Source organism: Lynx rufus, unplaced genomic scaffold, assembly GCF_022079265.1.
Source record: "Lynx rufus isolate CCGP_SWC_20201006 ecotype Redwood Valley unplaced genomic scaffold, mLynRuf1.p SCAF_5, whole genome shotgun sequence".
Classification (NCBI taxonomy): domain Eukaryota; kingdom Metazoa; phylum Chordata; class Mammalia; order Carnivora; family Felidae; genus Lynx; species Lynx rufus.
In genome coordinates, this window is record NW_025814867.1 from 101,770,325 (window position 1) to 101,842,413 (window position 72,089).

Consider the following 72,089-nt stretch of genomic DNA (forward strand, 5'->3'; position numbering starts at 1 on the left):
GACCTAAGAATGCCCTTAGACTTTCATCTCTGGCTGACCTTCAGGCTCTGTACACACAGGAAATAAAAGCTGCCCATCTGAGTGACAAGGATGTGCTCCCACACATGCACAGAGCTCCCTAGCAAAGACTTGGAGAATTCCTGGTTCCAAGAAATTTGTCAAATCATCAGCTGACTAATAAAGTAACCAAGCAGAGATTTCAGTGGCTATATATGAAAAAAAAACCAATATATATATATATATATATATATATATATATATATAGACATCACAGAATAAGTTCAGAAAAGTTGCTAAAGAAAGAACAACAAACTATGGGGAAAGTGGAGAGTCTCATTTCTACAGTTACCAGTTACATTATTTGAAATGTCTAGTTTTCAACAACAAAAATATTATGATATGTACAAATAAACTAGAAAGTATGCACCATACTCAAGGAATAAGGCAATCAATAGAAACTGTTCTTGGTGAAGCCAGGATGTTGGACTTACTTAACAAAGACTTTATTATTTATTTATTTATTTATTTATTTTTAATGTTTATTTATTTTTGAGAGAGAGATACAGAGTGTGAGTGGGGGAAGGAAAGAGAGGGAGGGAGACACAGAATTGAAGCAGACTCCAGGTTCTGAGTTGTCAGCACTGAGCCTAACGCGGGGCTGAAACCCATGAACCATGAGATCATGACCTAAGCCGAAGTTGGACACTCAGCCAACTGAGCCACACAGGTGCTCCTAGACAAAGACTTTAAATTAGCTATTTAAAATATATTCAAAGAACAAAATGAAACCATGTCTTAAGAGCTAAATGAAAATAGGGGAATGACTTCTCATTTAATAAAGAATACCAAAAAATATTTGTAAATTATAGAACACAATCAAATAGAAATTCTGAAGTTGAAAAGTACAATGACAAGAATAAAGAGTACACTAGAGGAGCTCAACAAATTTTGGCAGGCAAAGATCAGTGAACTAGAAAATAGGTCAATTGAGATTATCCTTTTAGACAAATGGAAAGAAAAAGGGGTGAAGGAAAATGACAGCCTCAGAGGTTGTGGGGCATCATGAAGCACACCATCATATTCATGGAAAACTGAAGAGGAACAAGGGAAAGGGGCAGAAAGAATATTTAAATAAGTAATAAAAACATTAATCTACACATCCGAGAATATCATGAACTCACAGTAGGATAAACTCAGAGATCCACACCTAGACACATCATAAAAGAATATCTTTCAATGAAAATTATATTATAGAGAATTATCTAACTTTTTAATTTTTTTATAAAATGTTTTTAAAGTTTATCTATTTATTTTAAGAGACACAGACACAGCATGAGTGGGGGAAGTTCAGAGAGAGAAAGACAGAGAAAAAATCCCAAGCAAGCCCTGTGCTGCCAGTGCAGAGACCAATGTGGGGCTCTATTTCACTAAATCATGAGATCATGACCTGAGCCAAAACTAAGAGTTGGATGCTTAACCGACTGAGCCACCCAGGTGTCCCAGAGGATTATCTTAACTTCTAAAACTACTAATATATAAAGCTTTTTTTTTTCAATGATTAAGGGTCTAAAAACACATTCAATAAATAATGCAAAATGGTGCTGGTGGTGGTTGTAGAGTATCAGAGCCACAATTTAATTTTGAGTAATAACATATGATTTATCGTATGTTGCTTAATTTCTCAATTTTTCTTTTCTCTTTCCTGTTCTTATCTGTTAAAATAGGGAATAAAGTGACAAGATGGATCTGAAAGAGGATGGGAAAAGGTCAACAGAATAACAGCCACTTGTTCATAAACTTCCAAGTGGGATTTAGTCACCAAGAAATTGTAATTCAAATACTGATGTTAAATGAGAAAATTTGGCACTCTTCTCTCAAGACACACTGTGACATTTACCATTACTTAATAAGTTTGAAAATGGAAGGTCAGCCTGAGACAGAATGTTTATGTCCTCCTTGGTACTCCTTTTAAATATGAGTAACACTACATGCATATTGATTCCTTGGGTTTGGCTTCTTATTCTCAAGAAATGACTTTATTTGGGTAAGTAAGTGAAGCCAGGTACAAAATTCAAGAAACATTTTTTTTTCAGCACTTACTATTTACTTGCGATAGAAGATAGGCAAAATCTTTATTCTCATATAGATTATATTCTAGTAGGGAAGACAAAATATAAACATGTTGTAGAGTAAACAGGGCAATATCAGATGGAGACAGACAGGATCAGATACATAATTTGTGGTACCCAGTGAAAAATAAAAATGGAAGGCCCTTGTTCAAATATTAAAAAGAATTTCAAGATAGCAACAGCTGAACATAAACCAAGTGAGAAAACATTTTAATGATAGGGTCCTATGTGACTGCACCGATTGCAGGCCTATAAAGCCAGGCCTGGAGATAAATACAGTGAAGAAAATAATACAGGTTAGAAGGGTTTGGTAAAATTAGATAAGCTGGTTAAAGAAGGATCATTAAAGTTTAAATGGTTTAAATTGCTAAAAAAATATTACTCTATCCAAATAACTGTATATTCTGTGTTGTGTGTTTTTCAATGTAGGTTATAGATTTTAAAAATGTAACTAGCAAGACATAGTTTAAATGCAAGTTCTCATTAAACTAATTCAACATAGTACTTTTATGGAGGAATAAACTCAACCTTTGAATTCAGCAAGCTCTGAGTGCTCTTTAAAAAACTAGCACTTGAAGTGGCTTTTGGGAAGAAATAAGATAATCTTAATACATGGTCCTTAGCACAGTGCCAAGAATATAATACTCAAAAAATGCTAATTAATAGTAAAAGCGAGTATTATTGATATTTAATTTCTTATAGATTTCTTATTCTTGGGAGAAATTTTACTTTCTTCTTCCAGTTTTTCTTTTTTTTCCCCTTTTTAAATGTTTATTTATTTTTGAGAAAGAGAGAGGGTGGGGAGGAGGAAGGGGCAGAGAAAGAGGGCGACAGAGGATCCCAAGCAGACTCTATGCTGACAGCAGAGAGCCCAATACAGGGCTCAAGTTCACAAATTGTGAGATGATGACCTGAGCTGAAATCAGACGCTTAACCCACTGAGCCACCTAGGTGCCCCTACCAGTTTTCCTATAGAGATATGTGTACGTATCTTGACTATTTATGGCCACTCATCAAATCCTCCCTGGTATATAGAAGAAATACAAGACACTGACAAAACAAATAAAATGTTTGATTACTTTCATTTTGTTTGCTTTTGGTACTTGAGGATTAGTGATATTGTAGAATTTTCTCTCAATTACCAATATTGAGCTGGATCCTCTCTGAAAGAATTTACTTGTTTACCTGTGGGAAAGTTTCAAAATCTTGGAGCTCTTATCCTTGTACTATTTTATTGTTCCCTCTTCTCTGTAATAAAGTGAGGGAGGAATATGATCGATCTATCATCTATCTATCTATTATCTATCTATCTATCTATCTATCTATCTCCTACTGGATTGTTTCTTCTATGTAGAACCTGACTGATAAAGGTTTTGATAGTATGAACGATTCCTGAGGAAGAGAATCTTAAGGATGAGTTTTCTGACATGGTTCTGAGTTTTCTGAAATTGGTTCTATAATTAGACTTAGACCTAAAGGCACTAATAATTCTATTTACAGTAGTAAAATATACACTGGTAGTCCATGCCATGATGTGGCAACAGGAATATAAAAATATTACCATTGAATACTTCTAATCAAATCCCTATGTAGGGCAAAGTTTTGGGTGATCATCTGTTTGACACTATAGAGAATTTTAGCAAACTAAGAAGTGTCCTGAGATTGCTTGCTTACTCCTAATGGCACTGGATAAAGAAAATGATGATCTTAGACTCTTATATTCTCATTTTAGTTTCCACATCAATGATCTGAAAGTTTCTCTGTATGTCCTGAAAAAAAAAAAAAAACAACACAAAACAAAACAAAAACAAAAACCCATGATCTCCTGTAGCCAGATTCCAGGAATGAAGGTCTTGGTCACCCCACCAGACAAACAACCACAAGCAGCCGAGATGCTTGCTGAAGGCAAAAGCAATATGGAATGCATAAATGTAAGAATGTTGTTATAAATAGAACCTACGACTATGTTACCAGTCATAGGAATGAGGACTGTAATACTGAGTATTTTTTTTATTTTATGAACATGCTTGTGTGTGTGTGTGTATATAGTATATGCAGTAGCCAAATTACTTATTCAGTCTACATGTTCTTCCTACTTCTTCCAACTAAGTAATTTTACTTTTCATGGCATTGAGTATCTTTTTTAAAACCGTTTTTAAAGCAAATGACAAGCTTAGTTTTAAAAAAATTAGCTTGTTTACCAACGGAGTAAACACTTTAAAATGCCATGTAGTATTGGGGCACCTGGGTGGCTCAGTCAGTACCCGACTTCGGCTCAGGTCATGATCTTGCAGCTACTGGGTTCAAGCCCCGTGTCAGGCTCTGTGTCTCCTTCTCTCTCTGTTCCTCCCCTGCTCGCGTTCTGTCTCTTTCTGTCAAAAATAAAGATTAAAAAAAATTTTTAAACGCCATATAGTATTTAGAAAAAAACTATTTCTTTCACTCCAACTACTGCTTCCTATGTGTATGTGTGTTTGCATCCATCCGCTCATGAACTGGGAAGGACCTAGCTAATACTAGAGCCTTTTGGGGGCAATTACTTCTAGATTTTTAAAATCATGATTGAGGGATAGGCAAAAGACTCATATGTCTCTGCTGGGGTTCTTAGATTTTCACATTTTAGGAGGTGATCTTTAAACTTCACAAATCTTGACAGAAGAGGTTTTAACACCTCATCAGACAGTCTGCCCAATTTAAGTTGAGTCTCTGGGGCCTGAAACCACAGCCAGGGGACTAAGCTTTAAGGACAAGGGACAAGGGTAGAGGCAAATATTAGTGCATTTTGGATTCTTCAGAGATTCCCTACATTTAGGGAATCTAAATGGTGTCTACACCAGCTGAGGGTCCCCTTCCATGGCAAGTAATGATCAAGGCCAAAGAAGAAAGCTGATGTGGGAGTTGCTCTCTTTTTAAGAGGTACAGAAAATCCCCATCTGCGTCCTCGATGTGACTTTTTAATGTAATTAAGTTAATGAGGCAGCGTGGGTGATCCCTTAACAAGAACTACTATGGGAATTTACATGCAGGGCTCTTCCTGATATGACAGCAATGCTTCTTTGGAAAAACAGTCCCTTTTCCATTTTGCCCTTGATTTAGATGAATCACAAGCACCGAGAACCTCATGGCTTGCAGGGATGAGATGGTCATAGTTTTTAATTCTCGACAGTCAAAACCACTTGGGCTCACTTTGTGAACACAGGCTCATAACTTTACCCTGTATTCATGGCTTTCTTTGTAGAGGGTTTCAGTGATTTGGGGCATATAAAAATGTGTTTTGGTTATTCAGTAGCAAATCTGCACTCTCCAGTGATTGGGGAAGCCAATGTGTATATTACAGATGAAAAGTCTCAGACTAAGTATGTAAATGATTGAGAGCCTTCTTCTGGGACTCACTTTACAATGGCAGCCCTCTTTTCTAGCACTCTGAAATGTGGCACATTTTACTGGTCCTAAGGCACTCTGACATTTGTCATTAGATTTTGAAAGGACTGCCATGGGCAAGACTTTCTTATCCTTAATATATATATTTTTTGTATGTGGTTTTCCCTAATGGTTACATGAACTATTGTCTCCAGAAACTTGTACTACTTCCAAGTGAATGTGACCTTTCTATAAGCCCTCAGGAAAACCTGAATAAAAACATTTTAACTTTGCACCTTGCTGTTTTCTGTTTCCTTCTAAAATTACCCAAAAGCTGAGAACTTCCATTCAACACCCACCGTGTGCAATTCCTGTCCCAGACTAAGTCCAAGCAGAAGGGCAGACAGTGTGAGTGGGTTCTAGTGTCACTAACATTTGGATTCCTACAGAAAAATTTTAATTTCTGCTTGCTGCATACATACAAATCCTATTGTAGTACAAGTCTATAAACCTTCATTCAGAATCTAATGATCAGTCTCTATTTATCTTTTTAATTTATAAATATTCATGGAGTTCTTTAGAGCACATGCTAGGCAAGGCACTATTCATAAATAGGAGTTGTCTCTGCACGCACACATAAGATCTGGTGAATAAATCTGTAAGTTGCCCAGCTTATGTTCTTTGGGCATGGGGAACTATTTCATCTCTCCCTATCAATTCATCTCCCATCTCTTCATGTATAACTTTGAGATAATGTTTCATGAGTCTATGGCCATTACAGAATTTTTAGTGTCATTCTTAAAACACTTTTGTCTATAAATATATCTATGCTATAAAAATATCTATACTTATAAATGTATCTATGCTATATAAACAGTAAGCACTGATAATGGTCCCTGGTACATAACAAGCCTACAATGAATGTTCTCTATGTTGTCCTTAAAGCCTCCCTGTTGTATACTGTTTGTGGTGGTAACTAAAAGTACTGGTAATAGAAAATATGGACAGTGATGGTCCTAATGACCACTGAGAGTAAAGAGTAAAGAGGAAGAGTATGTGAGGAGAAAACATGTTCTCCAGAAGGATGACCTTGGGGGTCCTTTATGTGAAATCCCAGTGGGAAGCATGGCAAATTCTGTGAATGACTTGCCTGTATTTTCTCAATTTAACAATACATGAGTATTTATTTTTATTTACTTTAAAATTAATTTAATTAGTAATATTAGGTAGATGTATTACATATCATCTATGGTCTTTTTTACCTTTACAACCTTGCCAGGTAGGGTGAGCTTTTTCAGTTTCCATGCGAGGAGACCAAGACTCCGAGAGTTGTGCATGAGAAGGCATAGCCTTTATTTAGTGCAGGTGGCTCAGACCCTCTTGCTACTACACTGTGCTGACTGGTTGTAGTCAAAAATTAATTTTGACTCCTAGTATTATCTTTTAGTAAACATTAGCACAAATTTGAGGATAACATTTTTAAGGTTCCAAATTCCATTTAAAGTTCCATATATGTTTCAACTCACTGTCAACAACGGCTAGCTCGGAATAAAGGCTTAATAAGGGGTTTTTGTTGTTATTGTTGTTGCTAATTCACAGTGATAGTTGGAGATTCTCTATGTCCAGTGTGTTCATATATTTATACCCTGTATTTATGCCCTATATTTGGTATGCTAACCATGCTTAAGAATAAACATCATAGACAGCCTTTCTGTTTGTTTTTTAATATTGGCAGGAAGACTTTGGAGGAAGTGGGGGAGAAAAAAACTGGAGGTGATGCTAAAAAGAAATGATGAAGATTTTTCCTTCAGGGTCAAAAAATGTATGTAGAATATCTTATAAAGATTTTTTCCCAAGGGGCTCAGTAATAAAGTCACTAGCAAAGAGAAGACCCTAACATGGTTAACTTGTAGGAAGTCAAGCCTTTGCATCTAACCCTAGAGCAAATAAAGCCATAGAATCCAGTTTATAAGGTGGCACAAGAAGTCTTATTAGACCAGGTACAGGTACTTTCCTACCTTACTTTTTATTATCTTTGAAAGAATTAAGGGTGGCAGTCTTGTTGAAAATATTCAAGAGAAATGGAGTTGAAGTTGCATCATTTTCTTATAATTAAACTTCTTTCATTCCCTTGTAAGAATGGTTGCAGCATTTTGGCATCTAGTATGGCCAATTTTCCAGTTGCACTTGGCGAAGGCTTATGAAATATAGAGAAACTATCGAGTAACTCAGGTTCTTTGTGGCAAGGGCTTCTCCCACCATACACGCACAATGCCATGACTCTACATGTGCCTGTTAGGTCCCTAAGCATGTAGCCATTTCCTGCCTTCTCTCCATATGTTCATCTATGTTAGTGAGACACACTTAATATAGAAAATTCAACTCAATCCATATAATCCAATTAAACCAACATTAATTGGGCTATCATGGTTATATATCAATGCTTTTATAAAGGAAAAGATCAAATGCCAGAAATAATCCACATTAAGGTGGGAAAGTAAAGTTTACAACAAAATTGTAGATTTTGATCTTTAAGAAAGTACAGGCAGATTGCAAAGATGGTGACATATACTTGATGGGTTATTTTTCATTGGTTGTCATTAGCTTCCAAACTAAAATGGCAGCAATTTTAAGAGGCTTTATTCCTAAAGCTCAGCAAGCAGCATGGTCATGCCTTCAAAACAAAGAGTGCATTTGTTCTGGCTCAAGGGTACTTAATTAGATAATAGGAATCACAGGCAATGCTGTGACTAAATAGGGAAACTGAAAAATCTGTAGTATTGAATCTCACATGAAGCTCTCCAGGCAGAGAGATAATTTGAAATAAGTTGACTCCAATTTAGAATCAATCAACAAAAACACATTGAATGCCTATCACATGATTAGAGTAAATTGTCTGAATGGGATATTTCTAAGTGTGTCAGACCACTAACTTTATCTTTTTATTAAGTTTTTAATTTTAATTCCAATAGGCTGTTAACATACAGTGTTATATTAGTTTCAGGCATACAATATAGTGATTCAACAATTCTATACATTACTCAGTGCTCATCATGATAAGGGTACTCTTCAAAATCCATCACCTATTTCACCCATTCCCCCACTCACCTCTGCTCTGGTAACCATCTGTTTTTTTCTCTATAGTTAAGAGTCTGTATGGGTGCCTGGGTGGCTCAGTCAGTTCAACATCTAGCTCTTGACTTCATTTCAGGTCATGATCCCAGGGTCATGGGATTGTGTCCTGCCTCGGGCTCTATGCTGAGCATGGAGCCTGCTTGGGATTCTCTCTCTCCTTTTGCCCCTCCCCCACTCAAACATGCACTCTCTCTCTCTAAAATAAAATATAAAGTTTTTTCTTTTTTTTTTTCAACGTTTATTTATTTTTTGGAACAGAGAGAGACAGAGCATGAACGGGGGAGGGGCAGAGAGAGAGGGAGACACAGAATCGGAAACAGGCTCCAGGCTCCGAGCCATCAGCCCAGAGCCTGACGCGGGGCTCGAACTCCTGGACCGCGAGATCGTGACCTGGCTGAAGTCGGACACCTAACCGACTGTGCCACCCAGGCGCCCCAAAAATAAAGTTTTTTAAAAAAGAGTCTGTTTCCTGGTTTGTCTCTTTCTCTTTTTTCTTTTTCCTTTGCTTATTTGTTTTGTTTCTTAAATTCCTCACATGAGTGAAGTCTATGGTATTTATCTTTCTCTGATTGGCTTATTTCACTTAGCATTATACTCTCTAGCTCCACCCATGTCATTGCAAATGGCAACATTTTATTCTTTTTATGGCTTAACAGTATTCCATTATATATATAAATAAATAATGTTATATATTGTATATATATATAAATGAATATTAAATAGGTAAGTTGTATATTATATGTACATTATTATATATATAAGGCGTATATTATATGTATATTAAGTGTAATGTATTGTCCAAGACCACAGTTACCAATTATTTCTACCAATTATCAAACCCCTGGACAATATGGTCATACTTGGACATATCCAAAGTATCCCAAAGTATCATGTACATATAAATACATACTGAGTCCTTCTCTCTATTTAAAGAAAAGTGTAAGGACAGTAAGGAAAGAGTATGGAAACATCCAGTTTCCAAGTTATTACTCCAAGCTCAATTTTCATTTTATTTTTTTCCAAATTGTTGACTTAGACTTGTTTTTTGGTCACCTCATCTGCTGAAAAGATGTGTCATGTTGTAATTTGATTGAAATGGGGATATAAATATGCCTTTGATTTTGAGGTCATAAACATATCATATTTTAAAAATAAATTACTTTTAGCAGAGTGAAGTGTTGATTTAATGTACTTGTATTTCCTGCAATGACATAGTAAATTAAATCAACCATTCCTATGTCCATCAAATATAATAATCTAACAGAAGAATGCCAATTCTGATCATCATAGAACTTGACAATTCTCTTCAGTCAGGGGAACAGCGGTCAGAGTGAGGTGACTGACAGGGAGCACACAGATGGAGTAGAGCAAGAGAAAGGGAAGCAGAAAGAAGTGAAAAATTAAGACAAAGTTTGTGGTCTCCAAGGATTCCTAGGTATTCTAGCGTTAACAGTTTTAAGAAATGGCACCATGGATCCCCAGTTCACTAGAAAGAATGATGAATTGTGATTATTGTGACATCTTTTCCTCATTGATTCCAAACAAGGACAGTTTTATGTCTCTTTCCTGATTTTTGTGGCTTTCTTGGGTTAGTTAAGACTTCCAGTACTAAACTTGAGTAGAAATAGTGACAGCAGGCATGCAGGCATTCTTGTCTTTTCTTTGCCTTAATGATCATGCCTCTAAATTTTCACCACAAAATTTGATACTTCCCATTGTGTTTTTTATTTGTTTTTGTTTTGTTTTGCTGTTTTGGTAAAACAACAGAAGTTATTCTCAGTTTGGAAGTCATGTCAGGGCCGTGCTTCCTCTAAAGGCTTGAGGGATGATTCTGTTCCCTACGTCTTCCAGATCCTGGTGGTTCCAGGCAATCTGTGCCTTTTCTCAGCACTGTTCTAATCTCTGCCTCCTGGCCTCATTGCTTCCTCCTCTTTTCTCTGTCAAATCTCTCCTATGTAGCTCTTTAAAGGACACTCTTATCCTTATAATACCTTATAAATCATTGGATTTAGCACCCATTGACTAATCCATGATAATTTCTTTATCTCAAATCCTTAACTTGATTTTATCTGCAAAGACCTTGTCTCCAACTAAGGTAATATTCACTGGTTCCAAGAATTAGGCTATAGACTCATCTTTTGGGGGACCAAATTTTGTTTCAATTATTAAAGATTTTTCCTTTTGTCTTCAGTCTAGAGAAATCTAATGAGTATAACCACAGGAGGCATTAGAGCAAAAGTGCCACAAACATCAGTTGCAGAGTCAGATGTTTTCTGGCTTTCTGTTTGTTTGCTGCCTGGCAAACAGCAATCATCACAAATATTTAACAAGTACCTACTATCTACCAGGTATAATTCCAAGTGCTTTGTCTTTCTTAACAACCTCCTGGGTAGGTCTTATTATCCCACTTTTCAGATGGACAAATTCACTCACCACAACAGCTCAGTCAATATTAACTGTCAATATTAACTGGTGAAGCCAGGACTCACTCTTGTGTAGTTCAGCTCCACACACCTGAATTTCCCTTGTCAAGCTATTTTCAGATGGACCATCTAGCTGTGTGGCATTGGGCAAATAATTTAAATTCCTTGAATCTCAGGTACTTCATCTATAAAATGCAAATAATAATTTTGATTTCACAGAATTGTAAAAATTAAATGAAATAATACGAAGTTCTTGGTACCATGTCTAGAAACCAAGAGCCGTCATGATGTCGTGATTAAACATGATAGTATAAATGCTTGGAGTTTTGGGGCACCTGGGTGGCTCAGTCATTTAAGAGTCTGACTTTGGCTCAGGTCATGATCTCACGGTTTGTGAGTTCAAGCCCCACGTTGGGCTCTGTGCTGAAAGCTCAGAGCCTGGAGCCTGCTTCAGATGCTGTGTCTCCTTCTCTCTCTCTCTGCCCCTCCCCCACTTGTGCTCTGTCTCTCTCTGTCTCTCAAAAATAAATAAATGTAAAAAAAAATTTTAAAAAGAAAAAAAGAAATGCTTGGATTTTTGTCAAACTATTCAAAATAGTTTTTCAGTATTTAAGTATATGTTACCGAGATACTTATTTGCATTCTCCCACACTATTCTTTTAAAAATTTGCATATTTTTCTATTGTATTAAAATACACATAACGTAAAATTTATGATTTTAACCATTTTCCAGTGGACAGTTCAGTGGCATTAAGTGCTTTCACATTGTGATTCAACTCTGTTGGTTTTTAACAGGTATTCTTCATTCCTTCCTTCTGACTTTGGTATATTTTTTAAAAATCAAGAATTTATGTTTTCTCAAGTGAATTTTCTCCATCTATTGAGAAGGCAAAACAATTCTTCTTTTATATTCTGTTAAATCAACATCTTTTTAATTATATTTTTAACTTAAATGACCTTGCATATTGTAGCTCAATATTTTCATGGGGGAAATTTATCCATCATACAAATGTGCTGAATTGCCAAAGAATTTCGATGAAAAGTGTAGATTAAAAGAAGCTCATTTTAACAACATATATCAAAGAAAAAAAAAACTACAACTCCAAGTCAAAGTTTAATAAAAACTTAATAGATCCTTTTGTTTACTTTTTAAAAATCATTATTATCCCTCAATATGTTTTTCCACCCACTAAGCTCATAGTATTTCTAAGGAAGCTGAGAATTACCAGACGTTAGTTCTTCCATTTTGGTTGACATTTTGGATCTTCCTCAAACTGCTAATCCGAAAGTATGTACAAGACAATAGTAAGTGATCTTGGTGGGGGAATGTTAGAACAGTTATTTTAGGACACTTAAAAGTAAAGCAAGATTTCGTTTAGTTAAATTTTCCTAAAAATGTACAACTATAATTTATTCTAAGGGAGAGAGCCATTCAAGTATGAGCCTGACCTGACTATTACACTCTCAGCAGTAATAGAGAAAATCTAGTTGGAGGGTCTTAGCTGCCAACTGGGTGCCATGCAAAATAGACTCTCAATCATTAGAAATTCATAGAAAATCTAAAATACTAATTGGAGCTTCCAAGAATATTTGAGGAAGAAAAAATAACCCTACTGGTGGATGCAGACGTGGGCCAAATTTGTCCTCCTTTCCTTAAGAAAGGTTAAACTGCTACAGAATTATTCGATTTGAAAACATAAAAATAATTTTGAGTAAGTGGATGTATGTGGCTGATTTTCAGTCAAATCATATTCCCTTGAAACACTATGGTTGAAATAGAAATGTTGACAGCCTATTTACCAGTTAGGCCCTGGTGAATGAAAGGAAAACATATGTAATCCAGTTTGCTAACATGATGAAGTTATCATCATTAAGCAGTTGGTAAAGAAACAAATCTATTAGGAGATTACACCTCCAGCCCTTTAATGAAACCCAATGGTCATATAAATGTGTATCACAGGGTTCTGCCATTGTGTACACTGAGAGAACCCAGCCAGAAAAGTCACTACTGCAATTCTGGCCAGATCTTTTTAACAAGCAGATTTTTTTTTTAAATCCTTTCCTGGCAACTCTCTTAACTGGCTGTTTTACGAAGCCCTGGTTCTGTGATATTTTCCCATTTAAATCAGATTTAGGGGGTGAGGTGATGTGTTTATTGTTGCCCTATTTCAAGCCAATACATATTTTAACTCTTTGCTGCCTTTAAAAAAATGTAGCTAATACCTGAGGGAGGCCTACACTAAAGGATAAGACCCCCCAAGAAAGGGGTAAGCATCCCTGAACCAATTTATGTGGATTCCAGATTTCCAGGTGGATCGATTGCATTCTGAAATCTGCTCTTTTTGAGGACATTGCAGCAGCCAAAACATATTCCTTCTCCTGTCGTGGCACAATCCAACCAAAAAAGTTCCGAGGAAAATGGAGTGCGGTGATCCCTTAGTGACTAATGCCGCACTGAATCAAAGTATAGCCAAGATAAAGGACTGCTTGCTTAAAAGTCAAATGGGTAAGGTACTAGAATTCTGTGTTTTGCGTTAATATCCTTTTGATATTTTCACTTTATAACATTAAGATAATTATAGAATTAAAAAAGAATAGCCAAATTATGGGAAAAGCCTAAATGTCCATCGACTGATGAATGGATAAAGAAGATATGGTAGAATATTACTCAACCATCAAAACTGAAATCTTACTATATGCAACAACATGGATGGAGCTAAGGAGTATTGTACTAAGTGAAATAAGTCAGAGAAAAATAACATATGGTTTCACTTATATGTGTAATTTAAGAAACAAAACAAGTGATCATAGGGGAAAAAAGAGGCAAACCAAGAAACAGACTCTTAACTACAGAGAACAAATTGATGGTTGCCAGAGGGTAGGTGGGTGGGGGGGATGTGTTAAATGGGTGATGGGGATTAAGAAATGCCCCTGTTGTGATGAGCACTGGGTATTGTGTGTGTTGAATCACTAAATTGTACACTTGAAATTAGTATTACACGATCTGTTAATTAATTGGAATTTAAATAAAAACTAAAAAAAAGAATGTAAGATTATATATATTAATGATAAGATGATATTAAATAAAACTATATTTATGTTATGCCCACATTATTTTCACTTAATAATAAACACACTGTAAATTTTTTCCCATGCAGTCCATGTTATTTGAGTCTTTGTGGAATCAGCTGATCCAATATTCTTAATAATATAACTACTCCACTGGGCAAACCTACATTTTAACATTGCTCTTAACCTGTATTAATCCATAACCTGTTTTTGGAGTCCAAGAGTTTTTTTTTCCCTTCATATTATTAATTCTGCAATGATAATTATAGTAAAATCTTTGGGCATATCCACAGATTTTGTTCTTGTACTACTCCTAACGGTATAATTATTGTGTTGAGGTGTACATACATATTTAAGGTTTTAAATATATAATGGTAAACTGTCTCCTGGAGGTGACTACTTGTTACATTTGCAACTTGGCTTTAATAACGTGACTGAGATGGTTAACTGTCCTCCAGAATATATGTGTCTCTTTGTTTTCTTCAGTGACAGAAACTCCTCTGCCAAGCTATCGTTTAGTGTTGGCTATTCAGGTAGGGACTATATTTCTCATCCTTCCTTGGAATTAGATGTGATCATCGACTTAATTCTGGCAAATGACATGCACACCAAGTGACGTGAGCAATTTCTGGGCTATGTCCCTAAAAAGAAGCTACTTGCCCTCCACCTTCTCTTTCCGGTTCCCCAGGGCTGAACTAAGTTATGGGGAGTCAGCTCAGAGCAAGCAAAATTTTGGTGGAATGAGGAGAGGGAAGTTTTCCACATCTCAGGGACAGATCACAGAACAGAACTGCCCTCCACCTCAGACGTTTCTCTGAAGATGAAATACACTTTCTGTCTTGGTATAAATCACTATTAAGTCAGCTGAACTAATACCCTAAATAATATTACTACCCTAGCAGATGGATGAACCTGCAGTGTTTGTAGGTTTGCAGGATAGAAGTGAGAAGAAAGAAAGCAATGACCGATCTCTGAAAGCTGCTATATTTCCTGAAACCACACATTTGTGCCATCCGCTTTGTAGCCATTCTCCAGCAGGACGTGCTTCATGCCTGTGGTTATAAGTGACAGTGCAGGCTGAAATCCAGATCTTCACAAACGAAGACTCACAGAAAATCTGCCCTGTGCCCGAGTTTGGGGGAGATTGCTATTCTAGCTCCAGAGTTTCTCTCCTAAGATCTCAGTTATGAAGTCTTTGTTTGATAAAGTTTTTAGATCTCAGCTTGAATTCTTCTGGCTACATGTTATTTAATTTGTTTCACATTCCTACTCCTGGTATACATCAATGAGACCACTCATAAAATAAATGAAATAAGAAGAGAAAGGTCACTCACCATCCCGTTGTTCCCAAGGAGCGCTCCACTCTGATTTCAGTTTGTGTGTCAAAAAGACCACTGAAAGGATGTTCCTCTATTGCGACTTATTTTATAAAATACACTTGTCATAATGGGATACACGTAAAATATCCAGGCAATGTGAAGTAGGAGAGATGAATTTAAAAAGAAAAACAGGATTTCCAAAATTCAGGGAAAGAAGGGATAAATATTAGGATTTTTACAAGTGACAGAGTGCAGATGCTGTACAAACAGATCCATACACACCAGCATTTACTCTTTGTGAGAAGACAAACAGTGGGTTATTCGGAGCTGGAAGTGAATTACTATACACTTTTTTGAAAGGCATATAAAGCAAGTAGTCTGGATTCAAGACAATTATTTGGAAGCATTTAAAATGAATCTGTTAGAAACAATAACAGTGTGAAGGAGAGGGAATCGTTTGTTGAAAATCTTGCACCATCAGTATAGGGCCATTTTTTTCAGGAAGGAGAAATTCTAGTACTTACATGCAAATATGATAGACTGTTTGCAAAGATGGCTGCAACAATTTCTCTCACCTCTATTAAATGCCTTTTATTTCAATAGGACGTTGGCAATTCCTCTCATAAAGAGATGGAGTCTATTTCCACTCTCTTTGTTAGGCACTGGCTTTGTGACTTGCTTTGACTAACAGAGTGGTAGAGTAACATGGTATGACTTCCAAGTCCGGAACTCAAGAGGATGTCCAGCCTGTGTTCTTCCCTCTTAGAAACCAGATACTATACATGAAAGCCTGGGATAGCCTGCCATATGGAGAAAACTGAGATGCCCTGGCTGGCAGCCCCAGCCAGTTGCCAAGAATGTAACTGAAGCCCTCCAGGGCCAACCAGCTGAGCTTCCAGCTGACCACAACAGCATGAATGAGTCCAGCTGATGCCGTAAGAAGCAGAGATGAACCATGCCAGCTAAGCCCTGCCTACGTTGCCAATCCCCAGTACTATGAACAAATAAACGGCTATTTTAAACCACTAAGTTCTGGGGTGGCAAATCATTCAGAAATAAATAATAATACAGCCGTTAACTTTTAAATTTATTTTACAATTCCTCCTCTTATGCTTCTAGCCAAACAAATTAGTTGAGATAAGAGTATTAATTTACTTGGGAGGCCTGGGTGGCTCAGTCAGTTAAACGTCCAACTCTTCGTTTCAGCTCAGGTCGTGATCTCAATGTTCGTGGGCTTGAGCCTCGTGTTGGGCTCCACAGATGGCAGTGTGGAGCCTGCTTGGGATTCTCTGTCTCCCTCACTCTCTGCCCCTCCCCCTGCTCGTGCTGTCTCTGTCTGTCTCAAAATAAATTAAAAAAACCTAAAAACAAGGAGTACTTATTTACTTGAATGAAGGTGTTTCACTGTTGCTTAGGGAAAAAGATCCTAGCTTCCTGAATAGTTTCACCACCAGTTAACTACACTGGCACTGCAGAGGCTCCCTCTTTCCTTATAACATAAATTGGAAGTTTTGATCTCAGTTTATGATGAGTGTTTACATGAGTACACTGTATAAAAGACACATGTATTGGTCACAATGATATTTCTTAATAAATGGGAACATATGTGTACTAATGATGGAAAACTTACCCTGCAGATGAATGAAGGCTAATGTACTTATTTTTAAAAATGTAGTTGAGTCTATCTGAAGATAACTGAAGCTTGCTCTGATCTGCTGACTGATTAAACTTTTTGTTTGATATGGCATTGTGATCCTTTGGATCTGAAATTGTTTTGGTCTGGCTTTGGGATGCATTGATATTTCCACAGGATGATTTATGATACTTACTAAGAGATTCACTGGTAATATCAAAGCTTAAATTAGAGTCAATTTGGCAGTTTTCCAATGTGATACTTGCTATACACAATGAAAAGCTCTTTAAGGGTAGAAAATTATTAAACAAAAATAGCATCTGATGGTCCACACTGTATTTGTAAGACAAGTGGAAAAATTTTCCTTATAAAAGGTTATAAAATAACCCATCAGGCAACTCTGTTGATGGAAACAAAAGACTCAAAGCAATGTTCTTCAGTGTTGTGGCTCCTTAAAATAATATAGTCATATTTGCTGGTATACATTCCCATGTTCACCTCTCCATAGAACTATGAGAGGTAACAAGTCAGGTGATTTTGTGTGGGTGAAATGAAATAATGGTCATAACAATTAATTTTTAAAAACCTATTCCTTCCTTTGTGTTTATATGTGTTCCATTGTTTGGAATGAAAGGAAAAATGTGAAGAAATGCTCATCACTTTCTGAACTAATTGTGTTTAAGTATAGGTATTTGCAAAGTATCTGTACTTCCTATTTACCATTTATTCTCAAAATAGTCAAGCTAGATTCTATTTGAATCATGCTTTAAGTCATTCATCAAAAATAACTTGATGAGGGGCGCCTGGGTGGCGCAGCCGGTTAAGCGTCCGACTTCAGCCAGGTCACGATCTCGCGGTCCGTGAGTTCGAGCCCCGCGTCAGGCTCTGGACTGATGGCTCAGAGCCTGGAGCCTGTTTCCGATTCTGTGTCTCCCTCTCTCTCTGCCCCTCCCCCGTTCATGCTCTGTCTCTCTCTGTCCCAAAAATAAATAAACGCTGAAAAAAAAAATTAAAAAAAAAAATAACTTGATGAGCTAAATGACTAGTCAGTTAGTTTGAAATTTATATTAAATTTCTATGTGTTTTATTCTATCTAGTTTTCTAAATTTTTATTTGGGAATAATTTTAGTCTAACAGCATAATTGCAAAAATAGTAAAAATTCTTCTTTCTTGTAGACTTTCCCTAGACTTCCTATATTATTAATATTTTACCCACTTTCTTATCCATCTCTATTTAAATATAGTAGGGGGATAGAGAATATTTTACTGAGTTAGTTCAAAGTAGTTGCATAATATGATCCCTTTCCCCATAAATACTTCAATGCATGTTTTCTATAAGTAGGGCAATCTTTTTCATAATCACAATAGTTATTTAAATTATGGAATTGATGTCTTTTGGTATACTCTTAGTTTTTGTTTTTTGTTTTCCAAATAGTATATCTATTCTTTTAGGAGTATTTGTCTGTTGCTCATTCTAAATTCAGACTTTACACAGACCTTAGAGTTCATCAAGGCATAAACTAGTCCATTTGAAACAATTATTTTAGCTTATTAAAGATTAACTTACATCTTCTTCAAAGATTAAATAATAAAAATAAATTAATTACTTTAGTTAAAAAGTAAATTCATTATATTGGCACAAATTTATTGAAGGCCTGCTATGTTTGAGGCACCTTGTAACCTTGTATTTTATATATCTTATTTATACAGAATAATACATGATATTTAACAAACGCTTACCACATTGTAAGCACTGTGTTCAGCACACAACAAGAATTATCAGATATAATAATAAAATGGCAAACACTTATGAACCATTTCCTATGTTTCAGGTACAGGAGTTTGTGCTTTACAATGTAACTCTCATTTAATCCTTGCAACATTATGATGTGGACACTATTATTATTCCTATTTTACAGATGAGGAACCTCAGACCACAAAGAAATTAAGTCCTTAAAGACAATTATTTTATCTATCTGAAGGACGGGAAAACCTGAAACTTAAATAAAAATTTGGGCTCTGTGCTGAGCGTGGAGCCTGCTTGGGATTCTCTCTCTCTCTCTCTCTCTCTCTCTCTCTCTCTCTCCCTCTGTCTCTGTCTCTGTCTCTCTCTGTCTCTCTCTCTCTCTCTCTCAAAAATCAATACATAAACTTAAAAAAAAAACACATTTACGTGTATTAATTTCCTCAGGCTGTTTGACAATTACCATGACCTGGGTTACTTTAAGTAGTGAATATATTCTCTCACAATAAATCGAGGTGTCTGTAGGCCCATGCTGCTTCTGAAAGCTTTAGGGGAGAGTCTGCTTCATGCCTTCCTCTTAGCTTTTGGTGTTGCTGGCTGACCTTGGTATTTTGTGGCTTGTAAGGGCATCACTCCCATCCTTGTCTCTGCCATCACACGATATTCTTTTTTTGTATGTCTGTCTGTGTCTTTTTTTAGAAGGACTGCAGTCATACCGGATTGGGGACCACCCTAATGACCTCGTCTTAACTTAGTTACATTTGCAAAGACCCGATTTCCAAATAAGGTCACATTCAGAGATGTCAGAGGTTAGAACACCAACATACCTTTTTAGAGGACACATTTCAAGCCACAGCATTACTCATGGCCATTCAGCTCATTAATGGGACTATAAGGGTTTGACAACAGGCGTATCTGACTCCAAAGCCCATGTTTCTAACCATCCTGTTCCATGCAGCATACAAGATTTTAGCCAACTTCAATTCTATCAGTTAGTTAAAGTATTAATGACCATGGAAGTCATCAAAACAAATGAATCTAAAGTTTTAAAAATAATAAATGCATAATATAGATAATAACTGAAAAATACACACAGATAACTTTTAATAAGGGGAATATTTGATTTTTGTTCTTTTGAACCATAAATATGAGATTTATTTTTTTAAGTGAAATAGACTTTTATACACAACAGCTCATTTGTTTATGCTGCTACCAAAACAAACATTCATTCTTAAAGAAAATTTCTATCAAAAATACTTCGATTGTTTCTGCTCATTAAAATCACTTTATGTTGTTTAGTTAGTAAGAGTTTGCTTTTATTTATATAAGGATTTGTACTTTCATTTAAATTGTGTTAAAAACTATATTTTTACTAATTTTAATATTTTCTTATATCTGTTTTATATTTATATAGATGTAAAATTTTTTTACTGTATCTTTCCACACATTGTATAACTAGTCATTTTACCATATAGCAGAACATTCAATATTTATTTTGTACTTGTGTATCTAACTGTACTCACCTGGTAATTATATCTAATAATTTTAAGCACAATTTATATTGTTTTAAAAAACCAAGTGATTAGGGGCGCCTGGGTGGCGCAGTCGGTTAAGCGTCCGACTTCAGCCAGGTCACGATCTCGCGGTCCGTGGGTTCGAGCCCCGCGTCGGGCTCTGGGCTGATGGCTCAGAGCCTGGAGCCTGTTTCCGATTCTGTGTCTCCCTCTCTCTCTGCCCCTCCCCCGTTCATGCTCTGTCTCTCTCTGTCCCAAAAATAAATAAAAAACGTCGAAAAAAATTTAAAAACAAAACAAGTGATTAAATGTTATTTACTTGTTCAGTTTCTCTAATTTGAGGCATTGAGTTTATTTTCATATGTCTGTTAGAAATACATGCAGTACGCTGGAAAGCCTTAATTTTAACTAAATAGTTCAATCTACAGCATGAACCTTATTTCAGCTTAGTCACATACAGTACAGGTGTCCATGTATGCATTACCTTTGCCTTGAAAGAGCATCCTATTTGGTTCCAGTATGTTTTCTTCCAGTGTAATGTATTCTACATCCCAACAACAAAATAATCCTGGTAAAGCTCAAATGTGGTCAAGTTACTCACTTTCTCAGCATCATTCTGTGGTTTGCCATTGCCTATAGAAATACTGTTAGCGAACTGCTTTGAAGAACTGCTTTGAAGAACAAAAAAAAAAAAAAAAAAAAAAACAAACCAAACAAAACCATAGCAAAATGGTATTTAGTAGCAAGAAGCTGACCAAAGGAATGTTTTGAGTAATACAGAAACAGGGTAAAATGACTTAAGCACCATGAATCAGAGTCACTAGTTCACATGTGAATATTTAATCATTTATTTTACTAATTTTATCTTTATTTTGTTAGAATTTTTGCATCTATTTTAACAAATGAGATTGTTCTGTAATTTTCTCTTCTTGCTGTGGGACAATTTTCCTTTTTAAGTTTATATTTGCTTAGATGGATAGATAGATAGATAGATAGACAGATGATAAATTATAGATAGATAAAGATAAAAAAATATAATTTGTCTATTTTATTACCTTGCTTAGTCTTGCTAGACATTTATCAATTTCATTAGTTTTTCCGAAGAACCAACTTTTAATTTTTTTTTGTTTGGTTCTGTTTCCTATTATGCTTAAACTGTCCTCTGGATTTTTTATTTCAGCTTTCATGATACTGTTGGCAATAATCTTAGTTCCTCCTTTAAAACCAAAATTTAAGTATCATCATTATTAGGTTTTACAGACACACATTTCATGTCCGTCACTCTTATCTGTGTGACCTTTGGGCAACTTAAACTTTCTGGGCCTAGAACTCCTCACCTTGAGACAGGTAATTCTAGTACCTATTTCATAGAGGGTCTGTGATAATTAAAGTAATAAAGTGCTTAGCACAATGCTGACACTCATTGATGAAGGTCTGTCATGGGTGATGGTGATGGTGACGATGATGATGATGGTTTTGAAGACGATGATCATGTCAATGATATGATGTTGTGCCTATTTAAGTCAGGCACAAAATATTGGCTATTTTTCTTGCTGAATTGTCTGGATTAATAATTCAATGATCCGTTCTATATGATTTCCATGAATGTTTATGTATAAAAGCTTATGAGCAAAATAAGACGTATCTACAGATAAATATTTTGTGTAGTTTAAATGTCCTACATGATGACCTATTTTAGGCAATTAATTCTTCACATGTATTTCCAAATAAATTTTAATGTCATAGTTTCTGTACTTATAGTTTATCTTGGGATTAATGAGGTAATGTCTAAAAAGAACTGTGAACTCTTTGGAGAACATACAAGGTCAGAGTCCAAATTGTGTCAGGACTTATGATTGTGTTTATAAACTAGAAAGATACCTTTTCTGCCTCATAAGATGTGGGTTGCCAAGTACCCACTACCATATTTGAAGAGCTCTCACTATAAGGAAAGAGAAATCAGCAAAGACACATAGACTGATGGTAAGAAGGAAAAATGGGACCTATTAAGAAAGAGTGGAAGCAGAAAATGCCAAAGTGAAGCATATTTGAAGAAACAACAATGCAATAGGGTCATCTTAATCAGTAGCTGCCTCTGACATAATGTTCATCACTTTCTCCTTGAAATGCTTTCCTTACTTTGCTTCCAATATAAAACATTTGACTGGTTGTCTTCCTCTCATCTCTGGCTATGCTATCATGGCTCTATTGTTGGCCCCTGCTCATCTCCCTGACCTCTAAATAGGAGAGCGTTCCAGCATTCAGTCATTGACCGTTTCTTCTACCTACACATCCTCCTCTAAGGATTTCATATAGACCTATGGCTTTAAATATCAACTATATGGTAATGATTCCCAAATGTATTTTTCTGGCTTGGACCTCTCTTCTGAAATGTAAACTTGTATATCAACTGACTATATCACATCCCTACTTGGATGGCTAAGATGATCTCAAATTTAAAATGTCCAAAACTGAGCTTTGGATAGCTTCAACCGCACCTGGTGCTGGTCCTTCTTAAATATCCTTTTATAGTTTTTGACATTTCGGTACATGGTCAATCCATTGTTTTCCCCTTTTGCTCAGGCCCTAAACCTTTTAGTCTTTCCTAGTTCCTCTGTTTTCCATCACACTCCACATCCAGTCTACCAACGTGTGTCGTCAACTCTGTCTTCACGATATATCTAGAATCTGAGTACTTCTTAACATCACCAGTTCTATCTCTGAATTGTAATAATAGTTTCCTAACTGGATTCCATGATTCTACCCTTGCCTTTTCTGTAAGCCCTCAAATAGTGGTGTGGTTGACAGAATCCAGCTTTCATTGGCATTTCTAGCTACATATCATTTGGTATCTTATAATGTGTCTCTAGCAGGACAGTATCACACCAGAACTGCTATTTGGAAAATGTTTAATTCTCCTCTGCAGATGGCATAGCCTTGCTCCAGAACCCCAGAGCACTGTGTTGTAATTTTCCCATTGGTATTTACATAAAACCTACATAGCATCTCTTCCTATTACATATAGACCTAAGACCACAGGGTCTTGCAGATTAAATGGCCCAAACATTAGTGCCACTTACACCAAAATCTCGAGATCTTGACCTGCTACAGAGCCTTTTCCTATTTGTTACTCAAACTTTGCAGCTTTTCATGTCACTCTGTATAATAATAGCCAGAGCAGTCCTCCAGGTGTGGTCCACCAATCATGACAGCTCCTTCTTTATGGTAGGAGGTGTGAGATGCATCAATTGTCCTTTTCTTTGGAAGGTATATTTTAGAGTGCCAAAAACCACTGGATTCCTGAAAATTTTATTAATGTAATAACATCTTAATATCTCACCCTCTGAAGTTCATGTGTCATTCTACGGCCTCCAACATATCTGACATTTGTTGTTTATCTGGTGTTATTAGTATGACGCCACCAGTATAGTGGACCAATGGGATATTCTGCTGGGTAAAAAACCAACATCCAACATCCACAGAATCCAGTTCTATATGTTTCCTCCTGAATTCTGCTATCACATATTTTCTAGGCCCTACAGTTCTTTCACAATATTGCTCCTTTCCTCCCATAAAAATCCCAGCACATCTCTGGACTTGTTCTGTAGTGATTTAATCTACTTGTTGGCTTACTGGTCAGGGAGGAAAGTGGGGAAAGTTTCTGAGAAGCCAAGAGTTGTCTTGTGAGGGCAGCAGCCAAAGGTCTTTGAGAAAGGTGAAGCACTGACCTTAAGAAGAAAGAGTGATTCACTGCAGCAGGCTTAGAATATTTAGCAGATTTGGGGGAACCAAGATTAAAAAATTTTTTTTGACATTTATTTATTATTGAGGAAGAGAGACAGAGCATGAGCATGGGAGGGACAGGGAGAGGAAGAGACACAGAATCTAAAGCAGGCTCCAGGCTCTGAGCTGTCAGCACAGTGCCCAACGCGGGGCTTGAAATCACAAACCACGAGATCATGACCTGAGCCGAAGTTGGTTGCTTCACTGACTGAGTCACCCCGGCACCCCATGGGGGAACCAAGATTTTTAACTGCATTAATCCCAGATGTTCTCATCATATGTTATAGTTGCATGGCCACCTTGTACTATAAATTCACCCTCCACCAGTGATAAGGTCCTTATTCTCAGGACAGCTCTAATATCTAACTGTAGCCTCTTCCTTTTCAGATCTCTCCAGAAACAAACTTTGAGATGCAGAAGAGCCTGGTTGGACTTTTACTATTAAGTATTTTAAAGATCAATACCTCTGTGATGAAGACAAAAAATAGGAGGTTTGGCAAATTGTAAATGTGGGTTACAGAATAGTCAGAATATGACTTGAGTTCACTTCACAAGGAACTCCAAAGCTGAAATGTCATTTTAGAATTGCCATAATTTGAGACAAGAAAGTTAAGTATTTGTACCCCCAATTCAATCAGGCACTGGATATAGGCTGCTTAGGTGAGGAGGCAACATGATCTTGGACAAAGCATATTTCTTTATTAAAGGCAAGCTTCAAAGAAGTTTTGAACTGGAGAGGTGTGGGAAATATCCATAACCAATCCCAAATTTGGAATCAATATTGTACTGATTTCTCCTTACCAAACATAATTTTTGATTAATCTGGAACTTTTACTGGGTCAAATGAATCTCCCTCTGGGTATCAACTATCATCCATGCAAATAAAAGTCATAGATTTGGAGGAACATAAGAAATACCTAGTAAAATTCTTCAGTAGAAATTTGAACCCTAATGATAACACTCTCAACACATCTCTGGCTTCCAGTTGGAATACTGGCTTCCAGTTTCAGTAGTTCTGATCACTTTGAAAACTTTTCCTTTTTGTTAAGCAGTCTCTTCCTCCATGTCACTTTTACCTTCTCTTCTACTTCTTTTTTTTTTTTACTAAAAAAAATTGTACTAATGTTTATTTTCAAGAGAGAGAGACAGAGCATAAGCAGAGGAGGAGCAGAGAGAGAGGGAGATGCAGAATCCGAAGCAGTTTCCAAGCTGGAGCTGTCAGCACAGAGCCCAACATGGGGTTTGAACTCACAAACTGTGAGATCATGACCTGAGCCAAAGTCGGATGCTTAACCAACAGTGTCACCTAGGCACCCCCTCTTCTATTTCTGACATGAAAAATCATAAATCAAATTCTGATGAAAGTGCTCCAGACACATAAAGATAACTATTATATTGTGCCCATGCTCTCCCATCCACTGGCTCCAAAACTGTTCATGTGGCCTAGTTTTCACCATCATGGTCTGGTTACTATCTTGTGACTTTACTCCAACTTGTCAATTTTTCCAAGTGTTACTTTTAGAACTTAATACAGTGCTCCAAGACACTCACACAGAACATAGGACTTCCCATTTTTCAAGACACTGTACTTCTATTAAGACAGTTTCATATTTTATCAGATCTTTTGGCTGCTACAAGGGACATTTTACTCAGTGCTTGGAAACTGCTATATAGCTGTTATAATTAAAATATGAAAAGCAATGCTTTATTTTCTTAATTGATATGAACTTTCTTATTATTTTTTTCCTTTTTCTCATCTTCCAGAAAATTATGAGAGTGAGATATCACTCTACACCATTTGTAAGAGAGAAATAAGTGCAAATAGAAATGAAAAAAAAAAAAAACTAAAGAGAAGTAAAGACAAAGAGGTGAGAACATGGCCCTGGGTGATGAATGAAATAATTTATGAAGAGCCCAGTTACTATACTGGGTTAAGAACTTTGTATTTTTTTTAATTAATTTTCCGGGGAAGGAATATTATCGAAGATCACAGGAGAGCAAATGAATAAAGTCCAGAAGCAAAAGATGTTAGTTATCTTACAAACATGGTTTTGGACCTAATAAGGTTATATAATTATGATTGAAAATTTCACAATTTTTAAACCTCTGTATTGTAAGATTTTATGCATCATGCCATGAACACAATACATTTTTTTCTTTTAAAAGAGCCAACAATACTTTCCCGCCTTCTTACCCTTTATTTCTGCAAAGGACCCCATATTATGTGTGCTGGAAGCCCAAAGGTTGCAAGACAACTCCATATAACATCTTACAGAGTTGCCATAAATTTATAGGGATTCTGTACCTGTTGTTCTTGAAACAAAAGAATGGTTCAATGACTTACAGTTTATCACCTGACTTAATAGACGACTTCATTATCTCTCTTCCTCTAACATATTTTCCCACTATTGCAACAAATATCCCAATGTCAAAGAGGAATGCAGAGACAGCCAAGTTTTGCATTGTAAAAAAGTTATGATCTACAAATGAATGGCAAATCTTACAGGGTCTGGAAAGCCAGAACACTTTAACAGATGCCAGCAGAAGTTAATAATGTTAGCTTTCCCTAGGACTAGAAGAATCTGTGTGAGAGTAATTTAGGATTATGGACTGTGGGACTTACATGATTTATAAGAACATTTTACTGGCAAATGCTGAGAAGAGGAAGAAAGGCATGCTTTGATAGGGAGAAAAATCCTGAGTTAAGACCTTGTTGGCAGCAGCATCACCATGAAACTGCTATTTTCCTTTTATTGTTATTTAATGCTCAATTATTTAAAATACTTAAATGAGAGTTCATGTGCTGGCACAATATACTCGTGAGACATTAATTGTATGTTTTTAAATGGCTAAAATTGGAATTTATATTTTAAGCATATGGCAATATTTATGAAGTTCCCTTGTAATCACTATAATGCTAACTTTCTCAATTGATTTTCATCTGTCAATGACAAATCATTTTACAGACCACAGTTAAATCCCACAATAGCACTGACTGGTAGGTAATAACATCTGAACTTTGATTTATTTGTTCTTTTGTGTTCTACAAACGTATATTAGTCAATTTGCTGAGGTCTCAAGCAGTTGACAGAATGGCAACTTTCCATACAGTTAGAGGAACCAAGGCTACTTCTAAAATATTTCTTATAGGATGTAAGTGATCAAATACAGTATACCTATAATAGTAAGATCTAAGTTCTAGTTTCATTCTACCATCAATTAGGGAGTGATAGGCTACCATTTTTAATTATTCCAGCCTCAGTTTTCCAAACATGTGGAGTGGAGTAGGCGCTCTCAAGAGCCTCTTTTTTAAGATGTCAGAGTTCTAATCTGTTATATATATTCATATATATATTAAGAAAATTATATTCAGAAGAAGATTTGGCACTAGACACAAGAAATTGCAATTTAATGCTAATAGAACCCAAATATGAGTTAATACAAAGAGAAGCATCTTACTCACATTCTAGAACAAAGCAACTGATTTCACTGATGATCATATTAGAAAATAGAGGCCAGGTCTGCCCTTCCACTGGAAACAACAAAACAAGTAAAATATATGAAACAATATGAATATGAAACAATAATGTTCAAGATATTGGACACAAACAAATGAAACCCAATGATATCTGTGATATGGAAAACAAATTACTTCCCTAGCTGACTCCCTGGGGAAAGGTTCCAGGCCACAGTACAGGGAAAAAAAATCCAGGCAAAGTCTATCAGTCTCCTTTAGTTGAGGTGATGAAACTAGAAGTCTGTGAAGACCAAGGCAGTTATAACTTTTAGGCACCAAAAACATAATCCATAAAAGAAATAATTGATAAGCTGGACTTAATTAAAATTAAAAACTACTGCTCTGAGAAAAACAAGGTCAAGAGAATGAGAAGATGCCACAGACTGGGAGAAAATATTTGCAAGAAACACATCTGATAAAAGACTGTTGTTAATCCAAACACATAAAGAACTCGTGAAACTCTAAGAAAATAAACAACCTAATAAAAGAATGGGATAAAGATCCTAAGAAATACCTCACAAAATAAGCTTTATACATAGAAAATAAACACATAAATAGATGCACTACATCTTATGTCATCAGGGAAATGCAAATCAGAAAAACAATGAGATACTACAACATACTTACTGCAATGGTCAAAATCTAGAACTTTGATAACCCCAAATGTTGGTGAGGATGTGGGGTAACAGAAACACTCATCCACTGCTGGTAGGAATGCAAAATGGTACAACCACTTTGGAAGGTAGTTTGGTAGTTTCTTACAAAACTAAACATGCTCTTGCCATATGATCAAATAATCCACTCCTTTCTAGTTACAAAATGAGTTGAAAAGTTGTGTTCACACAAAAGCCTGCATATCAATGTCTACAGCAGCTTTATTCATAATTGCCCAAACTTGAAGCAACCAAGATGTCCTTCAGTAGGTGAAATTATAAATATACTATGGTGCATGCAGACAATGAAATATTATTCAATGCTAAAAATAAATGAGTTGTCAAGCCTTGAAAAGACATGGAGGAATCTTAAATGCATATTGCTAAATGAAATAAGTCAATCTGAGAAGGCTACATGCTGATGATTCCAACAATATAACATTCTAGATAAGACAAAACTATGGAAACAATAAAAAATCAGTGGTTAACAGGGGTTGGGGGCTGGGGTTGGATGAACAGGCAGAACACAGAGGATTTTCAGGGTAATGAAATGCTCTGTATAATTCCATAATGATGGAATTATATGTATAATATATGTATTTATTATATGTATAATAAATGCCATTATACATATGTGCCACACTCACAGAATGGATAACACCAAGAATAATAATATACAGTATGTACTGTGGGTGATTATGATGTGTCAATGTAGGTTCACCAATTATAACAAAGGTACCACTTTGGTAGTTGATGTTAATAATATGGGAAACCATAAATGTATGAGAAGAGGGTGCATATGGAAAATCTCTATGCGTTCTCAATTTTGCTGTGAACTTCTAAACGTTCTTAAAAATAAAGTCTTAATAAAATGAAAAATTAAAAAAAAAGATAAAAACCTATCCAAAACTAACATAGATGTTAAAATTAGCAGAAAGTATATTTTAAAAGTTATTAAAGCTGTATACTATGTATGCAACAAGCCAGAGGGAAGATTGATAATGTTACAGAGACATGGAACATATAAAAAAAATTAAATGAAATTCGTAGTGGTGAAAAGTTCAATGTAGGTGATAAAAAAATTACACAAGTTGGGATTAACATTGGATTTGATATTATAGAAGAAAGAATTATTGAATTTGAAGATGTAATATAGGCAAAGAGATAAAAAAAAAAACCCAACTAAAACATTTGCATAAAAAGGTATCATTGAGTTTTGAGGCAACTTCAAAAGGCCAAATATATATAATTTGAGTTTCCAAATGAGAAGAGAGAAGGAGACAGCAAAAGGAATTGAATAATTTTTTTTTCAAATTGTGTGAAAACTATAAACCCAAAGATCAAGGAACTCAAAAAATCTAAGCACAAGGGTTATGAAGAAAGTTACTACAAGGTACATCACAATCAAATTGCTTAAAACCAGTGAGAAGACCAGACAGAGTAAAAGAACACATTACTGTTGAAAAACAATTCTCAACACATCTTTTACATTTCTTCATACTTTATAAGCAAAGTATTAACTGCCCTTAATTATGGACTACTTTTTTTCAAAAATGTTCAGATAGTGAAAAGCTTCATCTCTATCCAGACCAAAGAAAAGTCAGTCATGCTTTATATTCATTATAGAAGAGCTGGATTCCCCAAGTTCAGGGCTCCTCCTCTATAACACAATACATGGCATGTGTAGCTGTCACTTCTTTTGTCACATCATATTGTGGGAGTTGAGGCTCATGTACTGGCACAAAGTTGTGAATAATTTGACTACTGCTACTGGTGTGAACAATAAATTGTCCTTGGTCTCCGACACATGAATCACATGTTTTCTAAAATTATCAATGAAAATACAGGGGGCAAACATGTTATCTTGTAAGTTGGATAAAATCTCAGACCCTTCACAGTTCTTGACAATTTTGTGATAAGACTAAGATATTGACAGAGATGTGGTTTTCCAGAAAAGGAAAGTTGACAGTTTCATTGGCCACTTATCAGGACTTAAGGGAAAACCAGGAAATCAATAACAAGCATATTGACCAAATTACATGGTTAATTGGGCAATAAATGTTCTTCCATGTTATTGCCTGCTAATGGGGAGCAATTGAGGATGTGGTTGAAACCTGAGTACCAGAAATTAGATGAAAAAAACATTGCCCAAAAGGTGCCCAAACCCTCCTCCAGTGAGTCCCTTATTACCCTGATAGTTAACCTCAGCTATGCACACTATAACACCTAGTATTTAGATTCATTCTCAGTAGACCAAAGATTTGGCTTTTTTATTAAGAGTTACAGAGATGTGGGAGGAGGCAAGATGGCAGAAGAGCATGGAAGCATTTTGTGTGTCTCGCGTCCATGAAATACAGCCAGACCAACACTAAACCATCCTACACACCTAGAAAACTGATTGGAGGATTAGCACAACAATCTGCACAACATGAACTACAGAATTCAGCAGGTACATGGTGTGGAGAGCTGAACTTGGGGAGTGAGAAGCCACAAAAGACAGAGAACCACTTTTGTGGGCAGAGAGAGGACTCAGACTGGGGAGGGGGGAGAATATGGGAAAAGCACCCTTCCCCAAAAGCAGCTGGACAGAAAGTGGAAAATTGGAAACAGCCACAGGGACTAAACTAAAAAGGGAGAAAGGAGAAAGGAGAGGGTTTAAATTCCATTAAGACTGTAAACAAGGGGAGCGCAAAAGCTGCAGCTCTGCAGCTCGATACCTGGCAGTGCTCTGACGGTAAGGGCGGTTCTCCGGCCACACAGCATTTCCACTGGTGGAAGGATATTTGGTAGAGACTGTGGAAGCCACCTGGTCCCAGCAGACCCCAGAAGGTGGCCACATTCGCTGGTGCTGGGGCAAGGACATTAAGGGTGAAGCCTGGTGCCAGATGTGTGTTGTGATTTTCCATAATCCCTGAAATGCTGCTGCTACACTGTCTCGCAAACTTTTTCTGGGGCAGGCTGGCACCGAGCTGCAGTCTCAGGACTCCAGCAGCAGCAGGGTCCAACAAGTGTTCCTGGGTGCAGCTGATATTCAGCCATTGCTCATTTGGCCATTGCTCAGTGAGACCCTCCCACAGAGGAGCAGAACAGGTCAAACCCGCAATCCTTCAGAAGTAAGGGGCGGGGGAAAACAGCTGCATCTGAGAGAAAACTTGGGAGAGAGGTACTGCCTGGGGCCTGGTCATGGAGAGTAAAAAAGCAAGGAGTGGACAAGAGCTGAAGACAGAGGAAGGGTGTGTGATTGCTGATCTGGGAGAACAGACTGGGTAGCCGGGTGGCGACATTTTCACCGCTCCCGCGCATGTGCATACGCACCTACAAGCCTGGCAACAATTGACCCCAGTAGGCTAGCAGCGCCATCTAGTGGAGAGTGGAGCTGTTACACTGAGCCTTACTCAAATGGGCCAACCTAGCTATTCAAGAACACAAATCTCACCCACAGCTTAATTTATAGACTATAAAGAACTACATAGACTGACTTCTAGGGGAAAACAATTTCAGTCCTACTTCAATCTGTTAGCAGGTTCATCTATTCAGTGTTCTTTCTTTTTTTTCTTTTTTTTATCTCTTTTACAATTGTTTTCTTCTTCTTAAATACAGAAAGAAAAAAATCATTTCTATTTTTAATTTTTATTAAAAATATATTACTTTAATTTTTATTACTGTATTTTTTACTTATGTGAAATTTTTTTAAATTCTACTTTACTTCCATCATTTTATTATAGTCTTCTACAGTGTATTTACCTTTTCAAATTTTCAAACCGTTTCCTTTTTTTATTTCTTTTTCCTTTTTCTCTTTTGCATTTATTATCTTTTTCTTGAATGCAGAAGAGAAAAACTTCATTTTTACTTTGAATTTCTATTAAAATATTTTAATTTAATTTTTATTACTGTATTTTTTGCTTTTATTTAAATTTTTTCAAATTCTATTTTACTTCCATCATTTCATTTTAGTCTACTACAGTGTATTCACTTTTTCAAATTTTAAAACAATTTATTTTTTCCTTATTTTCTTTTTTTATCTTTTTTCTTTTTCATTTCGTTTCTCTTAAATACAGAAAATAAAAAAGTTCATATTTATTTCTAATTTTTATTAAAAATATTTTTTTAATTTTTTCTACTATATTCTTTACTTTTGTGTATATTTTTTTCAAATTCTATATTACCCAAATCATCACATTTTAGTCTACTTCAGTGTATTCATTTTTTCAAATTCTCAAATAATTTCCTTTTTTTCTATTCCCCCCTTTTTTTCTCTAATCTGTGAAACCACTTTCAACACCCAGACTGAAACACACCTAGGATCTAGCATCATCTATTTGATTTTGTGTGTGTGTGTGTTTAATTTTTAATTTTAATATTTTTTGTTTAATTTTTTATTTCAATTTTTCTACATCATTAATTACTTTTCTCCTTTCAAAATGACAAAAAGAAGGAATTCACCCCAAAAGAAAGAGCACAAAGAAACGACAGCCAGGGATTTAACCAACACATATACAAGCAAAATTTCTGACCCAGAATTTAGAATCACGATAATAAGAATACTAGCTGGAGTCAAAAATAGATTAGAATCGCTTTCTGCAGAGATAAAAGAAGTAAAAAATAGCCAGAATGAAATAAAAAATGTCATAACTGAGCTGCAATCACGGATGGATACAGCAGAGGCAAGGATGGACGAGGCAGAACAGAGAATCAGAGATATAGAGGATAAACTTATAGAGAATAATGAAGCAGAAAAAAAAGAGACAGATTAAGGCAAAAGAGTATGATTTAAGAATTAGAGAAATCAGTGACTCATTAAAAAGGAACAACATCAGAATCATAGGGGTACCAGAAGAGGAAGAGAGAGAAATAGGGGTAGATGGGTTATGTGAAAAAATCATAGCAGAAACATTTTCTGACCTGGGAAAAGACAAAGACATCAAAATCCAGGAAGCACAGAGGACCCCCATCAGATTAAAAAAAAATCGACCATCAACAAGGCATATCATAGTCAAATTCACAAAATACTCATGCAAGGAGAGAATCATGAAAACAGTAAGGGAAAAAAAAGTCCCTAACCTACAAGGGAAGACAGATCAGGTTTGCAGCAGACCTATCCACAGAAACTTGGTAGGCCAGAAAGGAGTGGCAGGATATATTCAATGTTCTGAATCAGATACATGCAGTCAAGAATTCTTTACCCAGCAAGACTGTCATTCAAAATAGAAGGAGAGATTAAAAGTTTCCCAGACAAACACAAATTAAAGGCGTTCATGACCACTATAACTGCCCTGAAAGAAACTTTAAGGGGGACTCTCTGAGGAGAGAAAAGACAAAAAGAAAAAAAAAAGCAACAAAGACTAGAAAGGACCGGAGAACACTACTAGAAACTTCAACTCTACAAGCATCATAATGGCAATAAATTCATATCTTTCAGTACTTACTCTAAACATCAACGGACTCTATGCTCCAATCAAAAGACACAGAGTAACAGAATGGATAAGAAAACAAGATCCATGTATATTCCTAAAATCCAATAACCTAAAGACACCTTCAGATTGAAAGTAAGGATATGGAGAACCATCTATCATGCTAATGGTCCACAAAAGAAAGCCGGAGTAGCCTTACTTATTACAGACAATCTAGACTTTACAAAAAAAACTATATCAAGAGATGCAGAAGGGAATTATATCATAATCAAAGGGTCTATCCACCAAGAAGACCTAACAATTGTAAACATTTATGCTCCAAATGTGAGAGCACCCAAATATATAAATCAATTAATCATGAACATAAAGAAACTCATCAATAGTAATACCATAATAATAGGAGACTTCAACACCCCACTCACAGCAATGGACAGATCATCTAATCAAAAATCAACAAGGAAACAATGGCTTTGAATGACACACTGGACCAGATGGATTTCACAGATATATTCAGAACATTTCATCCTAAAGCAGCAGAATATACATTCTTCTCCAGTGCACATGGAATGTTCTCCAGAATAGACCATATATTGGGACACAAATCAGCCCTAAGTAAGTACAAAAAGATGGAGATCATACTGTGCATATTTTCAGACCACAATTTATGAAACTCAAAATCAACCACAAGAAAAAATTTGGAAAGGTAAAAAATACTTGGAGACTGAAGAACATCCTACTAAAGAATGAATGGGCTAACCAATCAGTTAAAGAGGAAATTAAAAAGTATATGGAAGCCTATGAAAATGATAACACCACAACCCAAAACCTCTGGGACACAGCAAAGGCAGTCATAAAAGGAAAGTATATAGCAATCCAGGCCTTCCTAAAGAAGGAAGAAAGATTTGATACACAACCTAACCTTTTGCCTTAAGGAGCTGGAAAAAGAACAGCAAATAAAACCCAAAACCAACTGAAGACAGGAAATAATAAAGATTAGAGCAGAAATTAATGCTATGGAAACCAAAAAAACAGTAGAACAAGTCAATGAAACCAGAAGCTGGTTCTTTGAAAGAATTAACAAAATTGATAAACCACTAGCCAGTTTGATTAAAAAGAAAAAGGAAAGGGCCCAAATAAATAAAATCAAGAATGAAAGAGGAGAGATCACAACCAACACAACAGAAATAAAAACTATAATAAGAGAATATTATGAGCAATTATGCCATAATTATGGCAACAAATTGGCCATAATTATGCCAATAAAATGGGCAATCTGGAAAAAATGGACAAATTTCTAGAAACATATACATTACCAAAACTGGAACAGGAAGAAATAGAAAATTTGAACAGACCCATAACCAGTAAGGAAATCAAATTAGTAATCAAAAATCTGCCAAAAAACAAGAGTCCAGGGCCAGATGGCTTTCCAGGGGAATTCTACCAAACATTTAAGGAAGAATTAACACTTATTCTCTTGAAACTGTTTCAAAAAATAGGAATGGAAGGAAAACTTCCAAACTCATTCTATGAAACCAGCATTACCTTGATTCTAAAACAAGACAGAGACACCACTAAAAAGGAGAACTATAGACCAATTTCCCTCTTGAACATGGATGCAAAAATCCTCAACAAGATATTAGCCAACCAGATCCAACAATACATTAAAAAAAATTATTCGCCATGACCAAGCAGGATTTATTGCTGGGATGCAGGGCTGGTTCAATATCCACAAAACAATTAACATGATTAATCACATCAATAAAAGAAAGGACAAGAACCATATGATCCTCTCAATAGATGCAGAGAAAGCATTTGACAAAATATAGCAACCTTTCTTGATAAAAACCCTCAAGAAAGTAGGGATAGAAGGAGCATACCTTGAGATCATAAAAGCCATATATGAACGACCCAACGCTAATATCATCCTCAATGGGAAAAACTGACAGATATCCCCCTAAGGTCAGGAACAAGACAGGGATGTCCACCCTCTCCACTGTTATTCAACATAATATTGGAAGTCTTAGCCTCTGCAATCAGACAAAGAAATAAAAGGCATCCAAACCAGCCAGGAGAAGGTCAAACTTTTAGTCTTTGCAGATGACATGATACTCTGTATGGAAAACCCAAAAGATTCCACCAAAAAACTGCTAGAACTGATTCATGAATTCAGCAGTTGCAGGATATAAAATCAATGCACAGAAATCAGTTGCATTCCTGTACACCAACAATGAAGCGACAGAAAGAGAAATCAAGGAATCAATCCCATTTACAGTTGCACAAAAAACCATAAAATACCTAGGAATAAATCTAACCAAAGAGGTGAAAAATCTATATGCTGAAAACTATAGGAAGCTTATGAAAGAAATTGAAGAAGACACAAAAAAATGGACAAAGATTCCATGTTCCTGGATAGGAAGAACAAATATTGTTAAAATGTCAATACTACCCAAAGCAATCTACATATTCAACACAATCCCTATCAAAGTAACACCAGCATCTTCGTAGAGATAGAACAAATAATCCTAAAATTTTATGGAATCAGAAAAGACCCTGAATAGCTAAAGCAATCTTGAAAAAGAAAACCAAAGCAGGAGGCATCACAATCCCAGACTTCAAGCTATACTATGAAGCTGTAACCATCAAGAGAGTATGGAACTGGCACAAGAATAGACACTCAGATCAATGGAACAGAATAGAGAACCCAGAAATGGACCCACAAACATATGGGCAACTAATCTTTGACAAACCAGGAAAGAATATCCAATGGAATAAAGACAGTCTCTTCAGCAAGTGGTGCTGGGAAAACTGGAGAGCAACATGAAGAAGAATGCACCTGGACCAATTTCTTACACCATACACAAAAATAAACTCAAAATGGATGAAAGACCTCAGTAAGACAGGAAGCCATCAAAATCCTTGAGGAGAAATCAGGCAAAAACCTCTTTGATCTTCTTACTCGACACGTCTCCGGAGGCAAGGGAAACAAAAGCAAAAATGAATTACTGATACCTCATCAAAATAAAAAGCTTCTGCACAGCGAAGGAAACAATCAGCAAAACTAAAAGGCAACCGACAGAATGGGAGAAGATATTTGCAAATGACATATCAGATAAAGGGTTATATCCAAAATCTATAAAGAACTTATCAAACTCAACACCCAAAAAACAAATAATCCAGTGAAGAAATGGGCAAAAGATATGAATGGACACTTCTCCAAGAAAGACATCCAGATGGCCAACCAACACATGAAAAAATGTTCAACATCACTCATCATCAGGGAAATACAAATCAAAACCACAATGAGATACCACCTTACACCTGTCAGAATGGCTAGCATGAACAACTCAGGCAACAATAGATGTTGGCAAGGATGCGGAGAAAGAGGATCTCTTTTGCATTGTTGGTAGCAATGCAAGCTGGTGCAGCCACCCTGGAAAACAGTATTGAGGTTCCTCAAAAAACTGAAAATAGAACTACCCTACGACCCAGCAATTGCACTACTAGGCATTTATCCACAGGATACAGGTGTGCTGTTTCAAAGGGACACATGCACCCCCATGTTTATAGCAGCATTATGAACAATAGCCAAAGTATGGAAAGAGCCCAAATGTTCACCAATGGATGAATAGATAAAGAAGATGTGGTGTGTATACACACACACACACACACACACACACACACACACACACACAATGGAGTATTACTCGGCAATCAAAAAGAATGAAATCTTGCCATTTGCAACTAAGTGGATGGAACTGGAGGGTATTATGCTAAGTGAAATTAGTCAGTTAGAGAAAGACAAAAGTCATATGACTTCACTCATATGAGGACTTTAAGAGACAAAACAGATGAACATAAGGGAAGGGAAACAAAAATAATATAAAACGGAGGGGGACGAAACAGAAGAGACTCATAAATGTGGAGAACAAACTGAGGGTTGCTGGAGGAGTTGTGGGAGGGAGCATGGGCTAAATGGGTAAGGGGCATTAAGGAATCTACTCTTGAAATCATTGTTTCACTATATGGTAACTAATTTGGATGTAAATTTTAAAAAATAAAAAATAAAATAAAATAAGATAAGATAAGATAAGATAAGATAAAATACAATACAATACAATACAATACAATACAATACAATACAATACAAGTGTTACAGAGATGTGCCGCTACCTTTGGGATGAAAGAAGGGAAATTAGTGATGACTAAGGGTCAACCAGGCAAAATGCTATCAGTTTGGCTGGTTCTGTTAGGAGATGAGGGTGTGGTGCCCAATGTTTGTTAAAGAATGACAACAAACATGTTATTTTATGGTTCAGCCTGTCCTGTCGTCTGTGTGCCAACTTTCAATCCACTCAGGGATGACAGTGAAAGTCTCAAAGTTGTTTTCCCCATTGATGCTACTGCTATAAGGGTGCTATGGCCCTTTCCCTAATACACAGAGTCCCACAGAAAAACATCATCAGAATGGGTTTATAAAACGAGGAGAAGAGAAACAGACTCAACAGAATCTAGATAAATTCTTATCTTTACCTCCTACCACCTAAAAAAAAAACAAAACTCTTTTAGGCTTTGTTAAAATCATGTGAAAACTTAGAGATGTTATCATGATAACGGAGTACTTGAAACCACATGTTAAAAAGGTTTCCTTAAAAAAAATTGTCTCTGTGCAAATTGAATCAACTCAAACTAAAGGAGCAAAATCCTTGGCCCTATACTGAATGCCATGTGGCTGTTGCTGCAGAATCAAGAGGTTTCCAAAGCTGAAATAAATGGTATCTATAAAAGAGATAGAGCTTTGGGTTGAGTGAAAATATTATACCTTAGTTGGTTGAGCTGCCCCACAGGAATCCAGAAGTAAACGTGCCTTCCTTCCTGGCGTGGAGCTGTTCTCTCCCTCTCTCTAACATGTGATCCCTCCTTCTTCCACTATCCCAAACACAATTGTTTTAAAGAAAAAGATGATTAGGGATAGGGCTAATGTCTCCCTAACCTCAAGAAGAATGAGGACCATATACATCTGTCCAATTATGCTCCAGATATTTGGGAAACAGGGGCTCTAACTTTTACAGCTTTCTTGAATATAAGCCCAAGTCATTATTCTACCCTGTCCCATACCAGAAGGAGGTGTTGGACTTAACTGATGAGGTTTGAACAAACTTTGCAGTGGGGGATTGATGTTGAAGTAACTGTGACATGGCTCATTGGATTGATTCAATGTACTTTTGTAGTTTCCACTACTTAATATATAATTTGTATTACTTACACTTCTTGATCCAACAAATGTTAGAGGGGATTCTTAAACCTTAAACTTCCAGAAAAAATATAGCATTTTTTTTACTTTTTAATGCTTATTTATTTATTTTGAGACAGAGAGAGAGAGAGCAAGTGGGAGAGGGGCAGAGAGAGAGAGGGAGAGAAAGAATCCCAAGCAGGCTCTGTGCTGTCAGCACAGAGCCCAATGGCAGGCTTGATTCCACAGACCATGAGATCACGACCTGAGAAGAAATCAAGAGTCAGATTCCTAACCCTAGGCAATAATTTTTTAGATTCCTTGCCAAAGTATGAGCTATAAAAGGAAAAAAAAAAGATAAATTGAAATTCATTAAAATTAAAAATCTCTGCTCTTCAAAAGGCATCATGAAAAAAATGAAAATACAAGTAACAGATGGGGAAAAATATTTGCAGAACAGATATGATGAAGGACTTGTATATAGAATATGTAAAGAACTCTCCCAATTCAACAATTAAAAAAAAAAGAATTTTTAAAAGAGGGAAAATATTTGAGCTCTACCAAAGAAGAGACATTAATGGCAAATAAACATGAAGAAAGTTTAATGTTATTAGTCATTGGGAGTATGAAAATTAAAATCACAAATGGAAACAATTTTATACTTATTAGAATGTCTGAAATGAAAAACATACTGAGCGGGAAACCTGGGTGGCTCAGTCAGTTAAACGTCCGACTTGAGCTCAGGTCTTGATCTCACAGTTCGTGGGTTCAAGCCTTCCATCGGGCTCTGTGCTGACAGCTCAGAGCCTGGAGCCTGTTTCAGATTCTGTGTCTCTCTCTTTCTCTGCCCCTCCCCTGTTCACGTTCTGTCTCTGTCTCAAGAATAAATAAACATTGGGGCGTCTGGGTGGCTCAGTCGGTTGAGCATCCGACTTCGGCTCAGGTCATGATCTCGCAGTCTGTGAGTTCAAGCCCCATGTGGGGCTCTGTGCTGACAGCTCAGAGCCTGGAGCCTGCTTCAGATTCTGTGTCTCCCTCTCTCTCTGCCCCTCCCCTGCTCATGCTCTGTCTCTCTCTGTCAAAAATAAACATTAAAAAAAATAGATAAGCTTTCTGCAGTGACCCATGGTTATACAGCCCAGGTAGCAAGACAAAATCATTAAAAATAAAGAAGAAATAAACATTAAAAAAAATTTTTAAAAGATATAAAAAAATATACTGAGCATTCCAAGTATTTGTAAGGATGTAGAACAATGGGAACTCACACTGCTGGTGAAAATGTAAAATGATACACCCTTTCAGAAAACAGTTCCACAATTTTTGAAGAAGTTACACATACACCTACCATACAACCTAGTTATTTCCTTCCTAGATATTGATCCAAGAGAAATAAAAGCATATGTTCATACAAAGTCTTGTCTGAAAATGTTCATAACAATTTATTTATAATGGCCCAAAACAGGAAACTGGAAACAACCCAAACTCAGGTCAATAGATCATCTCAGGTGAATGGGTAAACAATGGTATACTAATCAGCAATACTATTAAGTGATAAAAGAAGACACTATCAATCCATACAACATACAAATCTCAAATAATTACACTGAACGAAAGAAGCCGGACAAAAAAAGAATGCCTACTATATAACAATGATTATATAAATTCTAGTAAATACAAACTAATTTCTATTGATAAAATCCATGGTTCCCTTGATGTGGAGGCAGGGTGGGATAACAGGGATAATTTACAAGGGGACACATGGAATCTTTCAGGGATGGTACTTACATGCACGATCTTGATTGTGATGGTGGCTTTACAGGTGTTACATAAATGTCAAATTTATCAAATTGTATGCTTTAAATATGTGAAGTTTACTTTGTGTCAATTATACTCAAATGATTTTTAAAATAATTTAGAAGAATATTCGCTTATCCCTTTCTTCTTATCTTTGTTAATTTTTCCTAATCTTTTTCTGCCACTAATTAATCAAAAGATTGAGGTTACAAAATGTGTGGGTAATAAAGTTATCATTTTATAACATCTATTGTCTGTATTTCAGACACTGCATCCAAGGACTTTACATACTTGTCCTGCTTTATCCTCATAAGAACTGTATTTAGATCAGTTTTACAAAATTGATTCTAACCATCCTACATTTCTTTTCCAATCTCAAGATAAGTAATTTATTATGATCTTGTCTTCTTTCTCATCAAACTTCCAACATTTACACCTAAACACACACACACACACACACACACACACACACACACACAAACAGCTACAACCATTACATTATTGTCATTGACCATTTACTGGAACTCCCTCATCTTGCTTCCAAATCTCCTAACCTAATGCATCCATGCCTCTATATTCTATGTCTCTGTCCTTACCAATTGAAAAGCATTGGTTTTATTGAAGGCCAACTCCCCACTTTCCTCCCACATCTCATCCCCTGTTACTTTTTTTTAAGGGCTTGTCTTTTATAGTTCTTACCTATACCATCTGCATTTTAATTTCCCCGACTGCATTTTGTGGATCATTCCCATCAACGTGCAAAATATGGTGCAACATATTAAAAAAAACAAACCTTCCTTTGATGCCACATTCACCTGGCCATTTTCCTGTTAATCATTGTAGTGAAACTTTAAAGAAATTGTCTGTATTCTTCGTGTACTATTTATTCATCTCTCATTTCTTTCCCTATTTCTTCACTTTTCAGTCACTCCCATATTCTCTCTGAGTCATCCTCCTTCTCCACTTTAGCTCTAACTGCTTTTGGCAAGGTTACCGATGATGTCCATGTCACCAAGTTCATCGGCCACTTCTGTCCTCATGTCTCTCATCTCTTACCAACACCCCCAATGCAAACTGCACTCCCTCCCTTTGAAATACTTTCCTAGGCCCCCATAGTATGAATGCCTCATGTTCCTCCTATCCCATGTGCTAGTCTTTTTGGGGCTCATTTCCTGCCTTTTTTTCACTCTTCTCAGCCTTCACCTTTCAGAGAATCCCAGGGTCTTTTTCTCTATCTACACATTCTTTCTCTAAGTGATATTCTTCAGGCTTTAAATCCATCTTTATGCTGATGATATTCAAAATGTTATGTTCTCCACAACTCTTCCCTTAGGTCACAAAATGTAAATACAAGCGCCTGCTTAGCATCTCTACTTGAATGTTGTACAGGTGCTTCAAATTTAACATTTTTGCAACAGAATTTTTGATTAACCTTAACTAATCCTCTCCCTCATCTGTTTTTTCTCCAGAATTTCCCATCACAGTAAATTACACCAGGTCCTATTGAGTGGTTCAACCCCCTCACTCAGTTTTATGCTTGATTCCTCCATTCCTTTGACCCTACATACAATACATTAGTATTTCTGACCAATTCCACCATCCAATAGTTCTAATATATCCTGACTACAACTGCTTCTCTCCATCTCTACTATCAACACCAGTTAAACACCATCCTCACTTTTTATCTTGACTAACACAACAGCACTTTTCCTGATCTCACACCTTCAACTATCACCGTCTGATAATCACTTTCTTACACAGTACACAGCAGTCTTTAAAAAAATGTAAATCAGGTTATGCTATTCTGAATGACTTCCAAGGGCTTTCCTCAAGTCCTCTGCATTAACTGTCTCTCTGCATGAAAAACTCTAGTCACATGAATGTTATCTCTCTCCTTTAAAGTCTCTAATTTTATGCCACTACCACAGAGAAAGTTTCAACGAAACCTAAATCACCTGCTATCATATTATCCTGATTTATTTTTTCCAGGACTCTTCTAACTATTGAGAGTATTATTTATTAGTTTTTACATATTATTTCCTTCATATTATTCTTCTGTATTTCTTCTATATAAAGCTATATTATATGAACAAGTTTCCATGTAAACAAAGAGCTCAGACAATAGGAACATGAGAACTTTGGAAGCTAGTTAGTAAGTCAAAACCTTTAATAGACCTGGTAATATAATTCAGTTATATCTCTCAACTCTTTGCTTCATTATCTCCTTCTGAACATATTGTCAGAATAGATCTTTAATCTCTGGTGGGATAGGCTTGAACTGACATAGAACAGAAAGAAAAACAACTAAGATTCTTAATGTCTTTTCTCCCAAAAGACTATGATATATTTTTCTCTTTTCTTTCTTTTTTCTTTGCTCAGTCTGTTTATTTTTATCTCTAAAGAGTTCAAATCTCCCTTTATTTTTGGTTGAAAAATCATAACGATTTTTTGGGGGGAATAAAAAAGGTATGCACATCACATTTTCACTGCAAACAGAACATTACCCAAGAAATACTAGTTTACATTTTTGCTTTCTGAAAGAATTTTTAGCAGCAAATGGGCCTGAACTGAAATGCATTTCTCAGATGACAAAGCAAAAGTTAACGTATAGATTTTGCTATATCCTGTTGAAATGTTCAAATAACTGTCTCTTTTGAAAGAAAGGATTGTTTAGAGAATAAGTACATTTTTATTTTCCAGATCTCCCCTCTCCCTTTCTTCAAATCCCACTAACATTCTTATTAGGGTCACTGAAGGAGCAGATAATGGGTCAAAATAGAGAATAAAACCTTTGCCCAAAGACTGGTCAATGATGTCAGAAATTAATGGGCAAGCTTTCAAATCACCAAACGCCTTCCTTCTGTTATAGAAGTCATCCGAGATTACTAGTCATAAGGGGAAAAATTTATACCTGCTTCCATTATGCTTTTTGAATAACTCCTTTTTGACTTTCTGACTCCTTTCTGATGGTGGCATTATAGTTATTTCTTGACACATCTGATGTGCCTACTCAACAGTGAGTTCCTGAAGGTCAAGGGAACTGTAACCTATAACATTTGAAGTGCTCAGTAAATAATCTAGTATATATATGATGAATGAATTTTAACCTAAAATACAATATAGTATTTCTTGCTTCTTTTTATCCTCAGGTAAGAGATTTACATTGTAGACTGTTTGGCTTCCTGATCATCAGTATTATCAATTCTGAAGACTGGGTAATAAGATGGAATTGTTAGAAAAACCAATGGAATCATAATCATGTTATCAGTTCTTGCCATATTATTTCAGTCTGCATCAAGATTAATTGTTGAATTTCAACACAGGGAGAAATCTTACAAAATATGTTCTGATCTGTATATTTGTTGTGACATTTTCAGGAGAAAAAAAATGAATTCCAAAAAGGAACTTGCATTTTTAAAAACTAATGTATTTCTGAGCTTCACTTTACAATGTCACTATGGAATCTATGAAATATGCAATCAATATTATCAAATGTAAATGGAGTATCTTAAGTTGAATTTTTTGGGGGAAAAAGAAATGAAGCTATCATTATACATTCCCTCCATTCAGGCAGCTATGAAGGTGTAATGAGAAAAAAAGGATCATTAGAGCAATTTTTAATCAGGGTTGTATCATTGGAGAAATCTGAATATATATTTTATACACATTTTATTAAAGATTTGAGGTCCAAGGGCTATTACAGTCTTTTCTGCTGGAAAAATGAATGGGTAGATATAACAATTAAATAGAATTTGTTACTATCTTCAGATGTATACATATCAATTAAATGTGTACACGGAAATCATAATGACTTTTATAAAGAGACTTTTGGATACTAAATATAATTATTATATAATGATTAAAAAATTAGGACAACAAATATTATATTAAAGATACATACATACACCCACATAACCTCAACTAAGTAAGATCTGCAAACAAGGATTTCAAATGTTAATGGTATATTTTTCAGGGAGAAGGGACTTATGATATTGTGGGATAGTTTTGGTCTCACTATATAATTTTAAATATTTTCCATGTTTTCCATAAAACTATGTATATTTTATAAAGAGAAAAAAGAGCATTCATTATAAATAGAGTGGAATGCCTCCAAATTAAATATATTACAGATTATTTAACATGACAAATTACACATGAGACATGAATGTAACTAAATTCATTTAAATAAACTTTATTGAATGGATGTCATGTGCTAGCATGAGAAAAGTAGTAATAATAGAAACATGATTCTATTTATTCATATCCAGTGAGTAATATGGTCTTATGGAGTTCACAATTCAGTGGGGAATATAACATAAAACTAAATATCTATTACTTTATAACTATGCTTTCCAAGCAATAACTAATACTTTTAAATATCCACAAGTGAGATGACATATATTAAAAGTCCTCAGTACTGTTGGATGCTACGGTTGAGTTAGCAGTCATTGAAAGGTTGCAGATAAGTGACAGTTAGAAATTCTATACCTTAGTTGCCAGGGTCACCTTCAGGCCATCCACACCTGCCATCTTTCTTTGTGAAGGAGTAACTCAAGAAGGATGTTTTCATGAGAAAGATGCCTGTATTTAACCAAGGCACTTCCATTATTCTTTGCTCTCATAAATGAATGAGTATATGTAGAAACACAAGACTTTGCCTACCCTTTATCTTAGCCTCAGCTGATAGCTTGGGCATATAAATAGGCTGGTCTTCCCTGTAGGAGTGGGGTGTGGGTAGTGGGGGTAGACCCAAGAGGGTTTTCTAGCACAGTATGTGGAATAGCATACTTAACCAGTTTCTTTTGGCAATATGAGGTCTTAAATCAAGTGTATGGAAATGAATATATTTTCTCTAATCTAAAGAGTCACTTTGGGTTAAAGGTCCGACTTCACTAATCTTTGTCTCTTAACTCCACTTTCTCCATCTTTTACACTGGAAAAAGAAATGTAGTGTGATGTGTTGAGGATATCATATTTGCGGAATGGATATAACAGGCTTGCGATATAGACAGTGTTAACTATAGCTAGTAACAGGCCAATAAGAAACAGTGAAAATATTGGCTATTAACATGTTTTTGCTTGAAACAATGACTTCATGCTTGTGGATCTCAGATTAATTACACTTCATATTTATAGTTTGTTTTACAAAGGAACGTGGATGCTTAAAGTACAAGGAAGAGAATATGACACCTATTATTTTGCCACCCAGAAAAAGCCTTTAAGAGCATTTGTTTAGTATCTTTTCTCTACATATCCACATACACATCCATAAATCTAAAATTTTTAATGAAATTTTGATCTTCTATGTGCATTGTTCAATAAAATATCTTTTTAATTTAATAACATGGCACTAAATATTAATTTACAAAAGGCTTTTTGGTTAGCATAGAATTCTGTTTTATACATGTATCATCATTTATTTAACTAAATGCCTCCTTGGGGGGCATTTATATCATTTGTTCTCTTTTTTCTGAAAGTGTTGCCATGAATATGCTAGTAAATGTTTTCTGTACTTTAATTATTTTTTTCCCAATAACCTATTAAAAGTTAGGGAAGGAAAAATAAGATAAAAACAGAGAGGGAGGAAAACCATAAGAGACTCTTAAATTCAGAGAACAAATAGGGTTGCTGGAGGGGAAGGGAGTGGAGAATGGGTCAAATGGATGCTGGGCATTAAGGAGGGCACTTGTTGGGATGAGCACTGAGTGTTATATGTTAAGTGAATAAATTACTAAATTCTACTCCTGAAACAATACTATATGGTATGTTAACTAACTTGAATTTAAATAAATTTTTTTTTAAAAGTTAGGTTACAAATGAAAATTTTAAGTCCAGATTTCCTTCCAGAAAATTTGAAGTACCATATAATTCCACTTACCTGTATGACAGTATCCAGGCCTTCCCTTCATTACAAGATCTTGATAATACAGAACCTTTAAAAATTTTAAGTATCTTTACCAAATGGATACATTTAAGTGGCATACCACTTAAATTTGCATTTTTATTATGAAAGCTGCTAAGCATTCTTTCTTATATTTAATGGCTATTTGTTTTTCATCCTCTGGGAATTACTTATGTGTATTAATTCACTAAGCATTGTTAAAGATTTAATCAGCCAGAGACCACCAGGCACAAATTTGAAGTCTGACAGAATCAGATTTATTGACCTGATGCAGCAAAGGAGGGCACTGGGGAGGAATTATGGAAGGACACATGACAAGAGGGAGAATGGAAACATCTTTTGTAAGGTTTTGGTTACCGCTGAATGATTCACAAATGTGTCTAAGGGAAGAGGGCATTCATTTCGATTAGTTGCTACTTTTAAGAGAGATTAAGAGAAGCAAGGGTTAACTATGAATTGAGTGCTGTCATGAGGTGACAGCATTTTAGCAATTAGATGTCCCCACTAATAGATGAGAAAAACAAGAACTTCTGGGAGCATCACTGGTGAGCAAGCAGAAATCATGTGAAGAGAGGTTTTTTATGGCATTTTACTGCATGGCTTTGAGGAAAGTTTTTCCATTAATTTGGAGACTACCTTTGTCTGTGTCCAACCTCCTGCCTAGGTTGATTAATGTCAGAGCTACCTTTTCCTTTTTCGGTCTTAGTTGATATTCGATCTTGCAGTCCCAGACAGGTTTTTAAACTTTCAAAATAGAGTTTACCAAAGTTTAGGCTGTGTATGTCATTGGTTAATGGTGCAGAATTTTCAATTACACATTCCTGAGTTGGAGGTTTGGCATGCCTCTGTACTGACTGCATAATTTTAGAAAAGATATTTAATCAGGGTGCCTGGGTGGCTCAGTCAGTTCAGCACAGACTTCGGGTGAGGTCATGATCTCAGGGTTTGTGGGTTCGAGCCCCCTGCGTCGGGCTCTGTGCTGACAGCTCAGAGCCTGGAGCCTGCTTCGGATTCTGTGTCTCCCTCTCTCTCTGCTCCTCCCCACTCACACTCTGTCTCTTTCTCTCTCTCAAAAATAAACAAACATTAAAAATAAATTTTAAAAAAGAAATTTAATCACTTAAGTCTTGGCATTCATATCCATAAGAAGGAACTACCACAGTACTATTACTATTCATCTTGTAGGTCTATTGAGAAAATTAAACGTAATTATTTTTATGTAGCACTTGTCAAATGGCTGGCATAATGTAAGCGTTCAAAGAATTGCAAATAAAAGGGTAGTTTACTAAGGGTTTTCCATGAAGTAATTGATGGACATGATTAATGAAAAGATCATGATTGGCATGATTATATATGTCTGTACATATAAAAATTGAAGGATATCAGTCTGAGTGGAAGTTGCTAATGAATATTCTATAAATTGGCAATTTGGTTTTTGTTTAATGATTCTAGATATTTGCAAAGGAAAGAGAAGCACAAATTTGTGGATTTAGATAATCTTACAGGCAGAACCCTCCCATTAGCCTACCATAGAAAAAATTGAAGAGATCAATGAGAAATAGACTGAGATATTGCAGCCTAGTTCCTATTAAAGAAGCAAGAGCATACCCAGAATGTTCCCTGGAAGCAGAGTGAGGTTCTTCATGGCTCTGGATATAAGTTAAGGAACTTAAAGAGCACACACACAAGAGAAAAGAAATGTTTCAGATAACAGATCAATAAGTTGAGAGGCAGAGGTATACAAGAAAGGAAAAAAGCTTTGAGGAGGCCAGTGTTAAAATGCTAATGATCAGGCTTAAAAAGAGAAACATCTCAGATGAGGAAGGATATCAATCCATCATGATAGGGAAGAGACACAAGAAATCAAGTAGGTGTGGACTCAGAGCAAAAGTAATGAAAAGCAGATGGGTTAGAATTAAATGTGCTGGCACAATTGATGTAAAGCACGGACACGGCCAGTCTGCTGTGGGCTATAGTGTACAGTGATCTGGGATGGGGAAGAAATTGTGCACTCCGTGCTAGAAAAAGGTTACTAAATCCAGTCAATAAAACAACTGAAAGGCCACCTAGGGGGTCCTAGAAAATATCTTTGTAGTAGTTAATACAAACCAGCTATTCTGGCTGCCACTCCAACACATGACCATGGGGAGACAGTGGCCTCAATAACTTCAACACTGCAAATCACTGAGGAAACCAAGTTAATGAATGCACCAATCAATCCGACTATCGTCATGCAGCAACAGGGACACACAGTCTTGCTGCCAACTGAATAAAGCATAGAAAATGTTAGAGAAGTTGTGGATAAAGGAGGGTGGATAAGTGCAATTTAGATGTACTTGCTGACTTTTTCAATAACTGGACAAGTCATAGAAAAAAAATACCTAAATGAAAATTATGCCATTAATGTGGGATATCTGGTCAACTCTACCATGGGTCAGCTTATTTTAAAATTTCTATTTTTAAAATTGAATAGGTCAACCTTTCTCAACAGTGAGTCATTGGCAGAACCAAATTTAGCTAAATTCAGGCCACTGAACACCTGCTCCCATAATGTCTTTCTTACATGATTGCAGGGGAAGGGGTGTGTTCTTGTTTTCAACCCCAGATCTATCCTTTTTGTCTTATTTAACTTTTTCTTTTTGGTAAAGCTAAGATTATTCTGAAAGAAAGAAAAACTATTCTATCTTAAGCATGTTAATATAGAGACAACAGAGCTCCGGAATCGGTCTCATTGTAAAAATTTGAAACTGACCTTTTGTCGTGAAAAATTGTAACAACATCATATTATTTTGGACATTTTTCCTTTGCCCCAATCTAACCTTTCAGATATGAACATAAGCACTATTTACCTTGAGCAGCCATGGGACAATTGTTCAAATCTTAGTTATAGATTTCTGAAAGTTTTCACCACACTATTTTCAAGTATTTGCAATTCAGTGGTAGGCAAATATTCCTTGGAGATTTACATATAATACATATATGTAAACAAATACATATAATGTGTATAAAATTACTCTCCAAGAAATATATGTGTATATATACAAATATATATATACACACACACATATATATGAATATGTATGTGTGTATATATGTATACATATTTATATATGTATGCAGGTATGTGCGTGTTTGGCATAAGTGTAGAATAAATTTGGAAGACATAAAATTTATTAATTTAACACGAAAGTTTCACTGGCAGAATTCAATGTCAAGCCAATTAAAAATATATCAGAAAATTTCCTTATCTAGGAAAAAAATGTAACTTCATTTCAACATTGATATATTTTATACTATATATCTCAATCAAAAAATAAAAATGATTTAACATTCCAACAGTCATTTGAGGAATTGCCTTACCTTGTTGTGACCTACACAAAGTCATAATTTTAAAAATCATTGTGTTTATAAAGTGAAATCACAAATATTCATTTAAGTGTGAGACATCTGCTTTAATTTTAGAAGCTTTGTAATTTAACAAGCAAAATAAGATATTCTAACCACACTGGTCTTTGCAGATCACATAAAATAATTTGAAAAAATTTTTCTCAGATTTTGGGTAAAATGAAGAATTTATATCCCATGAGCCAAAATAGGTGGAACCGAAACAAAAATAACATATAATAAATGAAAAACTGAAAACATATATTTCATTTGTTTATTCTGCTTTAGTAAGCATGCTCATCATTGGTGTATATTCAGGCTATACATTCCATTAAAATGTACATATATGTACATAGTAAGAAGAGATTGTCCATGGACACTTAACAGTCATACTTAACAATGATTAATTGTCAGTTTGTATTGTCTATATTCAACAAAATTAAGAAAAAAATAATGGAACAGAAAAAAAAACTGCAAAGGCAATTGATAGAAGAATTGCAAACAACTTTTATATAAAAAGTTAATGCAAGTGTGCCTGGATGGCTCAGTCAGTTAAGCGTCCTACTCTTGATTTTGGCTCAGGTCATGATCTCATGGTCTGTGAGATTGAGCCCCAGGTAGGGCTCTGCACTGATGGTGTGGAGACTGCTGGAGATTCTCTCCTTCTCTCTGCTCCTCCCCTGCTAATGCACACACTCGCTCTCTCTCAAAATAAATAAATAAACATTTAAAAAAGTTAATGAAGAATTATTTTGAAATAAGACGTAACTATAAGCAGGACAGAAATATAAGAATCTCAGGGCACCTGGGTGGCTCAGTAGGTTGAACACCCGACTTCAGCTCAGGTCATGATTTCACCATTTGTGAGTTGGGGCCCATATAGGGCTCTGTGCTGACAGCATTCTGTGTCTTCCTCTCCCTCTGCCCCTCCCCTGCTCACACTCTGTCTCTCTCTCTCTAAAAAATAAATAAACGTTAAAAAAAAGAAACATAAGAATCTAGTCCTTAGTCAGATTTTTCTTAATCGTTGTCAAATATAAATTCAACAATATATCTTTCATGCTCTGAAACATTATTTTTGCTGGTTCAACATTTTTATCTATATCCTATCTTGATTCTAAAAGTGATCATTCACATTTAGAGCGCATTGAGAATAAATGTCGACAACCGGGAGTTAATGTATACATAAAGAAAACGAGAGACTAATAATTCATTTGCTCAATATATTTTCCTAGCAAGTGACAGAAATGAAATTTGAGCTCAGGCTTCTCTGACCCTTAATTTTTTCTTGGTAGATCCCAACATTTTAGATATATGGATCTCTATAATCATAAAAAATTGCAGGTGCTAATATAGTTTAGAGATTAAGAGGTTGGCACTGGCATCCCATCCTCTGGATTTGCATATTAACCTTCCAGTCAATAGCTGCATGGCCTTATGTAAATGATTTACACGCTCTATGATTCAGTTTTCTACTATCAAAAAAGAGAGTAATTATACCTTCAAAATATTTTCATGAATAGAGACTAAATAATTCATGCTAAAATGATTGGTAGTCCAGTCTTATAATTGGGAACCACTGCACAACAGCTTCCATCTTTTTTTTCCCTTTTTTGAGATATAATTGACATACAACATTATATTAGTTTGATATGATTTGATATTTGTGTACACTGCAAAATTATCACAATAAGTCTAGTTATCATCTCTTACCATTCACAGTTACAAAAAAATATATTAGTTTTTCTTGTGATGGTAACTTTTCATATTTACTGTCTTGGCAACTTTCAACTATGTGTTACATTATTTGCTATACTCAGCATGCTGTACATCACATCCCCATAACTTATTTATCATTGTGTGTCTGTATCTCTTGACTCCCTTACTCTGTTAAACCCAACCCCAAACCTTCCTCCCCTCTAGTAATTACTTCTGTCTTCTGTATGTATGAATTTTGTTTTGTTTGCTCATTTGTTTTCTTAGATTCCACATATAAGTGAAATCATACGGTATTTTGGGTTGTTTGTTTGTTTGTTTGTTTTTCCTGACTTATTTCACATAGCATAATTTCCTCAAGGTCCATTCATGTCGCAAATGGCAAGATTTCATTCTTTTTTTATGGTTGACATGAAAGGGCTCTATAAATTATGGCCTTTATTATTTTGAGCTACCTTCCCTCTATACCCACACTGTTGACAGTTTTTATTTAATGTTTATTTATTTTTGAGACAGAGAGAGACAGAGCATGAACATGGGAGGGTCAGAGAGAGAGGGAGACACAGAATCTGAAACAGGCTCCGGGCTCCGAGCTGTCAGCACAGAGCCCGATGCTGGGCTCGAACTCACGGACCGCGAGATCATGACCTGGGCTGAAGTAGGACGCTCAACCGACTGAACCACCCAGTCACCTGAGAGTTTTTATCACAAGTGAATGTTGAGTTTTGTCAAATGCTTTTCTGTATCTATTGAGATGATGTAATTTTTATCCTTCATTTTGTTAATGTGGCATATCACTTTGATTGATTTGTGGCTATTGAATCATCCTTGCGTCCCAGGAATAAATCCTACTTGATCTGCATGTATGATCCTTTTAATGTATTATTAACTTTGGTTTACTAATATTCTTTTTGAGGGTATTTGTATCTATTGTTAATCAGGGTTATAAGCCTGTAATTTTCTCTTTGTGTTTTCCTTGTCTGTTTTTAATATCAGAATAATGCTGGACCCATAAAATAAGTTTGGAAGCATTCCCTCCTCTTCAATTTTTTGGAAGAGTTTGAGAAAGATAACTCATCTATGAACTTTAGTCATACTCACCAGTAAAGATACATGATCCTGGATTTTTGTTTGTTGAGAGGTTTTAGATTACTGATTCAAACTCCTCACTAGTAATCAATATATTCAGATTTACTACGTCTTCATGATTTGGTCTTGGAAGACTGAATGTTTCTAGGACTTAGTCCATTTCTTCTACATTCTCCAACTTGTTGTTTACCTTGCATATTCTTGTTGATTGCAGTCTCTTTATGATCCTTTGTATTTCTCTGGTATCAACTGTAGCCTTTTCTGTTTCATTTATGATTTTATTCATTTGAGACTTCTCCTTTTTTTCTTGGTGAGTACACCTAAAGGTTTGTCAATTGTGTTTATTTTTTCAAAAAAAAAAAAACACAGCTCTTAGTTTCATTGATCTTTTCTATTGTCTTTTGAGTCTCCATTTTATTCATTTCCACTCTAATCTTTTTTATTTCCTTCCTTGCGCTAATTTTAAGCTCAGTTTGTTCTTATTTTTCTACTTCCTTCAGGCAGAAGAGGTAGGTTATTTACTTGGGATCTTTCTTGAACTATGAAACTTGAGCTATCAACTTCCGCTTTATAACCACTTTTGTTGCAACACACTAGTTCTGGTATATTGTGTTTGTATCTATGTCTGAAGAAACTTTTTTTTTCTTCTTTAATCCATTGTTTGTTCAGGAAGTATTGTTTAATTTTTATGTGCTCATAAATTTTCCAGGTTTCCTCTTGTTATTAATTTTTTATTTAATGCCCTTGTGGTAAGAGAAGATACTTCAGTAGCTTATTTTCAGTCTTCCTGAATTTACTAAGACTTGTTTTGTGGCCTAACATATGGTCTATTCTAGAAAATTTCCCAACATGTGCACTTGAGGAGAACATATATTTTGCTATTGTTGGATAGAATGTTCTATACATGTCTGTTAGGTTCATTTGTTCTATTGGGTTGTTCAAATCCACTGTTTCCTTATTGATTCTCTGTCTGGATGACCTATTCATTGTTGAGAGTGATGTATTAAAGAATGCAACTCTCACTGTATTCCTTTTATTTCTCCTTATAGCTCTGTTAGCTTTTGCTTTATATATTTAGGTGCTCTGATTTGGGTGTATAAATATTTATGATGGTTATATCTTCTTGATGGATTGACCATTTATCTCTATATAATGACCTTTTTTTACTTTTTTATCATATTTAGTTTAAAGTTTACTTTATCTGATATAAATGTAGTCTGATATAAACATAACTGATAAGAATTGTTTTCTTATCATTTGCTTGAAATGTCTTTTTTCATCTGTTCACTTTCAGTCTATGTGTACCTTTAAGACCAAAGTGAGTTTTCTGTAGGCAGCATATTGTTGGATCTCATATTTTTAATCCATTTAGCCATTTTGATTAGAGAATTTAATGTTTATATTTAAAGAAATTACTAAAAAATAAAAATAAAAAAAATAAAGAAATTACTGGTATATAAAGGCTTACTAGTGCCATTTTGATAATTTATTTCTGGTTGTTTTGTAAATCTGTTGTCCCTTGTTTTGTATCCTGTCGTCTTTTTGTGTGTGTGTTTTCAAGTCTTTTAGCATCAGTATGCTTTGACTTCTTTATGTTGTTCCTTTGTATAATTATTATGGGACTTTTCCTTGTGGTTACCAAGGCCTGTACATATAATATCTTAAAATTACAACACTCTATTTTAAACTGACAACAACTGAACTTCAATAGAATTTTTTTTAACGTTTATTTATTTTTGAGACAGAGAGAGACTGAGCATGAATGGGGGAGGGTCAGAGAGAGGGAGACACAGAACCTGAAACAGGCTCCAGGCTATGAGCTGTCAGCACAGAGCCTGACACGGGGCTCGAACTCACGGACTGCGAGATCATGACCTGAGCCGAAGTCGGCCGCTTAACCGACTGAGCCACCCAGGCTCCCCGTTCAATAGAATTTTTAAACTTTATACTTTTACTTCTCCTCTCCCTTACATTTTAGATTTTTACTGTTATAATTTGATGTTTTTCTGCTGTAGAATAATAGATATTTGTAATTATGATTATTTTTTTATATTCTTTTTAAAAATTTTAGAATTGGTAAGTAAATTTTGTTTCACTATTACTGTACTGCCAACTCTAATTATGACAATGCAATTACCATTACCAATGAGATTTATGCTACTTTTTTTGTGCTTTTATCATGGTAATTAATGTTGTTCTACTTTCACTCAAAGCACTCCTTTTAGCAATTCTTGTAAGGCAGGTTTGTTAGTAACAATCTCTGCCAGCTTCTATTTGCTCAAAGAAGTCTTTAGCCTTCATTTCTGAAGGACAGCTTTGCCAGGTATAGAATTCTTGGTTGACAATTATTTTCTTTCAATATTGTGAACATGTCATCCTATTCTCCTGACCTAAAAAATGTCTGTTGAGAAATCCAATGACAGTCTTATAGGTGTTCCCTTGTATGTAAGTTCTCTTTTTTCTCTTGTTACTCTTAACTTTCTTTTTTTAATCTTTGAATTTTGACAACTTAATCATAATATGTTTTGATGCAGAGATATTTAGTTTCAATTTATTTGCAGTCTTGTGAGCTTCATTGATCTGGATGTCCATTTCTTTCCCTAGGTTTAGGAAGATTTTTCTTTTTTTCTTTTTTTAGTTTTTTTTTTAATGTATTTACTTTTGAGGGAGAAAGAGAGAGACACAGAGCACAAGTGGGAGAGGGGCAGAGAGAGAGGGAGACACAGAATTCAAAGCAGCTCCAGAGCCCAATGTGGGGCTTGAACCCATGAACAGTGAAATCATAAGCTGAGCCCAAGTTGGATGCTTAGCCAACTGAGCCACCCTGGCACCCCTCTTTCCTTAGATTTAAGAAGTTTTAAGACATTAATCTTTCAAATACACTTTTTATTTATTTCTCTTTTACTCCTTCTGGAATTCCCATAATGTGAATATTGTTCCTTTTCATTGTATCCTGTAACTCCCATAGCCTTTCTTCACTTCTTTTCATTCTTTTTCATTTTGCTCCTCTGACAGGGTAATTTTTAGGGTCCTATCTTCCAGGTTGCTGAGTCTTTCTTCTGCATGGTTGAGCGTATTTTGAAACTCATTCCTGAATTCTTCAGTTCAATTATTGTATTTTTCAACTCTAAGATTTGTTTGTTTGTTTCATAGTTGTTATTAATTCAGTTGTTATTAATGTCAGAATTCTTCTTTTGTTCATGCATTGTTTTCTTAATTTTGTTTAGTAGTGTGTGGTGTGTTTTCTTTTGTTTTTTCTTGTAGTTCACTAAACTTAAGGGAATTATTCTGAATCCTTTGCCTGACGGTTTCTTTAGACTCAGTTAATGGAGCTTTATTAGTCTCCTTTGTTGGTGTCATATTTACCAGATTTTTCACAAATCTTGATTCCTTATATTGGCATTTGCACATTTGAGTAATTGGACTCCTCTTCCTGATTTTACAAGTTTGCTTTGGCAGAGACAGTTCTTCACCAGTCAGGTTAGTTTGGGTTTTGGGGTGTGTCTGCTGATAATGTCTTGGGGCAGGTAAGCCTGCTACTTTGGTCTATATTTTGGCAAGACATCTGTCTAGGCTCTAAGGACAACGAGAGGGTGTGCTCCTAGCAGAAAAGTGTTGTATAAAGCTGTTGGCTTGGTTCCCTACCCAAGGGAGAATACAGGATAGGCTTTGTGTTTCCCTGGATCCTTTCCCTAGATGGTCAGGACTGGGTATTATATTCAGTAATAGTTGGGGCTGTATATTAGCTTCCCTGCCCTGGAAGAACAGCAGGACAAGATCAGGGCTTGTTTAACTCATTGCATAGGGACCCAAATTAGGTCGGAGTGTGCACTGAATTCCTTGTCATATGAGGCCAACAGTCTACAGAGATGGGAGAAGATATGAGCTATGTTTTCCGTTCAAGTACCACTGTATGTAGGGCTGTTGAATGCATTATGCAGCTTAGTGTGTGCTGTTTGTGCTCCTTCGTTGGATAGATGGAAGGCTGTATTCATTGATAAGCAGGGCTATGGATTCAATTCTCTGCCTAAACACAGCAGGAGAAGCAGCTTGAAAGCCAGTAAAGCTCTTTGATTATGGTCTTAATTCACGCTGACTTGCACTCCAGTTCCCTGACTGAACTGACCAGTGGCTTTGCTCTGCAAACTCAGTTCTACCTGCCCACCTCTTAGCTCAGGCACCTTGGGCTGCTTCTAGAAGTTGTTGCCAGCCCTTCCAGTCAGGTGGAGATAAAGTTACTAAACAAGCAAGTGGAGTTATGTTGCAGTTCTCTTACCTGGGTGGAAAGGGGCAGGGCCCCTCCAGGCCCCAACTTCCCAAATAAGCTTTCTGGTTGAGAGTGGCCAGGAACTACCCACAGCCATGGCTATGAATCAATCCCTCTGCCTGTGCATAGCATGACAATGCTCCATGCCTGGTACAGGGGTGATCATCTCTGCCCACCCACCTCTCAGCTGGGCTGCACAACTTCCAGGAGTTGTCAGCAGTCCTTCTGGTCAGATTGGATTGGAAGATGCTCTCCACAGCAGGTGGAGTTGTGAGCAAACCTGGTTCTAGTGCCAGCAAAATTCTTTCTTCGAGTATTTGAATCAGGCACATTTGCAACCTGCCAAGTTCCCTGGTCAGAGTGAGCCCTGGACATGGTTCTGCAACTGAACAAAAACTGTTGGTTGGGATTACTACGGGCACTGCAGGTATGAATTCCACCTGCCAAGATCTGTGTGCTGGTTATTGCAAGCCCCCTTCCACTTCTCTACCAGTCAAATTCCCAGTGTTTGAGCCCCTGCTGAGTTCCCTGCAATCCTCATGGTGCATGATCAGAGTAGTAGTCCTAGCAAAGTTACCCACAATGCTGGGGGTGGGGGTGCTGGTTGTCTCCTTGGGTTGTTTTCCCACTATAGGAACCAAAAGCTCGGATACGACCTCTCCCCATGGTGATGCACTAGTCTGGGGGAGGGGCAACGCAGTCAATATGTAACCTCTTCTCCTACCCTTCTAAAGCAGTCTGTCTTGGCCTCTGTGGTTCAGGGAGGTGCTTCAGTCTCACTTCCATATTCTTGGATTCTCTGTGGTGTCTTATTCTTGAATAGTTGGTAGTTGTTCTTCTTGTGAAGGGGAGGAAAGTCAGGACCAAAGTATGTCACCCTCTTGATCCACAGGCCTACTATTAAGTTTCAAGTAATTGCTCAATTCTTGCATAACACAAGCTATTAGCATAGCTTATCATGTAGTGTGCCAGTATTGAATTTCCATCTGAGGGGTTATTTAATAATGGCATTGAAATAAAAAATGAAATCTGTAAACCCTGAGCAATATCACTGCTTTTACATGCTCTGCAGTCTGTAATAGGCTATTAGATAAAAGATAGTAATGTATTCTGGAAGAGTAGGCCCATTGACAATGAATAAAGGGCATGATTTTATTCTTACTTCACAAAGAATGATGTCTGTATCTTTCTTAAAAGAATTATAGTCTTCAAAAGCTGCCAGACTTATATTCTATTGCAGCTGGAAAATAGCTCTTGTTCTATGCAGTATCTTAAGAAGCAAAGCCAGAAGTATTTTAGAATATATGGAAAGATACCCGGGAACATATATATTTTGAAATGTTAAGAGTACCGAGAATTATAAGGTAATATTATTAACATCTCTATATCTAATGGAGAACAAAGAAGGGAAGTATTTATTTAATAACATTTGTAAGATTTAGTACATATAAATTTTAAAAATGTGTTTTCCACTAATAAAACAAATGCAATACAAACATTTAATTACCTATGTGTGTATATTTCTTATTCAAATATTTGAAACTGAGACAATTTCTAATAAATATTGATGAATTTTACTGTTCTAAATGCTTGACAATAAATAGACTAATAATTCTCAAAGGAATTGATTCTCTGATTTCTCTAAGATCTTCCAAGCACTCAAATGCAGTGTAGATAGAATTTTCAACATTTCCAAAAGCCAGAACCACTAGAAGCCAAACCAAAGTCAAGCACATTCTAGCTCTGTGGCTGCTTTTACCCTAAAACAGCAACTTTGTATAAAAGAGACTTTTAAAATGATACTTTACTTTTGTTTAAAAATCATAATGTGATCTTAAATTACTATGACACTCCAGTGATTTGCAAGAATTTAAGTGTCATGAGCTTCCTGTTTATACTGATCATTTAAAATTCCTACCTGATGAAGTAAAAAAGAATCATTGAACACATTTTAAAAATTTAACAGGAATTTGAAATATTGACCCCCCCAAAAAAAAAAAGTAAAGTACTTTCCATGCCCTTTACCAATACAGAAACGATTCTGAATGTGATACTCCCCTTTGATTCACAAAAATCATTTGGAATATCCTAACTATTCAATTTCACTACAGCTTAGTGATGTCTTTCAGCTTATGCTATTATAGGGCAAACTGTCTTTTGACAGTTTGAAGCAGCTCAACAAATACTGGCAGTCAATGTTTTTAACTGGATCCGAAAAAGGAACAAGTATATTAAAAGGAAAAATAACTTTTTTGCTCATTTGAAGACAGATCATTGGGTTTGTCAGAACACAGTCCCCCTAGTTTGAGAACGAAACCTCATTAAAAAGCAAGGAAAGGCATTATTGAAGCAACTGTTTTAAAACAAAAGAAAGGTCTCTTTTATTAAGGTGTCACACAGACTACAAAATAAGAAAACTAAGAGAGGATCTGTCTGAATTTTAAAAGGAAAATTAAGCACAGGATCATGGTTTGCCCATTTATCACAACAAAAATGTTATTTTAGCAAAGTATCGGAGACAATGACCTTGTTTCCATGCAAAACTTGGAGTGAGTTACTTTATAAATTCAGCCAGCTCCATTTACAGCAACAACTACAAAAGGTTCAAAAATGTATTCTGCAAGCTTCTTGATGTTGGCTGATACATCTTGTACATAAATATTTGTTCGGTTTGGAAATATTATATATATTATAGATACAAAGCCAGAACAAAAGCAGTTTTAAAGAAAGTTGGAAATGAAGATCTATTTGTTCTCTTGCAGGTTTAGCCTAAAGGTGGGATATACTCAAGTTCCTATAATATAAGATTTGTTTCAAGTCATGGTTTATATGGAAGGTAAATAAATATCAATTTCCTTTTCTTTTTTGTTATCCACATAAAGGGTATTATCACAACTCACCATGAAGGTTCGTTGCAGGTATAAAGGATCACCTTTGAAAAAAAAATTATATGTCACTCATGACATGATATATTCCATATATTCATAATAGAATATTTCATTACTATTATTCAGCATGGAGGGTTTATTTTTTTTTTTAATTCTATAATGAGACAGTTGTTAGAAATGACAATTGGCACAGACCTAATTCTGGGCACTAATCCCAGCACCAGTATCAAGTTGTTTTATTATATGGGAGAAAGTCATTTTGCCTCTCTATGTTTTTATTTCTTCATTTGCAAAAACAATTTTAGCAGAGTGTTGTATCCAAAGAATAAACTGAATTTAAAATTTTGTATTTGTTTGTTTAAGGAACTAGTGACAAATAACCCCTCTATATGTCTATTATAGAAGTTGATATGGCTGGGGGCTTTGTGTTTGGTAGTTTAAGAATGGAAGAATCCGTTAATTTTTTATTGTGTTTTATTTTCCCCCACCTCACGCAGAAGCGCTTGGCAAAAGAGGAAGGAAAGCTGAGTTTTCCTGTGCCCTTTGCCCTCACCACCATTCCCTATTCTGCCCTACCAGGTTTGAGTGACTGACGGGAAGCTCCAGAATAAAAGAGAAGACAGGCAGATAAATAAGAGGTGTTCATTCAATGCTGAGAGAATAGGCTATAAGACTTGCCAGTGGAGGGTCCTCCTTTGGTGGCTTCCTCCTACCAGCACTGCGCTGTTAACTCCATACTCACAAATGACTCATACCTCACACCACATGCTTCAGAACAACAGGAGTGAGCAGGCACAAGACACAGTTGTGCCGGATGGAAGAGCACCCCCTGGCAAACACCTGAATAAGATTACCCTGATGGAGATTGAAGAACAACATGAGTGGCCTGGGATGTGTTTCTGTGGGAAGGCTCTAAGTATCTGAGTAGATGTTGAGGAGGACAGAGGGGACACTAAGGTCTTGCATCAGGATATAGGGGTATAAAACCAGTATTTTATTTTCATTTTAATGAGACCTCATTTGTACCAGAGACTAGTGAGATACAACGCAGACTATAAAATTATTCTCAGCTGGCCATAAGGAAAGTTTGTGGCTTGCCAAAACAGTGCCCCCAAAGGTGACAGAACACTTCCAGTTTTAAAGAGTGGCATAGAATGCAGGACAATGTCCTGCTCTTAAGAGTTTAGTATCTCATGATCTTTAGAGGGAAAAGAGTCCTAGACATGATACAGAGACCTGAGCTATGGCTTTGAGTTTGAGGAACTGGTCCTTTCCTCCCAGAGGGCCTCCTCCCGCACTGCCCCCAAGCCTTTGCTTCCTTCTCTGTTAAATGAGGTACAAAGCTCAAAGATGAAGATCCTTTTATCACTATAATTGTAATACTCTGTTGAACAAGACCTAGTAGAAGAGAGCCTTATTAGGACAGATAGGAAATAATGACCAATAATGCAAAGCCATATATAATGAAATGTTAAACTGTCCTGAAGACTAAAGAGTATTTCTAAGAGTTCAAATCAGTTTACCAGGTTGAGATCTTTGGAGAGCCGGGATTGTGTCGAAGTCATCTTTCAATCACTGGTACCTAACACTGGTTCCTAGCACACAAAATCTACTTAAATAAATCATTTAAAAAACACAAGTAGATAGGGGCACCTGAGTGGCTCAGTAGATTAAGTGTCCAATTTAGGCGCAGGTCAGGATCACACCGGTCATGAGTTTGAGTCCTGCATATGCTCTGTGCTGACAGCTTAGAGCCTGGAGCCTGCTTTGGATTCCCTGTCTCCCTCTCTCTCTGCGCCCCCCCCCAAATTAAATAAACGTTAACATTTTTTAATGGATAAATAAGATTAATGTGTTTCCACAATTATTTCTATTTTAGCAAAGTAACTTCATTTTTTAAAATGTTTATTTATTTATTTTGAGAAAGAGAAAGCATGTGCGTGCATGGAGGAGAGGCAGAGAGAGAGAGAGAGAAAATCTCAAGCAGGCTCCCCACTATCACTGCAGAGCCTGATGCCTGGCTTGATCTCACAAACCTATGAGATCATGACTGTAACCCACTGAGCCACCCAGGCAACCCAGCAAAGTAACTTTAAAAATCTAGATCCAACAAAAGCAAACTAACATATAGTAAGTACTTACCATGTTCCAGGAACTGTACTATTTTTATATATGTTTAAGCTTCACAGCTTCCTTAAAATTTAGGTATTATTGTTAGTATCTGTGTTCATCAGGATTCTCCAGAGAAATAGAACCAACAGAAGATACACATATAGGAGCAGATTTATGATAGAAATTGGCTCACATGCTTATAGAGGCCAAGAAGTCCCCACAATCTGCTGTCTGCAAGTGGGAGACTCAGGAAAGCTGATAGTGTAATTCAGTATGAGTCGGGGAGGCCTGAGAACCAGGGGAGTTGATGGTGTTACTCCCAGTCCAAGGCCACAGGAGAGAACCAGGGAGAGCCACTGGATAAGCCCTGAAGTCTGAAAGCCAGAGAACCAAGAGCTCTGCTAAATAGACATAGGGTGATGGTAATTTTATGTGTCAACTTGACGGACTAAGGGATGCCCAGAGCTGGGACATCCATTGTCTCCTGCCCTCAGACAGCTCAAGAATAGAGAGCAAGAATTTGCCTTTCCTTCTTCACCTTTTTGTTCCATTCTGGCACTTTAAGGTATTGGGTGATTGATGCCTGCCCACGTTTATAAGTTTGGGTCTCTTTACTCAGCCTACTAATTCAAATACTAATGTCTTCCAGAAACATTCTCCCAAACACACCCAGAAATAATGTTTTACCAGCTATCTGGGCATCCCTTAGCCCAGTCAAGTTAACACATACAATTAACCATCACCATAGTCCTATTTAGTTGATGAGGCAGCTGAGGCTAAGAAAGGATTTGAAACCACATCTGAGCCTGAAGACAATAATCTTTATATGTTACTTGTATTCTCACTCCTGGTGATAACTTTCATTTGACTTACACATCTGAATTACACACACGCGTCTGAATACTGAATTGAACTTACCTACTTCAGATAAATTTCCCAACCATTCTCCATTTGTAAGCATTTTCCTTCAATGTAATTCTTATAGAAAGCTTATCACGACATGGTATAGTTTACCGCATTGCAGGAAAACCCTTATGTCACACATAGTCCTATCCTTTGAATCTAAGCTTGACAGGAAAGTACAATTAAATAAGAAAAATAAGCACAGTTCCCTCATTTTCCTGTTTCAGCATTTACATGGCTATCACAACTAAAAGAGGAGATTGTTTTCAGTGTCACATCAATTAATTCCAATTTCTGTGCACCAAATGAATCGCCTGCTCACTGAGAGGATGGTATCTCCTTAGCTTCAGTTGTAGAAGAATTTGCTTATAAGGAAAAGAATGGTGAAGACATTTGTTTGCTCCAATCAGCCAATGAGGAAAATTAAAAAAAAAAAAAGGTGTTTTCAGTATAATGATGTTTTTAAAAGAGAGAACTTAACCCTTAAAATAGGTCACGCTGTATAAAGAATCGTATCCAAAAGCCATTCCTACAGATGCAAAATTCCTTTAGAAATAGTCTTCAAAGACAAAGCTTTGGTAGATTGGTAAACAGAAAATCATAAATCTTTCTGAAATTATTTCACAAAGGCTTTAGCCTACAGATATTTATCCTACTTTATCTTTATTTGTCCTCCTTATTCTAAATTTTTTTCCTTATATCCAACACTTTCAGATGACTTCTCTGGTAAGCATGGTGGACTTGTGAGGGAGAGAGTTGAAAAAGGTTGATTTTCTGAAGTCCTATCATGAGTTTGTGTGTCTGATGTAGATTAGCTTATCAATTCTAAGGTATACTTATATCTTCAGTAAGAAGAGTTGTCTAGAATTCTCCAGTGATCACTTTAGTGTAATAAAAAAATTTGTAATATGCTAATAATCTCTAATTGAATATGTTTAAGTACATCTTTTGGAATTATCAAGTTAATAACCTAGACTGTTTTTTTCCATGATTTCTCTAGACCACAAATTCTCCAGTTTATGTGGAGTCAAATGTTCTAAAGAACTCTTTGTTAGGTGCTTAACCAGAAGTAAAGCAACTTAAAATATATTAGCCAATAATTACCATGTATTCATCTCTAGTTAATCTGGTCTCTTTCCATTCATACCAAATGAAGTGGCTTAATTTGCTTAAGTAAAAAATTATGATTAAAATATCTATGAACACCCTGAGGAGGGTCTCATATGGCAAACCTCCTTACTTACACAGCTAGGGATTCACCTTATACTGCTAGAGTATACAGAGGGGTATAACCTTTGTGAAATGTATATCCCATGCATAAAATGTCTTTAAAATAGTAATATTCTTATAGTAATATTCTCTGCTGTCAGTAAGAACCCCATTTCAGATCCTCTGTCTCCCTCTCTGACCCTTCACTGCTTGCGCGCGCTCTCTCTCTCAAAAATAAACATTTAAAAAAAATAATACAAAAATAAAATAAAATAAAATAAAATAAAATAAAATAAAATAAAATATGTGGACTAAGGAAATAATCAGAGATTAAGTTAACAATTTAAATATGTGCACATTTATATCTTCAATGCAGATCATGCTTTAGGACACTTGGTTTCATAAATCCACCTACCTTTCTGTCAATTTCACTTAGCAACTGTCTTGTATATTTCTCAAATTCATTATGTTCAGAACTTGACTATCGATATTTCCCTCATAAATTCCTCCTTCCTTGGGGGCGCCTGAGTGGCTCAGTCGGTTAAGCCTCCGACTTCAGCTCAGGTCATGATCTCACAGTCCATGAGTTCAAGCCCCGCCTCGGGCTCTGTGCTGACAGCCCAGAGCCTGGAGCCTGTTTCAGATTCTGTGTCTCCCTCTCTCTCTGACCCTCCCCCGTTCATGCTCTGTCTCTGTCTGTCTCAAAAATAAATAAACGTTAGAAAAAAAATCCTTCTTTAACATTTTCACCTTACTATTTGGTTCTTCATTTTGTCACTTTCTCAATATAGTAAATTGGAAGGTTTTCTTTTACTTTTCTTATCCTCATTCACCACATCTGGCCCAAGTGCTATTATTTCTTTCTCCAAAACACAGGTTGACTCTATTTCTTTCCATCTCCACTTCCACTACTCTAGTGAAAGCCACAATCATTTCTGACCTATGTTAGTAAAAGCCTCCCCACTGGTCACTTGACTTCTACTATTGTCTTCCTCAAAGTTATTTTTGCTTAAGAGCCAGAGTAATCTTTCACATTTGGAGAGTACTTTCCTACTTCCTACTGGAGTCTTTTTGCATTTAACAGAACATGCAAAATCAAAAAAAGAAGAAGAGGAAGAAGAAGAAGAAGAAGAAGAAGAAGAAGAAGAAGAAGAAGAAAAAGGAAGGAAGGAAGGAAGGAAGGAAGGAAGGAAGGAAGGAAGGAAAGAAAGAGAGAGAAAGAGAGAAAGAAAGAAAAAGAAAGAGAAAGGCCCACAAAGTCCTTTGGAACTAGTATCTGCTGGCTTCTCCAACCTTACCTGACTCTAGTCCTCACTACCACATCTTCCTGCATTTCAGACAGAGTAGTCTTCTTTTGGTTACTGAAAAGTTCTTTCTTGTCTCAGAGCCTTTGTACTTGCTGTTTTTTCTCCCGGAATTCCTTCCTCTCTGTCTTTTCCTATTATGTTTTTTTTTTCCTTTTAAAATGTTTTCATGTATATATTTTTATTGGTTGAAATTATTAAAATTTAAATAAAAATTTTTTAATGTTTATTTATTTTATTTTTGAGAAAGAGAGAGAGAAAGAGACTGTGTGAATAGGGAAGGGGCAGAGAAAAACAGAAACACAGAACCTGAAGCATGCTCTAGGCTCTGAGCTGTCAGCACAGAGCCCGACGCAGGGCTCGAACTCATGAACTGTAAGATCATGACCTGAGCCGAGGTCAGATGCTTAACCAACTGAGCCACCCAGGTGCCCCATTCTTTTGTTCCCCCTTTTCTCTGGTTATTTGTTTTTTTTTAATTAGTTTTTTTTTTCAGTTGTAGGAGTTCTTTATATATTTTGGAAGTGAACACTTATCAGATATATGGTTTGCAAATCTTTTCAACATATCAACACAGTGAAGGACAAAAATCACACAATTATCTCAATAGATGCAGAGAAAGCATTTGAAGAGCTTCAGTATCTTTTCACCAAAAAAAAAAAAAAAAGTATATAAAGAACTTACCTCAACACGATAAGGCCATGTATGAAAAGTCCACAGTTAATAGAAGTCCTGGCCACTGCAAATAAAATAAAAGGCATCCAAATCAGAAAAGAAGAAGTAAAATTATCTCTATTTGTAGAGAACATAATCTTATATGTAGAAAATCCTAGATTTCACACAAAAAAACAAACCAAACCAAGCCAAACCAAACAAACAAACAAAAACTGTTAGAACCAATAGAGAAATTCAGTAAAGTTCAGGGTATAAAATCAATGTACAAAAGTTAGTTGCATTTCTGGTACACCAATAATGAACTATCCAAAGAGGAAGTAAAGAAAATAATCTCATTTACAACAGCATAGAAAAGAATTAAGATACTTAAGAATAAAACTAGAGTAGCAAAGAACTAGAATACTGAAAACTATAAAACAATAATGTAAGAAATTAAAGCAGACACAATTAAATGGAAAGTCACCCTGTGTTAATGGATTAGAAGAATTATTATTGTTAAAACATCCAAAGCAATCCTCAAATTCAATGTAATCCTTGTCAAAATCCCCAAAACATGATTATTTATAAATCTTTTATGGATGTATGCATCCATTTCTCTTGGAGAAATAGAGTCAAATGACTGGGTCTTATGGTATGTATATGTTTCATATTTAAGAAACTGACAAATTCTTCCAAAGTGGTATCAGTTTACATTTCCACTGCAGTGTATAAGTGTTCCAGTTCCTCCACATCCTTTCCAAAACTTGGTAGGGTCAGTCTTTTTAATTTTAAATTTTGAGGGCACTGCCATTTTATTGTGGTTTTAATTTGCCCTTTCTTATGACAATGATATTGATCATCTTTTTACATGCTTTGTTTTTTTGCTAATTTGTGTATCTTCTTGAAATAGTTCAAATTTGTTGCTCATTTATTTTGTAATTTGGTGGTCTTATTATTTTATTATAAGAATTTTTTATATATTATAGACATGCTGGATACAAGTCCTTTGTCAGATATATGTTTTGAAAAACTTTTCCCTCCATCTTTACTTTGCCATTCCATTTTTAAAAAAATTTTTTTTTATTATTACATTTCTTTATTTTTGATAGGCAGAGACAGAGCATGAGTGGGAGACAGGCAGAGAGAGAGGGAGACACAGAATCCAAAGCAGGCTCCAGGCCCAGAGCCCGACGCGGGGCTTGAACCCACAAGCTGTGAGATCATGACCTGAGCCAAAGTCGGACGCTTAATCGACTGAGCCACCCAGGTGCCCCAACCATTTCATTTTTTAAAGTCTGTTTTAAGAGCAAGAGTTTTAATTTTGATATAGTTGAATTTTTAGACTTTTTATGTGACTTGAAATTTTTGTATCCTCTTTGCCAAACCCAAAGTCAGAAACCTTTTCTATATGTTTTCTTCTAGACTTTTTATAATTAGAGCTCATACACTGGGGAATAAAATCCATTGTGAATTACTTTTGTGCATGGTGTGAGCTCAGGATTGAGGCTCATTATTTTTCAATTTTGCAATTTTTCTAGCACAACTAGTTGAAATAAATCTTCCCTACTCAGTGTGCCTGGCATCTATGTCAAAATTTCATTGGTCATATACATATGGTTTTATTTATGGACTTTTTATTCTGCTCTATTTGTTTATATATACCAATGTTACATAGTGTGATTTTTCTGTGAAGAAACCTGGCAGACATCATTTTCATAAAATGATCAAATTTAAAATCACAAGCAATCAGGTAAACCAATATCTCATACCTTCTGATAGATTACACTGAGGACAGGACATCACCTGGTAGTATTCTTGCCAAAAATTCAGAAATCAAATATAATCTTGAGGAAATATAATAAAATCCAAATGGGGTGTTGCAAACTACAAGATACCTAACCTGATAATATGAGAGCCATGAAAGACAAAGACAGACTAAAGAGCTATTCACATTTTAAAAGTTAAAAGTTAGAAAGAACTGAATAGAATGTGTGAACCTCAATAAAATCCTGGAACCAAATTTCTACTTTTGCTGTGAATGACATTATTGGGACAATGGGTGAAATTTGAATATGAGCTGTATCTTGGGTAATATTCCTATATTTGTGTTAGTTTCTTAATTTTTATAATTCTACTGTGGTTATGTAATTCAATGTCCTTGTTAGCAAACACACTTGCACACACACAAGAAAGCAAAAATGAGACAAATATGGTTAAATATTAACAACTGGGAAATCTGGGTATAACCAGAGTGCTTTGTAGTATTGTTTATGACTTTTCTATAGGTCTGAAATTATTTCAATATATGAAGTTATAGAAAAATGCCATGATACCAAAGAATAATGAATCATAGATGAAAGGTTAATTATATACCACTTTTAGTGAAAAAAGCAAGGTTTAAAACTATATACAGTATATCAGTATATATTTCCTTAAAATGTTCAAAAGAAAAATATTAATATTTAGCTCCAAAGGATGGGGTTGTGTGTGATTATAACTTTTCTTCTTTATATACTTCCATATTATCCAAATACTACAATAGATATGCATTATTTTTATCAGAAGAAAAAAACTGTTAAACATATTTTATAAGTAATTACATAGTTTAAAGCCAAGTATCTCTTGAAACTTAACATGTATTCTTTTTTTCCTTTTTCCTCTGATAATTAACATGTACTTGAGCTCCATTGAAGACTGTTTTAACTCTTAAAATAACTTGTTTGTGTGACGATAGTCACAGCCCATGCAGCTTTCAATTCCTTATAATTGTAATTTTGGGAAAGTGAGAATGGCTAATAATTAAGTGTAGGAGTATGAGTGAAATGGATTTGGGTTCCAATCTATTTACTAGCTGTGTGATCTAAGACAAATAATCTAATTAAGTTAAAAGGAAATCATTAGGGTGGGCCCTAACCCAATATAACTGGTGTCCTTATAAGAAAAGGAAATTTAAACACAGACAGGTACAGAGGGAATACATGTGAAGAGATATATGGAGTAGATGGCCATCTGCAAGCCATAGAGGGATGCCTGGTACAGATCCTTCCCGCTCCACTCTCAAAAGGAAGCAATCTTGTGAGTACCTTAATCTCAGACTCCTTGCTTTCAGAACTGTGACAAAATTAATTTCTGTTGTTTAAGCCACCCAGTCTATACTTTGTTATGACAGCCCTGGCAAACTAATACAAGGCAATAGGGAGCACCAAACAAAATGAAACGAGTAAGACCAGTAATATTTTGTACCTGGTACAAAATAAACTTAATGAGTGGCATGTGTCATTATTGTTTTTTACAATATAGAAGTTCTTATGATTAACCACAGATTTTTTTTCTAAACGATTAATCTTAAAATAAAACATAGTTGCATGTCTTTTAAATCAGAGACTGTGACCTGAAAAATGTCTCAAAATAATAATTATATATTAAATGTGACCTTGGAGTTGACCTAGTCTAGCTTTTCTCCCTTTATTTTACTGAGAACAGAAAGATTATATAATTTTTGTCCAGGTAGAAAGCAACTCAGAGGCAAAATCATTTTTTATTGTATAGATGCCCAGGCTTTCATTCAAGAATTACTTTTTTTCAAGAAAAATTTTAAAACATAGTATGTCACTAATATGTTACTTACAGCTCTGTTTTATCTTACCAAATTGCTGTTTGGAGAAATCGTGGTTTTTGTTTTTTTTTTTTTTATCTTTTCTTCTTCCTACTCTTCAAAATTAAGCTGTATTTCCCTATTTCTGTATAAAAGGAACATACTTAAATTGCTCTAATTACTTGTATATAGGAAATATTTCTGTCTTTTGAGTAGAAACATCATACCTATGAGACTTCCTTGGATTCCAGCAAGTGTTAGGACCAATCCATCAAAGCTGAAGTAGTTATGTTTATTGATAAGGAACCTGTCTGAATCCAGTTTAAAAAGCTGGGTCAAACCAGTTAGCCACACTGGAGTAGCACTGAAGTAAAGGCTTGTGAGCCCAGGCAAAATCCACAACAGCCTGAAGGCATGCAGGAGTTTGGGGTTGGGGTGGTATACTAAATTTAATTGAGAGGCAACCAAGGTCGTATCTGGGAACAATGCCATGTTGTAAGTCACAGACATGTAAGTCTCGGAAACATGTGCTAAAAAGAACCACACAGATTGGAAGGCAGCATACATTTCAAGATAAATAAGTGAGGATCTGATCAAACTATTGATCTATTCTTTCTCTACTCTGCTAGCCACTTCCAGCAATTCTGATTATTCATATAATGAAAGTAAGGACAAAGCAGAGAGAAAAACAGACATAGAAGCAAAGAGTATTTATTGAACTAGTAAGGTTGTTCTAGGTTCTCCTTCTCAGTATGACCTCCTTTTCTAAGGTTGGGACCACATGACCTTAATTTGCAAGATCAAGTCCACCAAAAATCAAGACCCAATTCTGAACATAAACAGGAGAAATCTAAGAAACTTGACACTATTGCTCAGTATTTTTACTAATGTGGTTGGTCAGATCCAAACCATGAGCTATACAGACCCAATAACTGAGACTTTGCCTTGTCCCTCTGGTTAACCCCTGACTTATACCCATGTCTCAACTTGTACTTTGGACAAGTCTTCTCTCTTGATTATAGTTAAGTATATAAGTAAGTATAGTAAACATTCCCAGGTTTAGAATTCTACTTAGCTTACCAGTCTCCCAGGAATGGTAGTCTTAGACCTAAAAGTCATATCTGTAAATAAGTTCTGGTTTCCCTGCTACCTGAGGCCTCCTGGGTCTCTGGGTTGTGCTCTGTTTGTCTATCACAAGGCACCTGTCACTTCAGTTGGTATTCCCTCTAACCCTGGATGTTGTCTTGAATAAGCTCTTACTCCATGTTACAGGTTTTATTTTAGGAGGTATGCTGACAGGCCTTCCTCCTATCACCTTCACCTGGTTCATTGTTCCAACTCTTCCAGGGCCAACCTCTGGTTCCACCATTTTTTTCCATACCCAGATGGGTATTCCCCTGCTTTATGAGTGATTTGGTTTCAGATCTTTGTCAGATTATCCAAATAAATGGTATCTTCAGCCTCTGGGAAAGCACTGAACTTGGAAGTAATGGGAACATACACTAATATACCAGTGCTAGAAGAGTATTGTCTCTCTGTCTTGCCCCATAACTACGTGAATTATGACTACATGAACTACGCACAGAAATGATGTGTCATTCATTTACCAACAAGAAGAAATATTCTTGGAGGTTGTATAGGATAGGCTATAGATTAGATTATGCCATGGTAATGCATACCTGGGAATCTCAGTGGTTTAAAACAAACAAAAAAGAAATAACACTTTTTTACTCAATCCATAGACTTATATGGGGTTAATAAGGAGGGATATGCTTATCGTAGTCACACTGGACTTATGTTTTTCAGAGAAGCCACTAACTTGAATATTCCCAACCTCTGTGACAGAAAGCATAGAGAAAATTTATTTATGCAATATATTTATGCAATATATCAGCCAGTAAGTGAAACACAGATACTTCTGTCTACAACTTATTGACCAGAAATTAGTTACTTGATCCCACGTAACTCCAAAGAGATTGTCCCAAATGCTAGCTACCAAATGCTTTGAATGGCAAGAACTGGACATTTTTGTCAAATAGCACTAATAACTCACTGTGGCCAAGCTAACTGTTAGCACCAAGTCCTGTCTATGCCAAAGCCAGAGAGTTCTGGCTGGAAGAGACAAGAAGAAAAGAAAAATAAATTCCCAGTAGTCAGAAAATGAAATATAGCAGTGAGCTGCTAAAGTGGTGAGAGACAGGAATCAAGAGTTATAGAGATGACAAGAATCTTTATCAACAGAAAAGAAGTGACACAGAAGATCAGCAGGAGCCACTAGAAAAGGGGAAAGTGCTACAGTCTGCAGGAAGTGACAAGCCCAGGCCTCTCTGCCTCAATAATCTCCAGTTAGTA